At 42.6% G+C, this 72,089-nt stretch overlaps 2 protein-coding genes across 3 annotated transcripts; one reads left to right on the plus strand and one right to left on the minus strand.

The window, feature by feature from the left end:
- Positions 1 to 12,358: 12,358 nt before the first annotated feature.
- GLRX3 (glutaredoxin 3) lies at positions 12,359 to 38,045 on the minus strand. Its single transcript, XM_080403450.1, has 11 exons — positions 37,807 to 38,045; positions 32,215 to 32,323; positions 28,073 to 28,147; positions 27,268 to 27,469; positions 20,161 to 20,333; positions 20,005 to 20,066; positions 17,204 to 17,261; positions 15,512 to 15,564; positions 14,293 to 14,332; positions 14,118 to 14,210; positions 12,359 to 12,640 (listed from the first exon to the last, which is right to left on the minus strand). The coding sequence occupies exons 1-11, from the start codon at positions 37,875 to 37,877 to the stop codon at positions 12,590 to 12,592; spliced, it is 987 nt and encodes a 328-aa protein (XP_080259576.1). The 5' UTR covers positions 37,878 to 38,045; the 3' UTR covers positions 12,359 to 12,589.
- An 8,128-nt stretch (positions 38,046 to 46,173) lies between these two features.
- LOC308070076 (uncharacterized protein C10orf143 homolog) lies at positions 46,174 to 65,914 on the plus strand. Of its 2 annotated transcripts, none has more exons than XM_080403454.1 (4): positions 46,174 to 46,686; positions 51,331 to 51,471; positions 51,596 to 51,661; positions 55,037 to 65,914. In XM_080403454.1, exons 1-4 carry the CDS (start codon positions 46,603 to 46,605, stop codon positions 55,064 to 55,066), a joined length of 321 nt encoding a protein of 106 aa, XP_080259580.1. In that variant the 5' UTR covers positions 46,174 to 46,602; the 3' UTR covers positions 55,067 to 65,914. The 2 variants fall into 2 exon arrangements, with proteins under 2 accessions (XP_080259580.1, XP_080259579.1); XM_080403453.1 differs by lacking the exon at positions 55,037 to 65,914 and adding an exon at positions 54,171 to 55,029.
- The last annotated feature ends 6,175 nt before the right edge of the window (positions 65,915 to 72,089 follow it).

Raw genomic sequence — 72,089 nt, forward strand, 5'->3', positions numbered from 1 at the left:
CATCGTCAACAAATCTTCACCCTCAGAAAGAAGCATTGCAAAAAAGCATGCACACACGCGGCCAGACCAAGGAACTGTTGCTGCTAATACCCGCAGGGTGACTGATCTCTTCAAAACATTTGCATACTCGTCTTCAAAATATTATCAGAGTACCTCAGCACACACAGGAGGAGCAAAACTTGATCATGGCAGATAAGAAAGCAAGCAACATGGATTTTGTTAGGAAGAAGGTGCCTAAAGAAAGGATTCACATCCCCAAACACACCAGGAGTTAAAAGCCACGCTCACACAATGCAGCGCTTTACAGAGGTGTCCAAGCAGCTGCAAATAAGCCAGTACGGGGTCCTAAGGGTCAGGCAGCTGATCTGTGCTTTATCCTTACAGCAATATCACTCTGTTTTCACAATGCTCTTGCTGGGATTACCTACATCCCGCTATACATCCCTGTGCCCTACAGTGACGGCAGCAGCCGGCCGAGCACTGCCTTGGACTGGCAGCCCAGCCTGCCCAGTGACAAGCAAACATCCCCCAAAATGACAAATAAAGGTGCCTCAAGGAACTCTGTGGCTTGCAGATGGCTTAAAACTGCCCTCACTGCAGCCCCACAGACCAGCCCTAGGACTAGTCCCTTGCTCTCCCTGCATTGCAGCATCATCAGCATCAAAACAGAGACAGCAACATTTCCATTATTAACAACGCGCCCCACTTTACTACCAGAATCGCAGGTAACAGGGATTTTAATACAAAGATAACGTAGACTCTATGAGCTGGCACTACCAACACCTCTTTGCTTTACTACCCAGCACACCGATACGCGGCTGAAGCAGAAAACGATAGCAATTTAGGGGAGAGGATGAATGTCTGCTTTGACAGGTTACTTTTTCAATTGGTTGTTGTTATCTTTTACAAGGCCACTGACAAACTCTGAGCAGCCTATGAAAGCCACATTCACCCGAAAATTAAGGGAAAGCTACTCAATACGAGGGGCCTGTATATCTGATGACTTACACTGTGCAACACAAACTTAGAAAGGCACAGGGTAATTCAGGTGGTTTAGGAGAAGTATAGTTGTTCTGGATTACTTACAGAACTTCGGTGAAAATTTAACACCCTGCTGGCATCCCATTTAATTTAGAAGACAGAATACTGTGGATGATTTTGTTGTTGTTTTCAACTCACTTGTGTTACTTTACTAGATTAAATCCATCAACCAAAACCTTATAAAGGCGTCGTCAGTTGGCTGGTGAGCAGGGGGATTACAGGCAGTGATTATTTCTCACTGAAAAGAGACTTATCAGCCCATTTCATAAACCGATTGGAAAACCAACAGCAGCCTCTCCTCTTCTGTCCCTTACTACAATAATGCAATTAAACTAGTGCCCTACACATTCCATGAGCAAAGTGTACAAAGGTAGGAAAGAGCTTTAATTCTAAACATGTCAAAAGTTTTTTTCTAAACAATTAAGAAGCTTATACTTATTCTCTTAAACGTAAGAATTTTAAAAGTATGTCCTTACAAGCAGGAGTATGAAAGATTTAATTACCTTTCTGTTTTTCCACTAAAAAGGCTATAAAGAAGTAATACTAGTAAATTCATTTGGAACTATTCAGCTGAGCACAAAATTAAAGCAGTATGCATAAATATTTGCAAAACTAGGTTATTAACCCGTCAAAGATCCATTTCTGCAGGGTTTGAAAATTGCTGGCAATCTTTCGGTTCAGAAGATCTGTCTGCTTTATGTGGCACCATACATGCCTCGGTTTTCTACAAGAACTTCTCTTATAGTTAGAATTCTCAGTACAAACATATATAATTTGCCCAAAATTTTCTTTATATTTGCATTTTCTCAGTATCCTATAATCATGCTGAATGTCAGCAAGAGGTACTGGTTGTTTATATGCAGCCCAAAATTTGCAAAGAATAATTAAGATGACATGGTTCATTTCATAATGATGTTGCAATTTTGTCTTCTTGGGAACTAGTATTCTGTAATCTGCTTTCCTGGTTGCTTTCAGAGGCTGCGGAAGTGCACGGAATGCTGATGCTGCTCTTCTTCTGTAAGAATAACGCAGGAAGGAGCTCCCCGACACAACCGCCACCACTGCTGTGCCATTCAGGAAGATCGGCAGGCAGCATGCTAGAGCACCACCACCAAAGCCACCGTATAAAATAATAATCAGCTTAACAGAAAGCGTCAAAACTCATCACATTTCAAATAATTTTCCTAGGAAAGATAGCTGCAAATGGTGGTGGAAAGCCAGCCATTCGAAGGACAGAAACAATTCTACACATATCTAGATGTCGGCACGTGTCCTCAAAGCCATAAACGTAACCTTTCCTCCATACGTCCTTCGAAAACTACTTTTAAAATGACGTGCACATCGCCTTTAATGCTATAAGCATTCCGATTCTTAGTTCTGATGTATTTTTCCACACGAAGGGAAACACCACATGATTTTTTTTGCCCTCTGTAGGTGTAAGAAAGAATTTCCCACCGTGATTTTCCCGTTAAATGGCATCCTTATTGCCAGCAATGCTGGCAGTAACGCGTTTTTACAAGACTCCGCTGGAAGTGAGGAATGCTGCTCTGAACTCTACAGACTCCGCCGCTCCTCCAGTGCACAGAAGGCTCCATCTAGTGTTACACACACACAATCCCAGGGAAAAGAGGGAGAGCGGGAAAAAACCCAGTTGACAGTAATTGCTTTAGATTTTTAAGTTGTCCTGGCAAAATAACCAGAGTTTCCTGCCCATGCTTCCTCAGTCTTGCTTCGCTGTCCACCTGGAGGCTTGGAGCCCAGACTGAAAAGCAATGAAGCCAAAGCAAGAGTACGGAGTAGACCTTACTACATGGAGCTCTTCAGTCCCCTAACTCCCTCACACACGTACAAGCAACCACATTCAACGCTACAACGATGGGAAAGGAGATAGAACTTACTTACACCAAGCAGGAACAGGGCCAGGCACAGGATTTTGCCCCATTTTTGGCAGCACAGCCACGCAGCAGCTGTGTTCTCATCGCACGTTAGGAGTTTCCCCGCCCCCCTCGGTGCCTGCAGGGTGTTAAGGACCACAGGTCTCCATTCAGAGATGGCCAAGAGCAGGTATTGTACCTGGAACCTGGAAGTCACATCATGAATAAAATGCAACACAGCATCTCCAGCCCAAACCAAACCAGCTGAGGACCAGACCTTCCATCCTGACTCACACGTAACGCCATGAATTCTGTTGCCATTGCTGAATTACACTGAAACTCACGCCATAACCAGCAGTGGGTTTGAATACAACAGGTTTCTGTACAATATGCAAGCTCCTGCACATGGTGCTGGGCAGGCAGCCGGCATCCCAACAAGCACGGGCCAAGCCAGCTCAGCTGGCCCATCATCCCAGGCGCGGAGCAGGCAGGAATTCTGGACGGGTGGTGCTGTGAGCCTGAGTGTCCCTTGGGTTATTGAAGGGTTCCAGTCTTCATGACAGCTTCAGCCTGCCTTAACGTTAGGGTTCTTAATTTCAACTGAGCCTTCCAAGTTGGAAAAAAACCTTTTCTGCCCATCCTGCCGCCAGAAGCAGGCATGACACTGCCAGGCTGTCAGAGCCACGGCATCGCCGTGACACCACTTCCATGGGGGCTGGTGTCACCCTGCACCCAGGCCATGCTGCAAGGCTAGGAAATCCCTCCTTGGGGGCTTGGCAAAAACCCCTGGTTTCCCTCCCTGCCTCAGTTCCCATTGCATCTGCTCCCCTGATACAGTGAAAAAACCTAAAACTCCGCTGCAGCCAGAAGCTGCACAGGTAACAGAAACATTAACATCGAGAAGGATCGAAGGGCCGGAGCTCAGCACTGGGCACTTGGAGAAGGGACAGTTCGTACCCAGGTAGATGAGCTCAACAAGAATGTAAATAAGGAGCCTTCTGACGAGGATGTGCTAGCTGCCAAAAGAAAACAAACCAGGGTAAAATAATCGTGGTAGTCGACCAGCAACCTCCTGCTCCAATGGCCCCCACCCCGAAAAGGGTGGATCCGCGGCGGAGGGATCACGCTGATATGGATTAAACCCAGCCCAGCGGGCAGGTATGAGCTGGGCACGTGCAGGGTGGGCGGTAGGGCAGGTCTCACCATCAGCCGGCAGGTGTGTGACACCTGAACAGCAGCGGGATGATGGATAACGTACGGAGAACTGCGGTAGGTAGCAGAAAGGAAACCACAAAGGCTGCTAACGCACGCCAAGGTGGACAGGAATGCAGGTAACTGCCCGGGGGGCGCGAGGGGCATCTTGGGGCGGCGCCAGAGGGAGGAGATTCTCAGTTTTCGGAAACCTCGTGTATGTGCGTGGCTTTGCATCATAAACACCCGGCTGCTTGTTGAATCGGAGCGATCCCCCTTGCACCCAGCGCCGCAGTAAACACACCTGCTTTGTAACGCTCCCCGAGCTGCAGGGCTGCGCCCCCCCCCGCCCGCGCTGGCTGGTCATTCATGTCTGTGTTTGCAAAATACCTGCACCCTGCGCAGCACCCCCGAGAACAGCTTGGGGGGGGGAGGTGGGTGTTACCTGGAACTGCGGGCAGCTTTTTATTATTGTTACTATCCAATATGTAAACAAAAAAAACAAAAACAAAAAAAAGCGAAGAGTGTAAGTTTGCCTTTGTAAACAGCTACTCACGGTTTTAGCTTTAAACTTAAAAAAAAAAAAAAAAATAGCTATAGCAGCATGTGGGAGAGCCCGTTGGGAGGCCGGCAGCCGCCCCCCGCAGCCAGCGTCCCCCCGCGCCGCCGCCAGCCCCACTCCGCACCGCGGTGCGCAGCGCCGCCCCGCGGCCGCTGCTGGTATGGAACTCCTCCAGGCTGAGGGGTTTGCGCTGTGATTTTGAGGGGGTTTTTGTTTGGTCGGAGTTTTTGTTGTTTTCTGGGGAGGGTTTTTTTGTTGTTGTTTGTTTTTTTAGTTAGTTGGGCGGGTTTTGTTTGCTTGCTTTTTTTTGGTTGGTTGATTGGTTTAGGTTTTGTTGTTTTTTTTGGTTTGGTCTTTTTTTTTTAAAAAAAAAAAAAAAACAAACACCTAAAATCCATGCTTGTCATTATACTGACCAGTCTTTGCACTCATGTATAGAGATTCAGCTTTACAAGGTGGCCTGGCTGGACACAGCCAAGGTGGCTTTCCTGCCAGAGCGCATCGATGTCTGAATTACTGTCAATATTCACTGGTTTACCAGTTTTAAATATTCTGCTCCAGGTGATTACGCTGCAGAAGGTAGTGCTGACTGACACAGCACCCTCCATCAGGTCAATGGTGGGCTTAGCAGTCAGGGTTAATGGTTGGACTCAATGATCTTAGAATCACTGAGATTGGAAAAGACTTAAGACTCTCTGAGTCTACAAAATATTGACTTGAGAGTCCTCTGGTTTTGGCTGGTATAGAGTTAATTTTCTCCACAGCAGCTGGTATGAGGCTATGTTTTGGGTTTGTGCTGGAAATAGCCTGTTAAACAGGGATGCTTCAGTTTCTGCTGAGCAGTGCTCACACAGAGCCAAGGGCTCTTCTGCTCCTCACCCCATCCACCAGCGAGCAGGCTGGGGGGCACAAGGAGTTGTGAGGGGACACAGCTGGGACAGCCAGCCCAAGGGACATCCCATACTATAAGGTATCATGCTCAGCATACAAAGGTGGGGAAGGAGGGGACGTTCAACGTTAGGGCATTTGTCTTCCCAAGTAACCACTACACATGATGGAGCCCTGCTGTCCTGGAGACAGCTGAGCACCTGCCGACGGTGGGAAGTGGTGAATTAATTCCTTGTATTGCTTTAGTTCAATTGGTAAAGCAGAAGCATCTCAACCCACAAGTTTTCTCCCTTTTACCCTTCTGATTCTTTCCCCCATGCCACCGGGGGGGAGCAAGCAAGCATCTGCATGGTGATGACCCAACACCCCAGCACCTGCAGCCTCCCCAGCCCAACCCCCTGCCCCCACACCTCACTGGGGTCACCTCCAGCATCTGTGCTGCGGTAAGCCAGACCCAGGGACCCCATTAGCCCACCCCAGGGACTGTGGATAGCTGACCACAAAACCAGACGCAAAAAAAATGCTGCCTGAGCTTACATTTGGTGTTCACGCAGGACGTGGAGGAAGCATCTTCCCTTGGAAACAGGTTTTTCTTTCATGTAGGAGACCTTAACTAGTTAGAACGGGTCGACCTGCAGCCTTTCACCACGCAAACTCAGGGTGCATCTTCCTCTTCCACTTCTACAGGATGCTTTTGTGGATTTGGAGAGAAAAGGCTGCAACAGTCTGTGATCCATTCTTCCCTCTCCCTTCATATCTTCCAAGGAAGACTGGCACTGTAACAGATCTTAGTTTAAGATAGGAAAATAAGATGAGAAACGGGTCAGTGGGAGAAGCATTTTGAGAGGAAAAGGCGAAGCACAGCAACCTGCTTATCTACTGTGATGAACCATGAGCCATGTCCTACCAGCCTTTGCTCACCTCAGGTCAACAGAACACTAGCAGTGCCCTCGCTGCTCTCACACCTCACTCTCACCTGAGGCTACCACAACCGGAGCTCACCCGAAACCCCAGCCACAGCTTGTTCTGCACCCTGGCCACACGTGCCCAGGAGCCTACCTGAGCCCACCAGGCACACCGAGCTCTGGGCACTCAAAGGGCCCTAGTAGGGACAGTCTGGTGGAGCCCAACACAGGAGGAGGCACGCTGCCAGCATTTCTTTCCATAAGCCCAAGGCAGAATTTCACACGCTGGATGTCATCCCTCCCTGTTTAGGCTTTCTGGAAACTAGAAGCTCGGTTGGCATTCAGAGTCCCACCAAAGTGCTCGCACTTCGGTCCCATCACACCCAAGGTCTTCATTACATGCCGAAAGGAGTGGTCTTCTCTTTCTGCACCGCACACTAGGTATCCCTTTATTCAAATTTTTAAACATTTCTGTACGCAAGTAATAAGGGCAGTGGATACACTGGTACAGCTGCAGGTACAACTGGCCCATAAACAGTTCTTGTACAGGGGGAAATACTTCACACACAGCTCACAACTACATGATGACAGAACAGGGAACATGCATGACGTGGCAGAAGGACTTACCCTGAACTGACAGCAGGATGTTAATTTTTTCTAGGAAGGAGCCAGCAAAGACAGTAACAATATCTGTCTCCTCTCTTGTTCATTTTGTTAGTTCAAAGTGTTTTTCAGAATCGCAGCATGGTGGGGGCTGGAGGGGCCCTCTGGAGCCCACCCCGTCCCACCCCCTGCTAGAGCAGGGTCCCCCAGAGCAGGCTGCACAGAGCCGCGTCCAGGCGGGTTGGGGTGTCTGCAGAGCAGGAGAACCCCACAGCCTCTCCGGGCAGCTGTGCCCGTGCTCACCCTCACAGCGCACAAGTTCTGCCCCACGCTCAGATGGAAGCCCCTGTGCTGCAGCCTGTGCCCGATGCCCCTTGTCCTGTCGCTGGGCACCGCCGAGAAGAGCCTGGACCCGTCCTCCTGGCACTCGCCCTTAAGATCTTTGTAGGCACTGGTGAGATGCCCTCTCCCTCTTCTCTTCTCCAGGCTGAACATGCCCAGCTCTCTCAGCCTTTCCCCATAAGGCAGATGCTCTGGTCCCCTCTTCACCTTGGTACCCTCCTCTGGCCCCTCTCCAGTAGCTCCCTGTCTCTCGAACTGGGGAGCCCAGCACTGGGCACAGCGCTCCAGATGTGCCTCACCAGGGCAGAGCAGAGGGGGAGAATAACCTCCCTCGACTTGCTGGCCGCACTCCCCCCAAGGCACCCCAGGATCCCACTGGCCTTCTTGGCCCCCAGGGCACGCTGCTGACCCATGGGCGACTCGCTGCCCAAAGAGCGCCCGGCCCCTCCCTGCAGAGCTGCCCCCCAGCAGGTCAGCCCAGCCGTGCTGGTGCCCGGGGCTGCTCCCCCCCAGGGGCAGCTTTCCATAGCTTGGAGGGGGCAGGAGGTGTGCTCCCCCTGGCCATGCGCACCAGGACACAGCAGATAAACATGGCCAGGGCATCAGGAAGGCCATAACTTGGAATCCAAAGCTGGACCCCAAAAGGCGTTACCTTGCTGGCAGAGCGGGATGCACCCGCATCAGGAAGGAAGGTGCCCCTGCCCACGGCGGGGGTTGGAACCCGAAGGTCCCTTCCAGCCCAAACCATTCTGTGATTCTACAAGCCAAAACCAGGCTCTTCAAACCCATCTTCATCAACTGTCCTTCGACTAGCTCCATAGACTCATCCGAACCGGCTGCCTGGAACTGTGTCATAAAGGAAAAAATGTCGCAGCTTTCCTCCGCTTCTGCCTCGGTACTACCAAGTGAGATACTGCATCTTTCTGGTAACTTCCCATGAAACATTGCCCTCATTAAAACTGTTAACCGCATCAAACTTCTTGGACTGTCAGAAGCCTTTAACCAATGTTCACATATTGCCAGATTAATTTTTAATTTAAAAACATTATTGCGTTACCCATCTCAGCGATATGACACTTGCCTTTAAAAAATGGAATACTTCATAGTTTTTTCAAAGTTGTATTCAAGCACAGAAGAGGTGACAGAGGGTGGCAGTTATCTATTAAGCAAAGCTATTGAATATATATATTATATATATAGACCATATCACAATTAATCACTGCAGGAGGAGTCTCATTTCAGCCAAAAGGAGCCATAGGTGCTGCACTCTACTAACACTTTTCACCACCCACTGACACCTCATTACTGCGTCATTTAAAAGCAGAGACTAATTCAGGCTGGGACAGGCCTCTGCACGTCCTCTAGTCCAACCTGTTGCTAAAAGCGTATCAAACCAGACCAGGTTTCTGTGAGATTGATCTAGGTAAGTCCTCAACAGCCCTGAGGACGAAGCCCCCCAACCTCTTACAGCAACATTTTCCCCTTTTGACCATCCTCATGGGTTGGTGGGGTTTTTTCCTTATACCCTAAATATGGAAGTACGGGGGGGGGGGGGGGGGGGGGGGGGGAGGGGAGAAAAAAAAAAAAAGAAGCAGCTAACTGAAACCTTGGGACAAGCAAGGTAAAGCAAGCAAAAGAAAGAGCACAAATAAGAATACAAGTTTCATTATGTTAATTGCACCCAAAGCCAATGTCAAATACTTCCCAATTGGTAAGAAGTGCCGTGCCACCTTTAGAAGTCGTAGAAGCTCAAGACCTCACTTACCTCCTTGCCTGGAGGACTGCAGCTCTGACCGCTTTGCTGTCTTTTATTCCTCCTCTGTGCAAAACACATTTTTCTTTGGATGTCTCCAGCACAGCACCTCCCCATGTCCAGCTTTAGAGGTCTGGGAGCACCATCTGACTGCATTGCCCAAATCATTCTAATTTAGAGACGAACAGTTCAGGAACTCAGTCTGCATTTCCCTAGGGGTAGGCAGAGGCGTGACTTTAGGAAGCGTGCCAAGAAACGCATTTGTAGAAGGCAACGCATGTGAGCGAAAAGCTGAGACCCACCAGCACCTACAGTGGTTATGGGCATCAACCACGTACCTTCCACCGGCGCTTCTTAGCCCTCAATTAATTAACATCTGGTTGCAAGTGCTGACGAACCACACAGCCGCCGTCCCTTCCCTTCCACAAAGCCAAACTTTGCTGCTCCCCAGCAGCAGCCGCCTATTCCAGCGGGCTAACGCGTTCCTACAGGGGGTGTTACCCCCACCAGGCAGCCGCAGCACACCAGCCACGCTCCCCAGCAGGCCCCCGAGTTAAGGTTTCGGCCGTGGGGCCGAGATTGTCCCCAGGTGTGTTTGAGTCGTTGCAGGTTCCCCGACCTCGCCGAGCCGGCAGCGCTGCACGCTCTGCGGCCACAGAGAGGCAGCCTGCGCCCACACATCCCTCCCTGCCGCCAGGCACCTCGGGGCCGACAGCAGCTCCTTCCACACAACCAACCGCACCAGAAATCCCAGCCACAGGCCAGTAAAGCCCATACACTCGCTCACCACAAACTCTTTAAGCAACGACGCCGCAGGAGCATCCCTACGCCACACACAGTGCAAGCCCTGTGCAGAAATACGCCACTGCCAAAAGCATTTTAACAGCACCGGCGTGAAGTGTGTCCGAGACACCCCACTCTGTACACCATCAAGCACCCCGATCCGGAGGGAGTCCCCGCACGCTGTGCTCCCCAGCGGTGCACGGGCACCCCCAAGCACTCCAAATCCAGCCACAGCCTATGCTCGTGGCCAGGGGCAGAACTGGTGAGGAAAGTGCTCCCCAGATAAACAGTCTTTAAAATCAAGTGCTTGTTCCCAGAAAAATCTGGTTTTGTCCAAGGAAACACCAAAGTGCAATTTTAATTTATACAGACTCTGTTTACAATGAATTCTGACAGAAGGAGTAGTAAATACACTAAATGTTGCCAATTACCAAAACTGGAGACCCTCAGGTGAGCACCATGAAATGTTAAAGAGAACAGTCACCAGACATGACATGCAGCACCAGCATTTCACTTCAAGAATAAATTCCATACTGGTCTAAGAAGCATAGCAGAGTAGATGGAACATATACACACACAAGTATACGACACAAAAATATAAATCAGAGAAACAACTGTTATTCACCACTGGTCTGTTGCACTTCTATACATATATTAGCAGGGCTCTCTAAAGCTCAAGTAGTTAAATTCCACTACAGTGAATTTTGAAGAAAAACTATTGCAGAAGAAAGAGCATTTTGAATTTAGTCTTGTTTTAATTAAAGCTTCTAAATTGACCACAGGGATGTTACTTTTGGGGTTGGTGGTTGTGCTTTGTTTTGTTTTTTTTAATGAAGTAGGTTACAATTACTACTGACAAGGATGCATTTGCAATTCACTTTGAGAGATTAATTAAGGCTTGTTTTCATGAGAAGGACAAGATATTTTTATAGCGATTAAAAATGGTTTTAAATGTGTAATATACTCTTTTATAGTAATTACTAAAATTATTCCTAAAAAATTGATTCTTGGATTGAATTCACTATCAATCACTCCTGCAACACCTGCAAGTCCCTTTTTCTCTGTGGTCAACCTTTAGCAGTTTGGGACCAAGTCCAACACCAGTCTTCCTTCAGGTTCCAGTAAAATCACATTTAGAATTTAAGCAGCAAAGCCCCAGACTTGCTTCCAAAATCTTACTTCTCAGCTGCTGCCTAAAACTTACCACCACCTAACTCATCAGGCACCTCTTCATCCAGGCACACTTTGAAGAACATGCATTCAGCCCTCACCCCTCCTAATAAGGGAGCAACTCCTCAGAGGAGGTTCTGGCCATGAAATCTAAAATAAACACGGGTGTTCCTCTGCAAGCACAACCAAAAATCAGCAAGGAATAGGCTTTCACAGCAATACCTCTCTGCTCAAAATGCATTACTGGTGGAGTTCAGGCACCTTTCTGCACCAGTGCTTCATTTTCTGGGTTTCATAAAGCGAGCTTGTTCCTCTTCAGGTGTCCTTGTCCTCTTCACTGTGTATAGCTAAAACAATTTCAAACAGTGTTTCACAGCTAGAAGTCAGTAGCAGCTGATACTGCTGTCATACACAGCAGTCTATACGTAATTAACTAGAAATGCCAGTCTATACGTAATTAACTAGAAATGCTTCAGCATTTCACAGACACGGGAACACCTTCCAAAATAAAATCCTCATTACTCTCAGCACAGATGATAAGAACTCAGAAGACCTGAAAGCAAAAAAAATGTTTCTCTTGAAGAGAAATACCCTCCTGCACATACTTGGAAATGCACCTGTGCTGTAGCTGGTTTGATGGTCAGCCCATTATATTTCGGAGCATTACAGGTATTGAAAGAAGGATTAAAAAGAAATTAAATCCTCTGAATACAGAGGTGAAGGATTCATATATTAAACAGGATGATTTAAATTGCCCAAGTCATAGCCCAGAAAGTAAGCCTTTCCATCTAACTGATGGAGCACTAACAACACACCAAAAGGCTGGCCTAATCACTGTGTTCATTGGCTCATTTCCACCGTAATTTAAGTATGTCCAAAAAGCTGTGTTAACGTAAGTTGAACATCTGAAATTAACAATTACTGTACCTACTTAGATAATGAAGATGCATAGTATACAGCTGAAACTCATTAATAACAACTTCCTAATGGTGCACTGGATTAAGGTTTCAATAGTATTTTTCTCACTCACCAGACATGAAAACAATTATTAACAGGGACAGAAAATTATTATGCTCCATACCACTGAGGTATACCCATTAATATTCTCCTCATGACAGCTAAGCCCCTAAAAAGAGGATGCAATTTAGTCCTGGATAGTACTGCAATGGATAGTGGTGTCATTACTCAATTCTTAAACATCTAGATGCAATGAATACATAGAAAGAGTGTAACAACAAATCCAAAGTTCTTTAGAATAATATTTTAATTGAACTTGAAGACCTTGACATTTTTGTATCTTCAGGGGAAACACATTTTCATATGTAGCATGGTCTTGTGAAATACATAATAAGAGTGCATAAGCTGTCTTTATTTACTCCTGATGGGTTCCACAGGGCTAAGTTGTATATTGCTCCAATATAATCTATAAATGAATAATTGTTCAAAGTACTTCTGTTCCCACTGATGTCTTTTTCCATTAATTTTCTCCCTTCAGAATAGGCAACAATTCCCCACTTTCCTGTAGTTCCTGTAAAGAAATATATACAGCAATTATTCCTCTATGTACATTTTGTGATTACGCTAACAAGATTTCAGTAGGGATGGTTTACGAACAAGAAGAGAACTCACTGGCTGCTAAGGGAATACACTAGGTGACTCAGTAGAGGTCCCTCTTGACCAAGACACTGAAGTTCATAATGCCGTTAAATGTTAATAATGTTAAATTCTACTTTCTGTTTATTTAGCAAGAGAGGAGATTTATTTAGTGAAAAGACACATCTTCAAAGGAACTGGTTATTACCAACTTTACTAGGTAAAGCCCTGTGTATATCTCTTCTAGATGTAATTTGAGATATGTTTTAGGCATACACAAAATTTTACAACATCCAGAATGCCTCCCATAAAATGAAAAAATTACTATCCACTGATAGATTTTGTTTGTACCACACGTCAAAACAAACAAGACAGTAAGAGATTTGTAAGAGTTCTAAATAAGAGGTGCTTGCCCTTATCCTCTTGATGATTTAAATTATAAGGCTGTTAACTATAAGAACTAGATAACACCACAGAACAGTTTTAAAATAACGTGTTGTGGGGTATATATATTCTTTCCCCCCATGTCAAGAGAAACAACCATCTCAATTCTCTTACATAGGATGCTGTATTATGGAATGCATTTTAAAACACTGACAACACTCATCTACCCATACAAGTTAGTCAGTGTGAACTGAATACAGTCCCAACAATGCAAAGAGACAAATTACATTTTAGATACCAGGGACAGAAGTGTTTTGCAGCATCTACGCAATGCCTGAAACTCTACTCACAGATGACTGAAATAACCCACACACTTGTTAAATAAATAAAATTAAAGTAATCTATGTAATTTAAGTAATACCGGTATTTTTAGAACTAAATGAGATTTATTGATTGCATCTTCCCAGGAGTTACAATGTCTGAGGAATTGGCTATAAAACATTCAGACAAGAATGGGCTCAAGAGTATTTGGGGTTTAGAACACTGTGCCTGCTCTGTTACAAAAATCAAAAACCAGAGTAAAAGATGCAGATCTATTTTTGTTGCTTCAGGGTCTGTTCAAACAACTACAATAAACCTTACTTTCTTCCAGGAATGAGACTGTTTGCTAGGAAAAAAGTCTCGCCCACCTTATTTGAGAAAAGCAATGTCAGAAGTAAAACTAGGAAGAGAAACCTTTAAAAATGCACCCACAGGGTAAAAATGGTCTTTACAGTAACAGTAACTGACTGCTGTCAAGAAAATACATTCCACTGCTAAATCTTGGCATATGAGAATGCTGGAGATTTAGGGCTCCTTTCAACTGCGTGTTGAGCTAATAGAAGGCACAGTAAAACCAACCAAGTCATTCTGTTTCAAGATCTAGGGCCGCTACATGGGAATTTCTGTATGTTATGGACAGAAAAACATTTCCACATTTATAAACAAACAGTCCATTTACATTTCAAACAAGATTCGCCCATTCCTACCTTTACAATATCCAGCCCTCCAACAAGTTCACCTTTCACATATAATTGAGGATACGTTGGCCAGTTTGAATAGGTTTTTAATCCTTGCCGCACCTAAGAAAAATGATCTTAAATGTAAACTTCAACTTTAGTAAAAGCAACAATGAAATCCTCAATTATAAAGAAGCTCACTTACCTCTTCGTCTTCCAGTATGTCAAATGTCTCATAATCAATGCTACGGAAAAAAGAAAAAAAAAAAAAAAAAAAGGAAAAAACAAAATCATCTACTGTGGAGTTCTGCAATGCAAGACCCTCAAAAATTCCAAATGGGTACGTTTACCAGCTAGCTTTCAAAGCACTCAGAATTAACAGGTAATAGGAGGAAAATGTCAATGCTTTATGCATCAAGAACTGTAATGTAAAAAGTGTTAAGTTTCATGGGAAACTCCTTATAACACACAGATAACAGCACAATGAACTAAAAAATTAAGCCATGTAACTTAGGTTGTAACTAGACAAAATGTGTTCAAAGTAATTCCTTTCACTATTAGCTAAGACACTCATACTTTGGAGGTTTTTATTAAGGAGTCAACCAGCTGCAGCTAATCTCACCATTTTCATCTACTACTTGCATAAAAACACAAAAATAAAATGCCTGTGTAAACTTGATTTCTGGTTGATTCATGCAGGAGTTTCGGTATGAATCTCCTAGGATTCCAAGGACTGGCACTCTTCAGTAACTAGCAAGTATGTAGATTCCTGCAAGTGGACTAGGGCCAGTGACAAGGAACAATTATTTGAGTAACTGCTACTTATTTCTGAGTCGCATATTGATATATAGTTATCTATCATCTCAAAAAGCCCATTCTAACATCTAGTAATCAAAACAGCTGCTTAACCTCTTAACTAGCAGCACAAATGAAACAAGAGGTTTATTCAAAGGAAGAAGATACTAATCTCTCTCACTACAGAAAGAATTGCTTTGAAGAGGAAAACTGAGGCTAGATAACATGCAAGGTTCCAAGCCTAAGGAAACAGATCAAGAGGGACCTCTCTAAGAGGAGCTGCTTATCAGAGTGGAAGGATTTCTTTCATGTCAACAAACACAGGGAAAAAAATAAAAAAAGAAAAATTCAGTGTTGCTATAAACTTCTCAATCCGAGCAAGACAATCACTATGTAGCAGTGCTAAAGCAGCGTAGTATCTGACACACCACACCTGACTTGGTATCAAATGAGCATAGTTGTGATTTACACTATGGGCTTTCACATAAAGATACTTCAGAAGACTCTTAAGGAAAATTATGCTTGGGGAAGTTGTCCAATAATATTTTCCAAACTCTTTATTTATAAAATGTAGTTTTTGAAACAGAACTGGCTTCCCAAATTAAATTAAAAAAAACCCACATACATACCCAGTACTATTTAGGATTTCTGTAATTTGCCTGCTGAATCCACATTTTGCCATCTAGAATACAAAACACACATATGTTAAAACATATATCTGCTATATTTAATTCACAAAATTCTAAGCCCTCAAGCTACACTAAAGCGATTACCAATTTATTGCTAGTGATGACCTTACTGGATAAGCAATACTGTTAATCCCCTTTTCATTCTTCTTTATACTCTTTGAGCTTTAAATAGTACTGAATGTCTCTCTCTTTATATACTCTGCTGAAATAAATGAAAACACTGAGAATATTAAACACTTTCCTCACTTGTGGTGTGACATGATACAAGGTGAATCTGTTTCCTAGGTTTGGCATTACCGTCTTGAAAACTAGTTAGGCTTGATTATTCTCCAAACATTCAAAGAGCCAAAGCTTTAGATATGATGGGTGTAAATGCTTTATATGCATTTGTAAAATAGACATTTTTCATTTTGAAACATACACTGCCCTTCACTTACCATTTCAGAGGGAGCAGCAATCTATGGTCAACTGATTAAAAGGCTGCATGTACAGCAAACTCCCAAACAAAATTAATAATTGAAAGTATTTTCTGCAAACTCTTCATATTGACAGTGTGCGGACACAGAACACTCACCATTTTTTAGACATGGAATTTTTAATCCAGCCTATCCCTTCTTACGGGTGATTTCACTCCACTAGTAGCTCAAGCAAAATCAAAACATGTCGAGCAACCTGCAGTCACATGAATGAGCTCAGTCCCCCGCCTCAGCCTCCCTTTAACTAAATAGCATATGAACAACTTCAACAACATGCAATCACTAACTACAATTATTGTCTAGGGTACACCACTCCAATGAAAAGTCCAAGTTAGGTGTTGTGCAAGTAATTTTTGACAAGAACTGCAGTGCAGTACTATTTATCCCCTGGTTACTCTGAGTATGCAACACAAAGCAACAGACTGACATTTAGGTTTATAGTCACTTATTATTTTAATCCTAACTGTTAGCAGTTGTCCGTCCTTAGTCACTACCTTTATTTCAGTGAGCAAGATAATTAAGTGCAGCTTAAAGACAGCAGGCATAGACCATTCCATGCATGTGAGAAGATGAGGGGATCATTTATGGCATGTGGCATTATACTTTAGCCTTAAAAACATCTAGCAGCTTTTTTTAAATGCAGTTCTGAAAGCATAATCAAGTCAGAGAAATTAAGAAGGATAGGACACACCATCCAATTAGGTCAACAGGGGAAAATGTCATGAAACAGGCATCCAGAGATAAAGTTTTGGGCAACAATGAAAGCGTACACCCCAAGTAGGCTAGCCATCAGGGGCAAGCACTCAGAACATCAGCAGAAAATCCATTATCTGCAAAGGCAATCAATAACTAAGACCAAAAGGACATGCACAGTTCTTCCACTCATTCCTGAATTGTAGATCAACTGACAGACAACACTGCAGGGCATCGAATTCCCCAATTTCACTGTAACACAGCTATCAGCATTTTAGCAATATATATCTGTCAGGTAAAACAGGGAAAGCTTTTCCATGGCTTATAGAAGCACCATATAAAACCACAACTAACTTCCCAGCACTGTTAATTTTCACTAAGCAAGGAAAGCAAGGGAAAAAGAGTAATTGCACTGTTTAAAAAACTGTTTAAATGTAGGATTTTCTGCAACACTTAATCTTACCTGTTTGCTTCCCTTCATAAAAAGCATCACAGGAGCTTTGTTTATCAAGGTTTTTAGCCTACAGAAGGCACAAAAAAGACAGACAAACCAGCTTGGTTATTATCCCAAGCTTTGCTTCGATAGGAAAACAAAATGCAAAAGTGGAAAGACAGCAACTCACAGTTTTATCAAATGCATTTAAAGCATTATTATAAGCAAATTATTACTTTGAATTGCTTACAGTAACTCTAGGGCATGAATTTGAACCATCCTGTTACCTTTAGGGCAACAATTTACTTTTCTAGATTGACCTCTAAGTATCAAGCAGCAAAAAGTTTAAGGAGAAACATCATTTCAGGATATTTTAAACAGTGTCTATATTTAGTGATTTACTGCTTTTTCCCATACTGGATGTAATACTTGGCATTTTTCATTCTCCCTCTGACAATGTCTCTGCATTGCAGCGTAAGAGCCATACCTCTTGTCCATCAGTCCTAAGTTCTATGCATATACTGACTAAGGACTAATCAAAACTGAAATTCAAGAATAGATCTTTCTGCCTCATTGTGCCCGTTCCACTTCTGGTCTATCTGCACAACCCTCAGACACTCCCCTTCTTGCCACCTCCTTTCAGAAAAGGCTTTCTGCAGCAGCCGACAGAAAAAGTTAGCAAAGGCTCCTGTCCAACAGTTCCCTGCTAAGGGCAAACTACCAGGGGATCACTTTCTGCAAAAGGTCGCTTTGCATGACTTGCGCAATGCAAAAAAGAAAAAAAAAATATCTTTGCAAAACAAAACTGAATGAAGCTTTGTTGGTGATCTACAGCCTTTGCACGTGTAAACCTCAAAACAATTTTTTCTAACCAAGTTGTCTCTAGATTAAAAACAACAGCAAAACTAAGAAACGGCTACAGCAAGGGTGAGCTCCAGTAATCCGAGCTGGTTTCCCAGCTGCCAGATCAATTTCGTGAAATCAAGCTGATTTCCACCGTCCATTTTCAAGGGTGTTTTCAAGCAAAGACGACAGTTAATTGATGGGAAAGATCAAACATTGAGTAAAGGAACATGATTTATCATTAAGTAGATTCTACTACTGATATTCCTTCATTTTATTAAGTCTTCACATGCGTGAATAACTACCTTACAGGGTTTTTCTTACAAGTGACTGATAGAGTTAATATAGTTTGTAAGAGATGTCAGTTGCTCAGAAGTATGAGGTTAGCTACCAAGAAAAACTAATCTGTGTCATGGAAAAAGAACTTCCCAGTTATCACCAGAACACAGACCTCTGCTAAACGAAGTGTGTTCACTCAAGAAACAACCACCTACTAAAAGCTGAAGAACAAACTAGGCAACAAGAAGCTACCTGCAACTTCTCCGGTGAATTTTCAGCCAGTTTTGCTTCAGGCCATTTCTACATCAAAATCTGATAAAATTGATAAAAACTTCACACATCTGTTCAAAAGATGCTGGGCTGCTCCTTAGGGGAGACATTTAGCCATACCAACAATTTTAAGCTATTAAAACACATTAGGTAAGCAGAGGACACTTCCCATTATCTTCTTTCCCCCAAAAGACTAAGTAAAGCTAAAAACTATTGAATTTATACATAAAGTTGCAGCTTATTATAGTTGCAAGTTTGCAAAAAAAGAAAGGAAAAGACTAAAGTAAACTTTTAAAGTTAGTTTTTAGAAGGCCAGACTGAGACAATCTCATCTTTACCTATAATTTAATCTCAAACTGCAAAAGGTAGTGATGTTTTGTGTGGCCTTGGTGAAACAATTTACAGCTCATCCTACTAGAGTAACAAAAGGTAATCTCAGCCATAGAACAAATTAAAAAGGAATAAGGACATAGCTGTAAAGTATACATTATCACCATATCGAAATGGCTTCCATTCAATTATTTCTCCACTGTGGCAAGAAGGCAAAAAAACCAGACCCAGTCACATCTAGAGCACTGTAAAACTTCCTCTTACCATCCTCAGACAAGAGGGAACCTGTGCTAACTTATTTCCCTTCAAGGTACAAGCCATTTTCTTGGTAAACCAACCCCCCTTTCCAGGTCTTAATGGCAGTAGTCACATAAAAACTAGAAAAAAACCCTGCCACATCTACTAACAACTTCTCAAACAGAATCACTTCTCAGATTATCTGGAGCTCAAAAGCCTGGGGCACATCAGGACTTCAAACGGGAAGGTTAAAAGGACAAATTGGTTTCTAGATATTATATGATTCAGGAAGCAACACACTTCCTACTGCTGCAGCACATATTCATGTTGCCAAGATGGAAAAAAAAAACCAGGAACTGAAGGACACGAGTAATCAAGAAAAATGAGGAGACAAGCCTAGGTATTTTCTCCAGTGACATTACAGTTAATGAAGACTATGATAAGCGAAGCTAACAAAAGCTACTAATGTCCAAATGATGATTTTCCCAGTTATCTTCAAAGAATAAATTCTTAAAAGAGAGACAAGAAAGAATCTATATATTCCTGCTATAATTAAGAATTAACAAATTACAAGTATAATAAGTAAAGTCTACTGGAACAGTATAGCTTAATACATACACAATATATACAATACATATATAGTTTAATACTCAAATGTAACAGTATAGTTTAATATTAAGTGATGCTTACTGTACAGAAAACAGAACGTACTAAACAACTGCATGAGTTCTGTAATTAAAGAAAATCTTGACACACTTCTGATAAAGTCAAAGAACAGAAATTGTTGTAGGGGGCTCCTCCTATACAAATGAGCGTACAGGAAGCCTCAAAAATAGACACCCTTAAAATAATGATGTATTTTAACATCATACCTGTCCTCCAACTTCTGTGTCTTTGGACAGATTGTATCCAGTTCTCCTGATGCCTCAAGTTCCTAGGGAGGTTGGGGAGAAGAAAAATCAAATGTAAAAAGCAAGAAAAACGTGCTTCTGACAACCAGTAAGATTAAGAATTTCTCAGGTTCTAACCTTGATAATATCAAGTCCGCCTATAAGCTCTCCTGCTACATACAACTGCGGATAAGTTGGCCAATTAGAATATGTTTTCAGCCCCTGACGAACTTCTTCATCAGAAAAAATATCAAAACTGCTAAATGAAATACCATGTTTGTTCAGTATCTCCACCATTTGTTTGCTGAAACCTGCAAACACAAAAAGAGGAATTACATGTAATTTTGAACAAAGCATTCCCATGTCTGTTCTAAACCTTACTCATTTAAAAAAATCAAATTCTTCTAGACAGTAAATTCAGAAAAGCTCTAGTGTGTTATTCTTTGCTCTATCAATATCCTCAAATATTATAAAGGGGTGAAACACCTATTTATTACTGGGATTACAAAACCAAAGTATATGGGCAGCTTGCTAAATCTGGTGCTTCTCTATTTAGAGAGCTACACAGTAAGTAACCTTTATCAAAGCATGTCTGTTGCTCCAGCATACAATTAAAGCGAAGTTAAATGTATTCCCTTATTCTGACTTTTCCAGCTCTTCTTCAGTGAGCCTTCACAAAGAACAAAAGCTTCTCAATGACTCCAACAGCCTTCTTTTCACTCCTATAATCACACGTGATTTTCTCTACCCCCACCATTATTCCTCCAGGTAGTACTGAACTTCTACACCAAAGTGGATAAAGTTGACACACAAAGTGAGCACCAGGACTTACACCCACTATGGTGTCATTAGTTTAACTTAGAAATTTGGCTTTCACAATGTTTTCTACTAAGCGCACATCCTTTTTCCTACTTCATGGTAAAAGGCAGATTCCCTTTTTTTTTTTTTTAATGTTTTATGTTCACATGAATACTTAACATTATTTTACTACCCTTGTGACATTTTCATACCATGTTTTGTTTTCTTTTATGGCAGATCTTCATTATGTCCTGCTCCGACAACACTCAGCAGGGTATTAAGCACTGAATATTACAATGTAAACATCCAGATTTTCTAAGTTTATTTATTATGTAGCCAACCTGTGAAAAGTTTCTCCCTTCCATAACTAAGCATCTTTTTCTTAAGAAAAGAGTTATTTATAAAAAGTTGTAGGTATGAAAATTTTATTACAGAATTTACAGTCTATAACCACCTAAATCTTCCTGCACTAGAGAGAGACCCAAACAAAATTTCACTTTCAAACAATTCTCCTTCTAATGAGAATCGTGACCTTAAAATAAAGTGAAACAGTAAACTGATTTATTTAAAAATAAGATAAAATTGTTTTTTACATCATTAGTCTCTACAGACAGTCTTCAAAAATCACTTTAAAAGCAAAACCACACCACCCATGCCTTTATGTCAACAAGTCTGTTCTTTATGGGGTAGCCTGAAGAGAAACCTTAGACTGATGTTCAAAGTCACCTTCATCCACTTCACACTTCCACTGACACAGAAGCACAAAGGGACCTCCAGAGAAGACATCAGCCTCCTGGATGCTTCACAGTGTATTGCACATATTTACGCCATAAGAAAGCAGATGAGAAGTCTGCTGCACTTTACAACACAAGGAAGCCAACAATTGATGATCAAATCTGGATTCACAACTCCGCTGTTCCTCCACAGTGTTACTTGCTCGGCTATGAAAATTATGCTACTCAGGAAAAATAAGTACATTGCAACACATTGAAATTTGGCTTCATTTCTAACACATAGTCTTTATCGTAAAGTATTTCAACACCTGCCACTGTTGCTTGCATGCACATCCCTTCTAAGGAAGCAGAAGCTGCCTAGACAACACTATCATATGGTTTGCAAAAAGGATCTGTAAGAATCTGTCCATAAATCAATTTGGTAATAACATGTGCTTTATACCTTTGCCAACTCATTCTATTTTAGATGCAAATGTCCTTGCAATTCTACCAATTCCTTCAAAGAACTCCAGCAAATGCTGTGCAGGCAATGAAAACCTCTACACAAATACCAAAAAAACAAGAGACAATGCTTAAAGACCTTAATAAAGGTATAGAATAATAAAAAAAAAAAACCTTTAAATGGGACAAAGAATCAAAGTGCCATGCAAGAATAACCTTTGATTTCAGCCTGCAAGACCACCTATTAGTTTTTGAAATATGGATTTTTACTACAGCTTTCTGCCGTTTTCATGATCTGCAATTTATTGAGATACGAAGTAGCAGTATTTATATGTATGGCATCTAAGTTGCTTTTCTTTCTACAACTGAAGTGTTAAGTTCATGTACAGCCTGAAGTAAAACACAGATTCTGAAATTTTTCATACATCTGGGAGTTCATTAGTAAACAGCTAAAGGCTGATTGCTGATGGTTATTCCATCGCCAATATATTAACTCATTTCTACTGTAAGGAACTGGGGGGGGGGGGGGAAGCTTTATTTTAGCTGTAGGCAATTACATGCAAACTAGAAAGATTGATTGGTTATGTTTCATTTTGAAGGGTTATGGTAGCAGTCTGGAACTGTTATGCTTAAGGATAAAGTGCCAGAACAGCTTCACTTTCATAACAAAAGATTTAGGTTGAATTTCTGAAGAAGTGCCATACATGCATTACAAGGAATAATTAAACCACTAACAAAATGTTTTAAGTGGTTATCTAGATGATCATAAATGCCGGTCCCGATTCTACACCAATAAAAACATCCTAAATAAATTACAGTATTGATGAAGCAAATAAATGCTACCCCAGTCCAAATTAATTCGCTGGAATAACACAATGTACATAGCAACCACATACAACTGGCAGTAAACACAATGCCAAGGGGACAAACCTTGCTTTACACTATGCTTCGTGGGCTTTTCTACTGAAGAAATTACCAACTACAAGGAGATCCCTAAATACACTGCTGGATAAGGTTCCCTCTACTTGCCACTAAAGACTCAAGTGCAAGTCTATTATTTGTACCAAAATAGATACGATTCAAAAATATCTTAACCTTTAAACAAGCATGGCTCCTTTTATTTAATTCTATTTTCACTACTGCTACTACTGTTATAACAGATCCTTATCACCTCTGACAAAATGTTGTTACCTACACCTTGAAAGAGACTTTGTCTGTCCTAGGAAGTTTAATGGACCTAACTTAATAACATCTCCCAGCTACTGCCAGAAACTATCACAGCAATCTAAAGCTGGCATGGTGTTTAACTGCAAAAATCAAGAGTTGTAAGCTTAGATGACTTCATGCATTGCACTACATTTTAATACTTCCAATTTTAACACATACCTCTATTTACATAAGTACCTCCTGTGCACTTCTCATGAGGTACCAGGGATGAACAGTAAGAACTGAAAGCTTGAGGAATATTTACTTTATCATATTAGGACATGCAAATGAACCCGTGTTATACCCTTAGGTCGCTTTCCATATTGAGCTCATGATGAAGTATCTAACTAACCTTAACCCTGATGCCTCAACATCTTTTTCCATTTGTTTGTTGGGTTTTGGGTTTGTTTGGGGTTTTCTGGTAGGATTTATTTAAATATCTTCACACCTGTCTCCCATCAAAAATTCAAACACAGGCAAAACAGTAAAGGGTCTTTTCTCTGCATAACTTTTAAATTCTGCCAAGAATTCTGCTCAATGCCCTTTAGAAAGCCAGCCCTCTACTGAACACCCCCAGAAATCCAAAGGAGAAATGGTGTGCCTGTGCCATCAACTGATCACACTGATGCAGAGGCTGATGTGGGTGTAAGAAAGAACCTGGGCACACCAGAAGTTCAGAGGATTGCCTGCAAACACCTTTGAGCTCACCATGGACGTAGCATACACCATGCTTTACTCTTAGAGTTTACCGTGCACCTGCCAAACAACTCACGCTGCAAGCACAGCAGGTCCACTAACAGCAGTGTCATCCAATGCAATTAAACATAAAGCACATGTATCTGAATAAGCTAAATAGTATACACCCCAACTGTACTCACACAAATATCAGGAGCTCATCAGAGCGGTGCTCTATTACACACAGGTAGACTTCAAAAGTCTACTTCAGAATAAGCCAAAATCTCCATTCCTACAAAATTATCTAGAAATTCCTATGACGACACACCACTTTCACACACCTATAACCATATTGTTACAGAATACAAATACAGAATTATCTATACATAAATAGAAGGAACTTCATCAGCTCTTCATAGGAGCAAACACCTACGCACAAACCGCTAGAATCCCAAGTTAATACCCAACAGCACAGTGAACGTGAAAGTTCTGACAGCTGCGATTATTTCTGAAACTATTTCTACTGAAGTGATTCTGGGATTAAAATTAGTGCATTGAAATGAAACAGCAGCCTTGAAATTAGAGAGGAAAAAACCTGAGAAAAACAGTGTGCAGATATCACCATAGCAGAAGCCAAATACAGTACGGGAAGCCTCAGTCCATCTTACACCTTCTCTCAGATTTCTATAACCCTTTTACAGCAACATCTGAAAAAGCAGATTGTAAAATGGCATGCAAATATTTTAAGAGCCGCTGGAAGTACACAGAGGCAATGAGAAAAGCTGCATGCAAGACCTAAGTTTTCAAATATTGTTTCATGACTTTCACATATAAGCCTTCCTTCATGAAAAGGGCAGCAGGCACTACACTAAACTCCCTCCAATTAACAGTGCCTGACAGACTCTCCTCTCCTGCCTAACACACACTGTATGTATCCTTCCAAAGCTGCTCTTTGTAATTCAATCCAGACCAGCAGCTTCAGCACTGTTAGCACTCTGCTCTGCTCCCTCATTTGTCAAAATGAGGACACAAAACCACCTAAGTTAATGAAAAGACTCATATTTACTCTGTGGACCCAAATCCTCGATTTCAGTAACTACAACTATAAAGAACTACAATAGCTCTACTGTAATAGAATGCCTTCACAGACACAATGCAAAATAGCAAAGGCAATTTGGCAATTCACGTATCACAGATCTGCATTATTCTCACTTCACCAAATCAATGTGTTCCATGTCATTATCCTTCCTTTCCCCCCCTTTTAACAGTACATGGAGATAAAGACAATTTGAATCCTTCCAGGTTAAGATAAATGGACAACAGAACATATAAGTTCAATTTCTTGTAGGTCCTTTTATACCACTTCCCCCATTTTCCTTTACGTAGCTCTTCACTTAGTTTCTCCTGGACACACGCCAATACAAAGCACAAGCAGCTATGTGGGGACATCTGCACTTGAAACTGTTAACTGAAATTAATACTTAAAACTGTGGTGAGATCTTCCATGGCTGGAACATTAGCAGTGCATGCACACCACAAGGATATTTGGCAATTACACGAATACAGCATCAATAAATCACCACACCACACCAACAGTTCAAACCCAGCACTCATGAACTCCTGAGCAGGCACAAGCAGCACTGCTCTGTCTCCAGGCTGCCTGTGCAGAGCCCTTACCAAAAGGAAGTCAAAAAGAACAGTGTAGAGTCCTCATGTCCCTCCTCAGGAGTGTTTTAAACTTATTTAGTTCACATGCATCTCTGCCACGATATAGGAACATTTATGAGGAACCCGTCAAGCCTATGCATGCTACTGTAATTCATGCACAAATAGACAAAACAATTGTTTTCATTATTTGTTTTTAGACACATAACTGACGTTTTGCATTACAGCAACTTTTTTAGCAGTTATCTCTTTATTGGTTCCATAAATATATCGCACAGCCCCTTCTTCAGGAGCTTAGCAGTAAGGAGGTAGCTGTTGCTAATTCTTTTCCTATTCTCCTGTGGTGTTTCACAATTTCTTCATCTCTTCGGCCCAGCAATGTACTTGGTATGATTTGCTCCATAGGATATATGGATTCCTTTGCTAAGCAAACAATCTTAAGTCATCTCAGTGTCAGCTACTTGTCGAAAATGACCCATCAGCGTTGCAACATTTGACATGTGGACCAATTTGGGGAGAGAAAGGAGGTAAAAGAAGTCAATGCAACATTTTTCCCCCATCACCTTTCCCTCCCGTCAGTTTTAAATTTTTGTAATTATATCTCATTGCCACCACCCCCAGAATAAGACCTTTTCAGTCTTCCCATTCCAAGTGAAGTTCTGGAGATAAGGAACAGCTGGTTTTCCACACTGCATTTTGCTTCCCCCCCCCCACACACACACACCCCAGATGCAATATGGGTCTTGGGGAACAAGCTGTTTACGAAAAACCCACATGGGACCTAGGGTTAAGTGTTCGCTTCTGTTAAGATATCAGATAGAAAAAGACTGGTGGGTTAGAAGCAGACTGGCAAGCGAAGATAAATTTCAACAAAGGCAGGACAGGGATACAAAGGAAACAACCTGGAAAGTGTTGTGAATTGCCAAAACCATGCCCCAGAGCTACACCAGAACTAGAGGGAGCCATAACCAAACAAGAGCCTCCAAAAGAGTGCTGTCTGGTTCAAGCAATCTCCATCCTACATCAGTGTTACTCCCCCATTTACCTCTCGCAGCTCACCACAGAAGGACCTACAAGATTAGTTCTGCAATCCAGCTTCTTGAAACGATGTGAGCAGAAGAATGGCAGCTTCGTAGCACTTAATTTTGTCTTTTAACATTTGTTTATGCACTTTCCGTATAGATCAACACTTCAAGTTAGCTCGCACCCAAGCAGTCTAAACAGTGTGCAAGAGTTAAGAGAATTAGGTTTAACAAAAGGCATTTCCACTGCAGCAGAAACACATGCTACTGGTCTTCCAATTTTACCACTCAGGGTAGTTTTGGTTTCTTTCTCCAAAGGGCAACAGTGATAGTGGATGTCAGTCAGTCAATTCCCTGAACTGAAACATTTTCTTCAGACTACTTTACATTCTCAATGTGGAACTTGCTGCACAAAATATGTCATGAATAAACACTGAGCTACCTCAGGAGAAGTGTCCTAGTTCAAGGATAGCATTGCACATCACATTCTTTAGAAAGCCCCTAAACTCTGTGATTCCATTTCCAAAATTTAACTAAGGGAGCAACAATTGTCTAGCTGCACATAAGCAGTATGAAAATATTTTCATTAGTACTTCTAGACATACAAGACACCGTTGGGATGTATCTCCCCCAAACTGAGTACATTAACAACTAGCCCAAAGCAAGCGCTGTCATGTTGAACACAAATTTCAGAAAACCCTTACCACAGCGAGGTTCTTTTGGAGACCCTTTCATAAACAGCATGCAAGGGGCAGCATTGATGAGTTTCTTTAGACGTACGTTGAGATCTTCTTTTGCACCATCGTTAGAGCCAGCAGAAACAGAAGTGCTGGACGCGTGGCGCTGTACTTTTTTGGTCAGCTCTGGGGCATGTGCACCATCTAATCTGTCAACTTTCTGAGAATTCTAAGGAAACCAAAACACAGGCTCGTGTTAAAGCATTAAATTCAGAATTTGTACTGTAATAAAAAAAATAATAAAAAACCACACAAAGTATAGATTTTCAGATGTAGGGTGCATTAGTGTATTGATCTTTTAGTCAGTTTTTAGCTCCAAGACTCATACCATTCTGTTGGCTGGCTACTGCTAATGCTAGCAAATTTGCTATTAAAAAAAATTACTAGAGAAAGTATCTTGCATTTTATTATCACAGGCAAACATGACCCAAATAGACCTGTCATTCCTACCAAAAGATTTACTTGGGGTTTTGGCATGTTGTAGAACTACAGCTAGGCAAGGAAACATTACTGAATTTTTTTTGACTCAATACAAAGTACAAAAACTAAAATAAAAACTACGTAAGAATCCTAAAGCCATTAAGGAAGCTCTGAAATATTTCATACGAAGTGTAAGAACCATTTCTATCTACTTTTTTAGGTTCCACTGGATAGTTAAATCAGATGCGTAAGTGTTTCTTCACTGAGAAAGTTCTTAAGGTTCTGCTGTTCCGGCTGTTGTATTAAAAAGGTATACATATTAAAAATCCACATGGAATCCATTTTCTCTTACCTTAAAGAATAAGAACGTTGGAACAGAACTAATTCCATATTTTTCAGATACTTCAGGCACAGCTTCAGCTTCCAGCTAAAAAAAAACCCAAAAAACAAAAACAGAGGAAAAGATTATTTTCATAATCTTCTTTAAAGTTTGACTGTGGATGTCAATCCTGTCTAGAATGTTCTTCTAGGCATTTTATACATTTAAAAAGGATTTGATGCAGAAGTTTGTGACACATTTGCATTTAAATGAGACTCACTGGGTTGGCATGTCATCCACTGAGCCTACACAGTGTCAAAACAGGTTCAGAGGTTTTTATTTTGTTGCACATTTCAAAAGATGCCTGGAGGCTGCGAATAAAATTTTTGGTGCACTAGTGACCTAGTAAATTTTCAATCATATGCAGCTACTACTATATTGAAATCCATAAATCATTGACCCCAGTTATGTCATGATTACAGTGCTTATTTTCTGCCCACAGCAATTCTTGCTGTTTGCTCTATTGACTAATTTCAAGGGGCAGTACATCATGACTGACATTTGCAGCCTTCTGCAAATTATGAAGAAAAAAAAGGAGCGTTTCTTCAATAAGCTATTGATGTCTACTAAATTTTATTTTTAACTCCTGCAAGGCTACCAAATATTGAGTGGCAAACTTGTTGAGATTATTGGTTCTAATTTTATTCAGCATTCAAATGCATACCTTGAAATTATATAACGTAGTAGTTTGACAGGAAAATACATGTTTTAACTAACTCAACTTGTGATTTTCTGTGCATGGGCTAAAAGCTTACTTGAGTGGCAGAAGATCTAGTACAAGGTTACGACACTGGTTGTGTAACAACTGCACAGTTAATGGTTAAAAAAAAAATAGTAGCATTGCAGGTAAACCTGCAATCCAGTGTACAGGAGAAAAGGCTTCTCAAATTCCTATTCCATAAACCACACAGTGAATGAACAAGCACAAAGAGCTACTTAATAATTTGCTCCTGCTTGCCCTTGTCCATCCTTAATGTATTTTAGAAAATACTGTGACTGTTCTATTAGCCACAATGCAGTGAACCTCTGAATATTTCAGTATTACAGCACGTTTTGATTTGCTCCAGCTATATAGGCTCTTAATGAACCCACTAAACACAGGAGCAACCCACTAGATTAAGTCAAAACAGAGTGCAAGCTTCACCTCCATTTCTGAAGAATCAATTCTCCATCAGGATCAACTGAGAAACTAAAGCTATAAATTGAAGGCTGTAAATAGATTCCAATTATCTATTCTCTTTCAAGTGACAAAGTGATTAAGTGACTTCTACCTATAATATTAATTTTCTTTTCCAGTAAAATTTCCTACCTACATACTTACGTTCCACTCCGGTGAGGTTCGCACATACAGAACAAATTCAATTTCCTATTTCAGTAACTTGCTCTTACTGGTGCAACTTCTCAAAACACTGTTTCTAAGCGTTTCTGGATATAGACATACTTTCATTTTAACCAAGCCAAGGATCTTAAAAGAGTCGGGCTACACAACTAAAATGAGAAATCACATTCAGAAAGACGCCAAAATTTACTGACAGTTTTGGAAGTTCACCTCATTATTACTTAGCTCTATTCTACAATGTAACTGTTTATGATTTCCAAGGCAGTAACACTACTCTTGGTTAGTCATCCGCAGCCCTCTGATTCTTGCCAATTAAAAGACAGACTGGCTATTCGGGAATACAGACCAAAATCCCAAAAAGGTACTTCCAAAATCAAACCCATTGCCCATGTGGAGCCCCCTCACAAAAAAATGTCAAGAAAATCCACCCAAGTCTTTCTCTAAGCAAGTACAGCAGTAATACTGGGGGGGGAAGGAGGTGCTACTACCTTAATTTTGTAACACTTGATCACTTTGGAGCCTTATTAAAAAATAAACTAGAGCTGAATAATAAAGGTTGTAAATAAATAATATATGAATATGAATAATAAAGAGGCAACAGAGTTTTCAGACTTTCTTGGGCCTACTAAAAGCTGCAGCAACTCCCTATAAATTTAAGCATCTTGAATTTTCAATGCTGACAATTAGTCTTTTGAAGCTCCAATAAAATACTACCATTAAAATAGTTGTCCTTCTGTTTTACAGATAGAAATGCCAACTGAGAGGAATCATTAAAAAAACCACACACAAAACCTAAAGGCTGTAAGAAATCAAATTAAAATACTCACACACAGCTGGCTGCTCCATTACTCCCTGCCCTCATAATCACAGAAGTGTCTCATTAACAAGAGAAAGTTGTTTTAAAACAAACAGCATGTTGATGAAGTGCATTCATTTTTCCCTCCACACTGGTTCTCTTACTAGGATGTGCAGACAGTCACAAAAATAAAGCATCTCATCTGTGTTTATATCATCCAGCACTACGCAACTGTCATCTTAGAGTGACAATGTTGCACAGACTTACATTTACCTTCCTTTAAACTTCACAAAAATTGTTTTTCATCTTTAGTATCAGACAGAAACAATCCCTATGAATTACTAGATCCATTTAGCTAACCAGTAACATCATGGTGTATCTGGTTTGTGCGGGCAAGGTTTTGGTAGCGGGGGGCTACAGGGGTGGCTTCTGTGAGAGGCAGCCGGAAGCTTCCCCCATGCCCAGTGGAGCCAATGCCAGCCAGCTCCGAGACGGACCTGCCGCTGGCCAAGGCCAAGCCCATCAGCTACGGTGGTAGCACCTCTGGGACAACATTGTTAAAAAGGGGGGGGAAAAAAAAAAACCTGCATGACAGCAACTGCAGCTGGAAAGGGGAGTGAGAATACATGGGAGCAACAACTGTGCAGGCACCAAGGTGGAAGGAGGGCAGGAGGGGCTCAAGGCACCAGAGCAGATTCCCCAGCAGCCTGTGGCAAAGCCATGGCAAGGCAGGCTGTCACCCTCAGCCCATGGAACCCACCGTGGAGCAGATATCCACCCACAGCCCACGGACCACCCCACACCAGGGTAGGGGGATGCCCAAAGGAAGCTGTGACCCCATGGGCAACCCACCCCGGAGCAGGCTCCTGGCAGGACCTGTGGCCCCAGTGGCGAGAGGAGCCCAGGCTGCAGCAGGGTTGCTGGCAGGGCTTGTGACCCCAGGGGGGACCCAGACTGGAGCCAGCTATTCCTGAAGGGCTCTACCCCGAGGGAGGGGCCCACGCTGGAACAGCGTGTGAAGAACTGCAGCCTGTGGGGAGGACTCACGTTGGAGAAGTCTGTGGAGGACTGTCTCCTGTTGGAGGGACCCCACGATGGAGCAGGGGCAGAGTGTGAGGAGTCCTCCCCCACAGGAGGAGGGAGCGGCAGAGAAAACACGTGATGAGCTGACCACAACCCAAATTCCCCGTGTACCTGTGCTGCTGAGGAGGGAGGAGGTGGAGAAAATCAGGAGTGAAACTGAGCCCAGGGAAGGGTGGAGGGAAGGTGTTTTATAATCTGGTTTTATATCTCATTATCCTACCCCAATTTGATTGGTAATAAATTAATTTTCCCCAAGTTGAGTCTGTTTTGCCCATGACTGTAATTAGTGAGTGATCGCCCCGTCCTTATCTTGACCCACGAGCCTTTCACTGTATTTTTCTCTCCCCTGCCCAGCTAAGGATGGCAGTGATACAGCAGCTTTGGAGGGCACTCAGCCTCCAGCCAGGGTCAACCCACCATACATGGGAACACATGAAATCTGCAGCACATTTGAAAATAGTGTTGCCAAATTCATCTCAAATCCAGGGATAAAAATCATGCTTTAAAAATTATGGCTATCTACAGAACTGAAGGACTGAGACGCTGCAGGCTCAGAGAAAACTAAAAGCTCATTTGTTAGGCAAAATAGCTACTGAAAAAAATCCTTTGTTATATCTTAGTAGACTGATTTCTTTCTTTTTTTGTTCCCTTCTTTAAAGAGCATGATAAAATGAAGGTGTTAGTTAAGCTTGCAATACCAAGACGAATTTGGAAAGACCTAGAATTTTCATCCCACAGATTTTTGATGTATCTCTTGCATATGTTCAACTTGCATCTTTAAATGTGAAGCAACAAAGGAACCTTAAAAACAACTTTACCCATGTTTTGTAATACTTTATTCGTACTTTGTAGTAATGTCTCTCCTCTGTTTAAAACAAGCCTAGCTGCCTGACTTACCTTCACAAATGTAACCTGCATGTGTTCCTTTGCTAGTGCTGCCATAACCTCATTCATTTGAGCACACTGAGGAGCCCATGGTGCCCAAAAGTGGACAACTACAAGGGACCTATAAAAAAAAAAAACCAAACCAACAACACATTAACTTTTAAAAATAATCATGCAATATAAAAGTTTGATATGTCACGCCAAAACAACCCAAAGACAAACACAAAAAATGCCCACCACCCACATAATCTTCCTGAGCAAAAAAGAAAATCAAACAAGTGAAACCAGGAACGTTTTCTATGACTTGCACTGACAAGGACTTTAATGCTTTTTCAGAAAATACTCCAAAACCAAACCAGCACTGCTAAGGTAATGCAATACAAAGAAAAACATTGTCGTGCATTTTGACAGTAAGGCATCATCCCATATGAATGGGAGACAGGAAGAAGCAGCAGCAGAAATACTGAAGCTCAAGTCATAGACTATAGGACGCAGACTTTGAAGCACCTGTAGGACAAGCACACAGAATCACTCTTGGGCATCCCGTGCCTCTTCCCAGGAAAGCTTTCTACCTTCACAAGGTCTGGGAGCTCCAGAGCTCTGCAGCTTCACCATTGCTTTTCTCCTCTCAGTGACACTATTGCCTCTTCAATAATTGTACAGGGAATAAGGTAGGAACTTTTCAAGTCTACTGAGACTTCTCTAAAAACACGGTATTCTTATGATCAAACTGGGTACCATGAGATAGCTCTCATGAGCTTAAACAATTGCACTTTGATGACAACAGTGACAAGCTATTTGAACCTAATTTTCAATTCCATTTTCCAGGTTTGCTGAAGACAAAACCACTAGACAATAAGGGATAAAGACTACCTATAATGTACTACTTTTAATCTACTTGGAAAAAGATGTAGAAATTAAGTCAACCATACCAGAGAAGCCATTTAGTGTCTTTTATTACTAAATAATGACAGTTCATGATAAATTTTAATAGCTATGCAGCAGCACAACATTCATATCAAAATAGTTAACAGCTGTGTTATCTGACCACAGCGCTAAACTCAATTGCAGAGAACTTTAAAATTCATAAACTTATTTTCCAAAGCAATTCTAGAAAATGTTGGTAGAAATATAGTAGGATAGCGTTGTTTTTTTTTTTTTTTCCATCATGTCATCAGAGTGTGGTTCTGCTTGAAAAGCTGATGAAAACTGGCAAGATATACAGGCTAGTAAAAACTTAAATTATGGAACAACAAGGTAGTTCTATTGCAAGTGCCAGCCTTGCAAATTTAGACCTGAGCTCAGGAACAGTTCAAGACATCTTCTCCAGGGCTGTCATCTGTATAGATTCTTCCAGCACTCTTGTACACGAGTCACCAACAGCAATGATCCCAAAGGCAAACCGTCTCTCTTTAATTACAACAAAATAGCTGTAAGGCTTCTTCGGATTGATTTCACTGCTTACAATTGACACTAGCATTTAAACCCCAGTAAAGGCTCATTTCAGTGATTTACTTTTTACTTACAAGTGGGATTTGACAGGGACTCCTTGAGAAACCCGAGACCACATCCCACTGCTCAGAGCACAACCGTAACTGCAAAACTCTGTTTCAGCATGTAAACTTTTATAACAATGCTCTTTGTGGAGCCCAGCTACAGGGCAAATGAAGACAGAGATTACAGCACAGGTAGATTGTGCAGGAGCTTTATCTGCCCTCATAGCAGATAGGTATTCCAAACATTACTACAGCTGTCAGCTCATACACATTTTAATTAAGACTTTTGAGCCAATGGGGACAAGCACTTCACATCATGCTGCAACCAACATTTTTTGCCACAGAGTAATGAGGTGAAAATAATTAGGTAGGTTGGGAGATGGGGAAGTCATTTATATGTATGAGAATACCCAGTCACAACAGACAGAAAATTTTAAATGAAAAAAGCAGCAGCAGTTCAATATTTCAGAAGACAGACCAAGCTCTGAGGCAGAGAGTAATCAACAGTTTTGCTCCAGGACTGGTTTTCCTGTACTTGTTCATCACAGCCTTCATCTGAAATACAAATTCTGAGACCTCCTCCAATATCGTTCTTTAACTATGCACTATTTATTGACGCTGTTAAGAGCTCAGGGAAGCCATTACAAATGGATCAAGGATGAATAAAAACTTTTCTTTAACTCAAGTTTTGTGATGTTACCGTAATCTTCATGAAACACGCTACTCTACTCTGATCTACTACAGCTTTTACAATTAGAGAGAATGAAGTTGTCAAGCTGCTACTGCAACTACACAATGACTGTACATTGAAGAAAAAAAAAAAAAAAAAAACAACACCACCTCGCATCTGTTAAGCTATAAGTAGGACAAGAAGATGCTTCCACTGGCTAAAAAAAACAGCAGAAGAAGGGAGAACAGAGAACACAGCAGTATTCCAATGGCTATGCATCAGGCCAAACCTCTTAATAACTAACTTGACCTAACACTCTTTTTAATACTTTCTAACACTAACACTTTCTTTCCGTTAACTGAATGCAGGAATGCATATTCTTATCCTGCTACCAAGAAGCATTTCACAAGTGCTCAGTTTAATTTACTATGCATAGCGGGACACATCTGATCGCACGAATGTCAGCTCCAGAGAAGTAGAGGAATAATCACATGGTTATTTAATCCTCATTCCATCAGAGCCTGCTCTTTCCTTGCCAACATACAGCTGCAATGCACTCAATTTAAAAAGTCTTCTTCAGGAAGATAAAAAGTAACTTGCACAAAGGGTTGGGGGGTTGTTCTTTTTTTAAAAAAGAAAAAATTAATTCACAGGACAAGTCTGATTTTGCAGTTTGACTGCACTCCCAGTATCTGAGCACTTTAAGCTTGAAAAATAGCAAAAGTAATTCAAAACTTTAAGAAAGGAAGAAAATAGAGTTTGCAAAATGAAGCACACAAGTGATTCTAAACAAAGTATTTCCTACATTAGAACCACGGTATTTCTAAAAAACCTCTATTATTACCTATAAAAGAGGATACTAACAAAAAGGTTATGACAAGTCCCTAAGTATCTTTTCCCATAAAATTTCACATTTTGAAGTAAAAGCACAGGCCCAAAACTAAAACTCACTTTCTTTAACGCAACCTTTTTAAAATTGACTAGCAGAAGAAAAAAAACATATCACACATTCTTCTGTGGAAAAACAAAAAGCCCAAAGTCTTGTTTCTATAGCATATTAAAAGCAAAAAAAAAAAAAAAAAAATCTGCTCGAGACAGACTGACAAAGCATAGCTTTATACATCAAAACAGCAAGAACTCTGATACAGATATCCAGAAAATAATTACTCCACAGGTCACCCACCTTTTAGGTAAAGAAGCAAGTATTAATACTTGTAATTTTGTAATCTTTCTCTGCCAGGCAGCTCAACTCGCTTGGTTTTACAAGCTGATTTTCCTAAAATGTAGTCTAAGTTTTTAAGTAAAACAACAGATTACAGAGTGATAAGTGGTTCAATAATTTTGAAGACATTGGTCAGTTCATCCTTGCCAACTGTAAAATCTAGATGCTTTTTGAAAAAATTAAACCTTAAAATTCACACTTAATGTGTAACACAAAACTAATAACCTGATGCAAGAAAAAATATTTTTCTGAAATAAGGAAACCTTATAAAAATTAAGTGTCAACATAAAATGCTAACAGTTGCAGCTGATTAGCAGTGATTCTATCAGTTTGGCAAAATCAGGAAGTCCATTTAGAAAAAAATAGTAGAAAAATTGCATTAGTGCCATCCTTTTTGTCTAAAGCTTCATCTTTGAGGAGGAAAAAAACTTCCTTTCAAGAGATTTTCTCCTTATCCATCTTTATTAAAGTCAATGTTTAGAACTTCTTTTTTAACCTTTAAATTTCAAATTCACATCTAAATGTGGAAGGTACCTTAAGTCAGCCAACATATATTTTAAAGTTCTACTACCACTGAAAAAAAAAAAAAACAGTAAAAAACAAATCTATGATTTGGGGGTTCTGTTATGTTTTGTGAGTGCAGGTTTGTTTGCTTTCTTGGTTTCTCAGCAGTAACAAAAACCAGACAATTACTTTCAAATGAAGCAGAGGAAGAAAGTTATCAGTACTATCAACTCATCCTAGAACAAAATAAATGCACCTAAAATACTCATATCCATTAATCAGAAAACTGAATCATAGTCTGTGGACAAGGGGAATGAGAGAATTCCTGAAGGTTTTGTTGAAAATAAGTTCAAAATATTGTATTTGTTCCTGAAGCCATTTTCATTTCGGTGTGTGTATACACATGTGACAGAGTTTCCTCTACCCAACAATTCAGTTGAAAAATAATTATAGAAAGGAAAACTGGAAGTCAAACAGCAAGTTTCAAAGAATCTATTTTCTTCTTCCAATGAGCAACACTTATTCAATGTTTCCTTATGTTGTCTTTAAGAATGTGATCCTGGTAGTTTTATCACCCCTTTTAAACCACTCATTCATTTTCCTCTCCTTATTCCTTTGAGGGCCACTTGCTAATACAGCTGTTAAATGACACGGAAATGTTTTTGATGCAGCACCTTATTTTAATGAACTTTACAAGACCTTGTTAAGTGCATACTCAGCTAATGAATTAAAAGATGTAATAACAGTTACTAGACCTTCGATTCAACAAGGCAAACCAGCAAAGCTCATAACCAAACCTTCCCTTCAGCAGTAAAGCACCCGAGTACCTAGTCATCTTTAATTACAGTAGTGGCTTAATTGCAGCAGACTCCCTCCTACCAAAGCAAAACACAGATGCACACAATTTTCCCCCAAAGTGCCCAAGACTTCCAACACCAGACCAAGAGCCACTGCCCAGTGGCTCCAGACAATCAGCGGTCCATGGAAAAAAGCTGCCCTGTTACTGATTATTAAGCCATGAAACCAGATTAATGAGAAACCAGCCCTGTTGCGTGAGAGGTGGAACAATTTGGTTTCACGTTGTTTCTCAATAAACAACTTAAACGCTGCTGTTTTCATTGAAAATGTTGTGCAGTCATTGTTTGTTTTGTTGACCCTTTACGGCTCAGGAGAGAAAAAAAATATTCTTAGGTGGCATGGAAGTTCTGTTTTTCCTGCCGACCTGCCCGTCCAGGCTTCCCGTTCCCTGCAGAAGGCGCCGCTGCAGGCTCACCCCCGCCCGGAGGAACCGGGTGCTTAAAAAATAACGTGTGGAAAACCGAACCCCACGTCCTTCTTCAGCCTTTTTTGTTTGTTTGTTTGCTTTTGATTTAGCTCCGAGGCAGTACCGGGCCCCTTCCCCTCAGCAGACGCCGGCCTTCCGCCGAGCTCGGGCCAAACGCGCCAGGTGACCACGGAGCCCCGTTTGGGGGGGCCGGGAGCGGGACCGGGAGCAGGCCCGGCGCGCCCCACCCCCCACCCCGCAGGGCCGCCTGCGCCACGGGCCCGCCGCAGCGCCTGGCCGCGGAAAGGCAGCGCTGCACGCGGCCCGGCCAGGCCCGCCCAGCCCGCCCCCGGCGCGGGGGTCCCCCGCCGGCAGACCCCGCTCCCGCAGGGCCCGGCAGGCCGTACCCCCCGACCCCTTCCCGTCTCCCGCCGGTGCCCCGCCTCACCGATCCTTCTGCTGCAGCAGCTGCTGGAACTGCTCAGCGGAGGCCGCCGCCACCACCTCGCCCGCCGCCATGGCCCGTCCGCCGCCCCGGGAAGGCAGCAAGGCACCGGGTGACGTGCGGCGGGGCCGCGCAGGCGCAACAGCGGCCGCGCCTCCCGCGCAGGCGCCGCCCGACCGCGCAGGCGCCACGGCGGCCCGGGCCGGGGCGGGGGGCGGCCGCAGTGCTGCGCCAGGCCGGGGCAGGCCCCTGCGGGCAGGGCCCCGCGGGCAGGCCCCAGGCCGGCAGCCTCCGTCTAGCGCGGGCCGCCGCAGCAAACGAGGGGCCACTGAGCCGTCGCCCGTCCGGTGGGCGGGCTGCCCTGGGGGAGGAGGGTGTTTTGCATGCTGTGGTTTGCAGTGCCGCTCCCCTGCCCCTCCGCGGCCTTCGGTACAACCGAGAAATAGGGTGCGGGCTGGTGAGCGTCAGTCTGGGGAGAAGGCGCTGGTGTGCAGTAACGAAGGGGGTTTGTTCATGGGGGATGTCCCCCGCCCCACACCAGCCGCACTCGTGGCTCCGCAAGGCCCTGCGCTGCTCTGGTAACAGCTGAAAGCAAAACCTCGAACTGCCTCAGCATTTGTGAGCGAGGAGAACAGTCCTGTGTTTTGCGTGTCTTGGGTATGTTTTTAAGTAAAATCAAAAAGCCTAGTGCACCTATCTAAATGCGGAGATAACTCTGCTATTCACAAAAGGTCCCTGTTATGATACAATTACCAAGACCACTTAAATTTTGCACGATAATATCCATTAAAGCTTTTAATATCATATAGAAAATCCACATCTTCAATAATTCTGTTGGTTTTCCGATTCAACTGATTCAAACAAGACCTCAGGTTTGTCTTCACCATTCAAAAATTACTACTACTTAACATTTTGTTACCAAAATAATGCACCTTTTGTTTCTTAAGACTTAAAGATTACAATCCAATGTAATTTACATGAAGACACACAGAAGTTTACGGTATATAAGACTATGTATTAGCCCATAAAGCTGCGAAAAAAGACTAATGGGTGTGAGAGAGCTCACGGGCTTGCAACTGCCTTCTGCTCTGGAATGGGAAGGCAGGCAGCATGCTCAGGCAAAATAATCTTTTGCATCAAAAGCGGCATCAAGGCAGTAATTTTTCCAATGAGCTTGACACAAGAGTGCTTGCACTGTAAAGTAATAGCAGGAGACTTAAATCCTCAAAAAAGAAACGAGGTACAACAGGACAGGTTGGTTGTAGTGATTACCATTCACATCAAATTGTTGTTCAGGACCAACATACTACCATTACAATTTCTTCGTATTTGCCAAGATAGTTTACTGAAAAGAATCAGATACAATGCCAACCTGAAATTAGATTTTCACTCCTTAAGCTCACTGCCCATAAATATGCAACTGTTACAACTCATGCTGCTGGAACCGGGATTACCACTGGTGATGGGGAATCGCATTTTGAGGAAATGGAACAGGATAAGAAGAGTGAATATTTTATTTTGTTTTGTCTAATAATACTTAACTCCTTTTGATGCGGAAAAAGAAAAAAATTAATCCAAAATACTGTCCTATCTCTGTGCTGTTAAAAAGATTGTCATAAAGCATTCTGAAGAATGTTTACTGTTATAACAAATTTAATGTAAAACTCTGATTCATTAATCAACATTTTATATGAAATCTCAAAAGCAAAACAGAAATGAATCCAAAATAAAATATTAATATCTTCATTGAGTTACTGTCTTTTCTCAAAGAATATTTCTAAGAAAACAAAATCACGTAAATATATTTAAAGAAAACAAAAAGATGTAAAACTACAAATTCCAGTTGACATAAAGTACATTGCAGCCACATTGCACAAATAGCCAACCAAGGGAAAGACCTGAAGTCAGTGTGTGACACCACAGTAGAGTAATAGGCCAACTAAAAACAGATTCTACTGTAAGATTGTTCTCAGACCACCCTAAATCTTCATTGTTCAACAATACGGTCATTTTTGGATGCAAGTGGAGGATGCATCTGAAAATTTTTATTAAGTCATTTTCACTGTTATCTGTTCAACACTTATTTATTGACTACATTACCAAAGAGGAAAAAACATAGTTTAGAAACAAGCTTTTGGAATAAATTCGAAGTATTTTAAGAAAATTCTAAACAAAGCATATGCATGAAGCAAGATCACCACAATTTGTTCATCTTAACAGTTACAGGTTCATCTTAACTGCTGCCGTGATAAAAGCAGCAATTCAAAAAGATTTCACAGGCGTGATAAGAAGTATGAGGACCTCAGCTCTATTTACTGTTTGGTACATCTCTCAGATGATTTGGAATGAGTGGAGGGGGAAAAGTCTAATTCTGTGTATTTTCTCTGATATTTTAACCCAACAGAAAACCAATGGCATAATCAGAAATTTGTAAGAATAGAAAATCTTTAGGGGAAGTGTATTTGGGAATCTGTACCGTATTGTCCTGAGTTCCAGAGCTTTTAAAAATTGCTGTTACTTTCAGTCAGAAAACAAGGGGAAACCAGTAATTTTTCCCCCATGAAGTATTTGTTTCAAAGAAAATAATTTTGCTTAAATCCCAAATTCTAGTTTAGATAAACAAGTCCCACAGATTGCCCAATTTTATTTTAGATTTCAGATCATTTAGAAAATACTATATTAAATAATATAGAACAATTGAGCAAATAGCATGTGTAACCTCTTCCTGCAGCTCTTTCATGACTTATGAAAGCATTAGGCTGAATAGATTGACATAGGGTACAGAGCTGTGCCATTAGTAAGACTAAAATAAGTAATTCCACAAACAAATCTATTTTCTGATGGTATATTCTTTTGCCTTTTAAGTTTCCTAGTACCACACAAGATGGGCATTCTGTTTGATCTGAGCATTTCTGCCGTATCAAAGACAGGCTTCCATTTGTGGAAAAGATGGTATTTTTTGCAATACCCCCCCACACACACACACACGCTGTTACCGTCTGATTAACTCTTGGTTTATTACTATTTCTTGTCCATATTGTTGGTCCCATTGCCTGACCCATTTTCAACAAATGGAGCTACTTTTTCGTGGCTGAGCAATTCGGCACAAGGTACTGCAGCCTGAATGCCATTTGGGTCAAGGCAGTAGGGGAGGGGGGTTAAAGCACTCCCTACTCGGCGGGCCAAGCTCGATGACATGATTACACTTCAGGAATGACTCGCTCTACTTCAGCTGTAGGACAGATGTAACTTCTGGAAATAAATGTCTTCCTCTGTAGCCTATGTCAACTACAGCTATGTCGCATAATTTAAAACCTCATTCTTTAATAAGGTTCACAAGACCTTTTCAAGGTTCATTTGGAAGGTAAAAACAAGGATTGCTGTTAAAAATGTATAGGCCCATTGAGACGCAGGAGAACTAAATCTCCCTAACATTAGGCTATATTTCTGGGCATCCCATATGGAGTATTTGGCAGCACGGTCCCAGGGAAACCCGGGGTTTCAATGACTCCAGATTGAACAACAGGCCGTGGGCCAAATTAATCTGGCAAGCCTCCCGTAGTGCCCAGTTGATCTACTGCTCGCCTCAAGTTGCAAAGAACTCGATTGCAGGGGCGACATCCAAACTGGGATGAAAGAAAACCTGAAGACACAGCACGATGCGGTGGTGTGGGCAGCCGCTCCCCAGTGCCACTCAGGTTTGCCAGCCCTGCCTGAATAAGCCAGTTTACAAAATTGTCTTGGTTTTATGTTTGCTAATTACTATATTGTAGTGCCCTGCTGAAGTAGTGAAATGCATATTCCTTACAGGCCAAGGTTTTATTCTGTTATATTCGAGCTGGGAATTCCCTGTAAAATATTGATGTATTTTAACATAATTCTCATTCTAGCCAGTCCCTGAACCTTGACTTTATGTGTGGCAAAAAAAGTTACTGGTGCTTCATACTACTTTCCTGAGCCATGCTTAGATAGACATAACAGTAAAAAGACTATGTCATTCCAGTTTGAAGAAATTAAAGTAGCTGGAAGTTGCTAAGAATTCAGGATATATATAAGCTATGTTTTGAGATACAGAAATAGTATTTATTACAGTGTAAAATAAAATCTAATACCTTTAGAATATGCCTAAGCAACATCTCTTCTTGTTTGTGGTTACATTATTTATTTACTGTGATAAATCATCAGCTATACTTTTGGGAATTTAGCCTGTCCTTTGCTACAGAAGACCTCTATCATGCACTGATTTGGTGTCTTATTTATATAAAGTGATTAAGGATAGCATGGATTCTTGCAAAAACAGCTTTGTGGGCCTCTGAACTGGCGAGATTTACTAGACTGTACAAACTAAGACTGATCTTAGAAAAAAACTCTCATTTAAAGGAAATGGTTGCATTAAAAGTAAAATTAAAATTTATATTAAAAGATTACTTTTAGTGATAAAATTATTTGGAGTATTTTTTTTCCCCAGGGGGCCTTGACTGTGACTGATGATGATGTGACCAACACATAAGGTTCTCTCCCTCCTTAAAAAATCATTGTAAAGCAAGGCAGAATTGTTTGCTGTGTAGAAGGAGACATCCAAGAGTGTCTTGGATATCCAAGATATCCAACCTGCTTTCACTGAAGCAAAGATGAGATCCAGTACATGGGTGCAACCACATATTCACACCATTCTTGTTGGTTCGTAGGTGTATTTTTTGTCCGCTTTTATTCTAGGGAGTTTGGGAAGCCTTGAACATGAAGAGAAAAAAAAGCTTGGATGTGCTAAGAATGTGTGATATGATGATAAAAATGTGACAGATTAATTAAGATAAACATAGAAGACTCATAATAATTAGAGGGTAGAGGCCAGGAAGAGGGTGCTCACCATGGTAAGAATGCATAATAATAGTTCTGAAAAAAAACTTTTTGTGATAAGAAAAAATGTGGTCCAGCATTGTATTTTGGCTTTTGGATCCAAGACACAAGGTAACACAAAAAACACTTTGATCTGGAAGAATGTATAGATTTGGGAGGTGAAGAGATTGTGTAGTACAAACACTGCAAAACAAAGAGCAAATATTCTGAAACAAGACAGGAATTCACTTTAAGACATATCAGGTCTTAGCATAATAGCAGTGGGGAAAGGCTATGACAGGTCACTAGTTTTCTTGATTAAATGTCAGTAAGAGTTGTACACACAGGATAAAACAAAATGAGGGGGAATTTAACAGGGAATCAAATACAGCAAACATGGAAATACTGACATTTTCGTCTAGGAAGATGGTAAAATTAAGGTCCCCATTGAAGACCTAAAGGTATCAGTTAGCTTTGGACCAGGGATGTAAAAAGGAATGAACATGTCTGTAAATGCAGTTCCCACAGTCACGACTCTTTCTCTCACAGCACTCAACAAGGTGTGGAAGAAACAGGTTGGAAGGTGTGACAGGCTTGTGACTGCTAAATCTATTTACTAAGGGTAAACACGAACACAAGGAAGCAGGGTTTTTACTGTGAGGGTGGCCAAACTCTGGAGCAGGCTGCCAGACAGGCTGTGGAGTCTCGATCCATGGAGATACTCAAAACCCCATGGGACAACCTGCTGTAGGCACCCTACTTGAGCAGGGGCTTGGACAAGAGCATCTCAAGAGGTCCTTCCAACCCCAATGATTCTATGACATTATTCTACTTGTAAATTATCTGGTACTCCACAGAATGACGGAGCTGACAGCAGGGAAAGCACACAGAAACATGTAGCAAATGAGCTTAATGGAGGAAAGGGGAAAAATGACCAAATGGAAAGAATAAGAAGACTTGTGAGTGCTCACTTTCTCAGGATACAAGAACATTAGATCCAAGAACAGCATTTTGGGGTGGTACAAAGTAATTTCTCTGCAAAAAAAAGGGCAAACTACTCCAGATAAAATTCAGAAGAGTCCCAACAGGCAAAGGTCTATGAATTTAGCACGTGCAAATATAGCTGATTGTGGGTGGCAACAAGCTACCTCTGACAACCAAAGTAAGTATCAGTTCCTTTGCTGTAGGGTTTGTTGGTTTTCTTTTTTTTTTTTTTTTTTTTTTTTTTTGTCAGGCGTCATCTGCAGAAGACAAGGTGCATCCCTAACTGAAAACATAAGACAGTGCATTTGGAGGTGTAATCACGTAAACGTCAGCATGTCTTTTATTTTTAGCTTCTTAGCTCCCACGATGTCTTGAAAAAGTTTGTAAATTATATATCCTCTATCCTTGTTACTGAGCTCTTAAAATCTGGTGATAGTAGCATTTGCATTTTTACTTCAGGCCATGCACTCTTCACAGCATAAGCAATTAATCACTTCACAAAATCACCCTTTTGGATTTACATAACTATTCTTTGCAAGTTCCTGAAGTGATCTTTCATACTCTTTTATCATACTCTTTACAAAGCTAATCTTTTTCTTCTTTGGGAAAATACCCACGGATGGGACAGAGCTGACATTCATTCTGTTCACATAGGTACCACGTAACTCCACAGTTTTTCTGTTGGATGAGGCTTTTCTGATGCAACTGCCACTTGTGTAGCTTGCACCTGCAGAAAAGGAATCCCTGCCGTATGCTGACACATTTAGATGGATGTGTCACAAAATGCATGGGTTTTGTAGTGCACCCTATTGTTCTAAACGCGAATATAAATGGGAAGCCAGTCCAAAATGCTAGCTATACTGGCAAGACACATAAATAGGCTCTGGGGGTGGAATTGGAAGGTGGCTTTGAAATAATTAAATAAATCTGATTTGATGTGAATGGATTTGGGTTTGGTTCAAACTCTGAAATGACTTATGCTTCAGATGTTCTGCAAACTGGATTACCCAGATTTAGGGTTATTTTTCTTTCAGGCATGTCAAATGCTAAATTAAAAAAAAAAATCTGTGGATTTTTTTTTTTTTGTGATACACCCTCAGGCTCAAAGAATGTGACAGAGCATATACTGTAAGTACAACTGGATGCCTGGTGGAGAATAAGCTCTAGAAGGAGTGAACACCAGGGATAGCTTGACAATACATGTTCTCTCCTGCAAAACAGCTTTATTTAGCAGAGCAGAAAAGACAAGCAGTACATTACACCCTTCAAGCTGACAATATCGTTCCGTGCTAGCCTCAAGAGCTAGCAAAAGTAAAACAAAGGACTCCAGTTTTCTCTCTGACACACAGCACTAGTGAGTGATGGGCACTGTCGACTTCTGTTCAGTCACACCTCCCTTGCATTTTGTTCTCCCCCTTTTGGTAGGAGATAGAGGGTGCAGAAGACACCTTTGCTTCATTATAGGGAGTCATTTTCTAGAAAAGAATCTTCTGTTGATCATTTTCAGAATGAATCTGAAACGAGTCAAAGCCTGCTCTGTATTGCCATGCGGTTTGCATGGCCAGCTCTCAGGTCCCAGCCAGTGCTGATGGCTTTGATCTGCTGCTGTCAGGAGTGGGAATTTGTGGATGATCCCTGGAAGCTTCTGAATGATTCTGTTTGGCAACTGGCTATTTCTAATAGTGAAACTCTGATACTTTCCTGTGACTGAATCTGAAGTCATGATGGGCTGCTCATTGCCTGTCATCCCAGTGGAAAGGGGCAACTTGTCCTAGGCAGTAATAGAACAACCCACAGCAGCCAGGGCAGGAGGACGCCAGGGCAGCGCAAGTCCCTGTAACGGGCAATCTCTGACCTGAAGGGTGTGTGTAGGCTGCGGTACTTGATTTTAGGTCCCCAAATCTAAAAGTCATCATCATTATTCTCAGTGCTGCTCAAATTTGCCACTACTGCTGAATACAGAGTTCTTTGCCGCACCATCAGACAGAATGTAAATGTTTCTTTTAGAAAAGCACAACTTGGCAAAAAAAGTAGGAGCCAGACCAAGGCGCTCAGGCGGGTTCTGTGCTCAGGCCTTCCTCCCCCCGGCACAGCCGGGTGCATTTGGGAAGTGACCTCCTTATTCCCCGGCTTTCTGAACGCACACGACACCGGGCACATGGCATTTTCCAGTTGTAACCTCCTCGTGGCTTCTGATCTTTCTTGGGACTCTAAAGGTGGTTTCGCTTCTTGGGAACGCTCTAATTACAAATTCAGCTCAAACGCAACAGCCAGGGTCACGCTGTTACCGGGACGAAGTGACTGCTGTTAACAGAAGGGTTAATGTCAGACTGCACAGACAAAACCAGGTCAGACAGTGGTTTTTCTACCAGAGCCCGGGCCAGCCCCCCCAGCCTTCCCTCGGAAGCACCTTGGGGATTCCCCCCTCCCACCTACTCTGCCAACTTCGAGGTCCCCCCGCCCGCCCCCACCCCGCCGTGCCCCGCTCGCCCGGCGGGGCCGTGCGTTCCGCAGCGGGCAGGCAGCGGGCGGGCAGCCGCAAACGCACCGCTTGCGGTAACGTTCTCTCGTTGCCTTTCGTGCCGCCAGCACCCGAAGAAGTTCGGTGTGAGCGAGCAAACCCCCCTGCCCGCCGCGGGGTCCCAGGGAGCGCCTCGCCCCTTGCTGACGGGTCACCCCGTTCATGTCGCCGCTGTGCGCCCCCGCCGCCGGGTGCCCGAGCGCCCTCCCGCCGCGGTGCTGAGCCGACTCCAGCTGCCGGAGGCGCGCCGGGGGCGCCCGCGCTGTCGCGCACCCGGCCCCGCCTGGGGCGGCCTCTGGGCCCGGCCGCGCCGCGCCGGCCCCGGCCCCGGCCCCGGCCCCGGCCCCGCCCCGCCCCGCCGCGGGCGGCAGCGCCCGGAGCAGCCGCGGGGCCGGCAGGCGGAGGATCCCGCCCGGCCCGCGGGGGTGCGGAGCAGCGCGGGGGACCCGGCCGCTGCCATGGCCGCGCTGCCGCTGCCCGCCCGGGGGCGGCGGGGGGGGGCGCTGCGCGCGTACGAGCCGGAGCCCGGGGAGCCGGAGCGCGTGAGTTCCGCCGCGCGCGGGGGTGGCGGGAACCGGCGGCTCGGCCTCCTCCTCGGGGCGGCGGGGAGCGCAGCGGGAACCGCTCGCAGCCGGCCGGCGGGCACGGCACGGCACGGCCTAGCGGGGCGGCTCCCGGCGCGCAGCCCCGCCGCGGCCTTACCGGGCTCGGCAGGTCCCGGGCCAGCCCTCCGCCTGGCGGGGAGCCCGCCCGCCCTGAAGCGGCCCCGGGGCGGGCAGGGGGCCCCGGGGCGGGGAGGGGGCCGTGAGGCGGCCGGTGCCCCCTGGCGACGGCGCGGCGGCAGTGCCGGCCCGCAGCGGGGCCGGGGCCGGGGCCGGGCCGGGGGGGGCGGGGCCCGCGGGCCTCCCTGGCAGCGGAGCTGCGTGCGGGGCTGCGTGCGGGGCTGCGTGCGGGGCTGCCGGGGGCAGGGGCCTGCCCGCACACCCTCGTAATCTTGTGTGGGGTTTCCCTAAACAGCTTTTTTTCCCCCTTCTATTTTCTTTTTTTCCCTCTTCTTTTGTTTTCCTCTCCTTTCTTCCTCTTTCCTTTTTTTTCACTTTCCTTTTTTTCCCTCTTCCCCCCCGCCCCCCCCCCCCTTCTCTTTTTTTCTCCCCACTTCTTTTTTCTATTAATTGGGCTGATATCCTCTTCCCCGGTGGCATCATTCATGCTATCTCTTTTCTGCTGTCCTGGCTCCAGGACGTGCCTCACAAGAGCAGTGTGTTTAGCATCCATAAGTTGGGCTTCTGGAATAGTTTTCCGTTTCAGCTAAGCTTGTGTGTGCTCTTCTCTGGCCAGTTTTGTTCCAACAAGGTGTCTCTGATCCACCACCTTGTAAGCATCTTTCATCCTAGTAAGTGCCAAGCTGTTAACTTTGCAAAAGTTAATAAGGTGTCCAAGAAAAACTGATCCTGGTGTTCGCACTCTCCCCCACTGTTACTCGATTATCCTTGCTCGTGTGTGGCATGAGCAAAACCTTGCACAGTTAGGGGCAAACCTCATTTATCAGAGAAACACCATTTGCAGAGAAGAGGAGGAACATCTCTTCAGTGAACTGTCTGACTGTGACCAACAAGGTTATATAGGAAAGGAATTTCTCCTGGTTTTGAGGTTAGACAGGCAAATAATAGCTTTCTTCTGGTTTATGAGTTGCAGTTTGTCTGCTAACAAAGGTATTAATGAGCCAGTTGCCTGGAGACCAGATAAAATTCTTCTGAAACATCTATGATGGGGAGCAACTCAGAGTTGCTGTCATCACCTCTGTAGATAGCTGCGTACATGACTCCAGCTCTGCGCGGTAGTTTTGAAGAGAGACCTTCTCTTACTACAGTTCAGAACATTTTCTAGGCAGAGCAGCCCAGGTGACATCAGAGATAGGGTTGGTTTTTTTCTATAGCACCAGTTGTTACGGTCCAGATTACAACTGAGTCACCACAGCTTAATGCATTCGAGTGAACAATTGAGCTGCTGCAGTCATGCGCTCTATCACAGACGCGAGGTGAAACCCTACACGTAACCCTTCTGGCTGTTGAAGTGGTGCATACTTACCACATTGTGCTCTTCACCTCCTAGTACCTGCTCGCAGGTACAGGGACTTCTTAGCTAAATAATTGATGTCTGTTTTTGATTTTAGCTAACAGCAGGAGCCCAAACGGCAAGGCAGACAAGGTGCTTTACTTTGTAACTCATACAGCTGTCACACTGTACGGAGTTTTGCACATTTTAAGTCTGGTAGCAGAACATTTGTTGCTCTTCTCCTTGGGGTTCTGGCCCGTTGGGTTTAAGTCACTGCCAGTACTGGGGCTTGAAGTCAATACGAGCGCTGTAGGCAGCTTCTGCCGAGATGTTGCTGAATCATCTGCTCGGGGAAGGATGCTCAGAACTCGGCTCTACTTAATGAAGCAAGCAGGGCCAGTCTGATCCCTGGGTTTGGGGAGACAGCTATTTTGAACTCTTAATCACACTCTTTTTTGATGCTGCTATCACACAATGTCCTGTGCTAGTGGCCATTATAAGTGGGGAGGATTCCCTACAGTTTTTCCTGCTCTCCCTTAGCTCCTACTATATGTTTTATATATGCACATACAATTTCCTTTTGCCTTTTGCACCTTGATGTTGCCATTTGCATGTATTTCAGAAACTTGCTTTAGGGTGGAGCTCATTGATGTTGTGCTGGTTTTAAAGCATTTGCATTTAAAGGCCAGTAAAGAGTAACAGATTTTCAAGACTACTGCTATTCCCATGGTGTGTTGTGGTTCAGACTGGACTGCAAATAGTGTTTCCTAGAACAAGGACCTGCATGGACCTCGCGTTCCTCCTGCTTTCCCAAACTGAGCCACCTGCACTTCTTCCAGCAGGGAGCTGGCCCTAATAACGGGGAGCATCTACACGTGGTCATCATTGTCCTTTCCATAAAAGTATCCAGTGGAGCTCAGCTGAGTAAAGCTGGGATGCATGGAGACCTGTTTTATACATGTGGAACAGCCATTTATGAAACACAAACAGAAGCTAGCCTGGCTTTTAAAAATGTGGGAAACAAAACAGAAATTGCTTGTGATTGACATATTAAATTTATATGAGGTCTTTCAAATCTTAAAGCTAAATTTAGGGAAAAAAAAAAAAAAGCAGGTGGTAGTCTTAAAATTTTTTCTGTTGCATTTAGGTTGGTTATTTTGATGTAATTAATTTTTGTACCAGTTTAGTTTCACTGTTTAGGAAGAGCAGCAACTGTGAAGCCTTTATCCTTTCAGCATCAGTGAAAATGCATGTGTTTCTCCAGGACTATCCAGCTGGAAAAGAAAGTTACAGAATATCTTCTCTTCCAGGAGACCTGTTTTCTCCCTGTTCTAGGACAGTATGTGATTTGCCGTTGCATGTCTTAAACTACATTTCCAAGCTGGCCGTAGCATGATCATTCCCTAACAAATGTAGTCATTTTGATGAAATCCTTGCTTGCCTTTTCAATAGCCAGCTCGTTGATCCTTATTAATCGCAGGCTTTTTGAATCCTACACTGTCTGTTCTGTGTGCAGGCAGGACTGATGTATTGATTGTTTCTTTCCTATGAGAGAGAATTCCAGAGAGTGAAGTTTTCCCTGAAGCCAGCCTTTGCTAGAAACTTCCACAAATTGTCTTGGCGTTGGTATGAGAAGTTTGTCAGCTGTCTACTCTGTATGCTGAATTCCTGTCGCTGATGCCAAGTATCTTACCCCCCCCCCCAAAAAAAAAGCACAATATCTTGAATTTATTTTTAATAAGCCAAATTTCTTCTGATGTTTGGCAGTAAGTAATTTTTTCCCTTTTCTCCTTCATCTCATGCATCTAGCTAGTTACACTGCTGTACCACTATGCTGTACCTTTTAATAAAGGACGAGTTATTCAGCAACAAAGAGAAGAGAATGTTTTCCCAGTGGAAGGTGGTCTATCTTTAGAGGACCTTCTCAGACTTTTTGTTATTATATTATTCACTTTCTTAGTACATTACGTATTTCACTTTTTGATTTACTCCCCATCCAAATATCCCGTATTCCTTGATAGTGTTCTCGTTTCAACTGTTTTCCACTGAGGTTCCTGTTGTATTGATCCATTTTATTTTTGCATAACATATTCAAATTTTAAATTTAGTTTCCATGCTTCAATAGTCTGTTAGTTCTGTGGCAACACATCTTCTGCCTCTGAAATCATATGCTTGTGAAAGAGATCGAATATTGTTATTCCTTAAACAAAGTTTGTTCAGAAAGGTATCAGAAAAAAAATTCAAAAGTCTGTGTATCTCTTTGGAATTCAGAGTCAGACCCTGAAATGTCTCTGTCAGTTTTGAAATTTCCCTTGCGGTTAAAATTTCCAGGAGCCCCAGGGATTTAGGTAGTCGTCCCATTGCATGGGATAGCAGTCACAGGCCAAGGATATTCTTCTTAAGGTTTCCAACTGGTGTCTTCTGCAGACTTGCATCTTAACCTTACCAGTTGCTGTCTTGGTTCTCACAGAACGGTAAAGCAGGATTTCTGGGGACCTCTGATCTTGTGTTGGGTCCCTGAGCACCGCGGGAAAGACGTCCCTGCCTTGGCCAGCCCTTTCTCCAGGGGTGGATGCCTTTGACTCATGGGACACTCAAACGTCTTTCAGTACTAGATACCAGCTCAAGTTACAGCTTCAAGAGCGTGAAATTAGCAATGGAAAGCTGTAAAAAGGTGACAGTATTCAGAGAAAGATAGAAAAATCATTACAAAATATGTCTTCATAGCTGTCTGACTTGGCTTCGGGGTTTTCCTTCCGTTTCCTTGATTTAATTAATGATTTCACACAACTTCCCCTGCTCCGCTCCTTTGATAAGTGCCATCCTAAATTATACACTAATGGAGGGTGAAGTATGCTCTTTTCCCAGTGGCATTTTATCCCCAGTTTATGAAACTGAGGCACAGTGATGTTTAGCGAGATCTGCAGATTTCCCTGCTCATTCAACATGAGGTGCAGTGTTAAATACAAAACCTGGGTGTTCCAGCCTAGTGTCTGGTTGTGGGTTACTAACATACGGTTCTTCCAAATGAATGTGGATCCTTACCAGTCATAAACAATAAAATCCTGAAAACTTGTATTCAATGGCCTATGCTTTGCAAAGACATGTAAATACTGCTTTTGATCTTTCAGAAGCGAGCATGCAAGCCATTAGAAACCATTCCAAATGAGGCTGATGCACGCCTCATTGACTGTGCCATGGAGCTGGATTCTAAACAGAAAATCTCCACTGACTATGGTCCTTGGGCTACGAAGACAAAGCAAAATTCAGTGGTATGTTTACGCTGTCAACAAAATCTGTTTTTTAGAAAAACACATTTAAAATGCATTTTATAATAAATTTGCAAATAATTGCCTTTTTTTTTTTTATGGCGATGTGTATGATTTTGTTCATTAGATTTTTGAAAACCATGGAAGCAGAGGTACTGCCCAGCCTTGCCCAAGATGTATTGCAGGAGAATCTGTAAGTATATTAACTTTCTTTCTGTGACATAAAAGATAGACTTGTTCTTAAGTATTAGAACCATAAAACATAAAGTTAATAAAAACCGCAATTACATTTCTCAGGAATAAAGCATGTAAATAAAAGAAGGCAGATTGATTTAGCATTTCTGGGGTATGCCAGCAGAGCACAAACTAATATGTTTCCAGCAGCAGTTGGAAAATACAGAGACCGCAAACACATTTTTCAAATTCACTCTAAAAAGCAGAGTTTAGGAAGTAACTGAAGCAAACACTAACATACAGCTTCCTCTGCCCCATTTTTATATTGTCCTTGATTTACTGGATCATAATAATACATCCAGGAGTCCCATTCTATCTCCTGTTTTTTCCTCTAATTGGATACTTCCTTTCCAACAAGTAAGCTCAGCCTAAAAGTATTACACTGTAGACATACCAGAGCTAGTTTTAAATGAGCTAGCTAAAGAACCACTAGTAATCAGAGCTCGGGACAGACAATTTGACTTTCCAGAAAAACAGCGCAAGTATTTGGACAGCTGAACAGTGTTGACTTCTGAGCTGATTCAGATTGGATTCTCTTGGTGTCCAAAGCTGTTTAAAACCTGTTTGTTTTTTTTTTTTTATTTATGTAGGCTGTAGTCACACTGTGTGGTACACCATAATAGTGCAGCAGTAGCTCTGGAATCTCACACTAACGTATGACCGTGATCTTAACCACTGTCTTTTTAGCCCTGGAGAGAAGGCCAAAACCCTAAAGAGATAATGGCTGGTAATAGCAAAAGAGGTTATGGTGTTCCTGCAGTTTCATTTTTCATGCAAATGGTCTAAATAAAGTTTGGGAAGTTTCTTAAATGTATGGGAGCTACTCTTGACTTTCATTTGCATCCTCTGTATCCTTTTGAACCATCACACAGGCTTCCTTAAAGAGACGAAACCGAGGAGAGATGTGGGGCAGTGCCGTGCATTTCTTCAGAAAGGCTGAATGTAGCAAAATCTTTGATTTGGTAGAATTAATGGCAAAGATTCCATCGAATGCTCTAAGACTGAGGTTGCTGTGACAAGTCAGGAGCTGTGACTGAAAAGACATTTACCGTGTTAACTTATTTCCACTCATCTTTACAAATAAAATAGAAACCAGATCCAGGGCTGACTTTAGGAATATATAGAAGAATGACCACCTATGTGGATTACCAAGTTTGAATTTCCGAGGTGTGCTGCCGTCTTTGAGGGTATGGAGAACATCTCGAGGATTAAAACCCAAAAAAGCACTGAACATAACATCTTGGGATTAAAACCCAAACTGGCACATTAGGAAGTATATTTTTGTTGTATTCCAGAATTACAGTGACAACATTAGAGTTTTACAAACTTCTTCTGTATCAGTGACCACGTAATTTTGGAAAATTGTGGCTGAGTACAAATATCGTCATTCCAAATAACACCAATTCTATTTTAAATCAGATTAGCATGACCTTTTTTTTCCTGTGGTGTAGTAATGAACTTGAGGTAACAGCCAGATAACCTGAGGAGGTAGCATTTACCTCCTCAACAAACACTAGCTTAGTTATAAGAGATGACCTATTCTATTCACTTCTAAATGCTTTTCAGCCACAGCTGTAAGAACCCAGGAAAACAACTTGCTAACTTTACTCGGTGAGAATTGGAATCTCAAAACTAAGCAGTTTTTCGACTTGATTGTCCTGTGCTTTCAATATAGAAACTCAAGGTAATGTTATAAAAATCCAGAGGCCTTGTACAGCTACTTGCTAGACTTCTTGCTAAGTTAGCCTTATATTGTCGAGTTGAAATGGAAAACACTTTGCTCAAAGCAGGGTGATTTTAAATATGACTGATTTTAAATATGATTCTGATTTCCATGATGTAACCTATAGTGGGGGAAAAAAGGTTCACCCACATGTGTTGCTAAAATGCCAAATATAGAGTTTAAGTAACATACAGTGTTTGGTAATGGAATAACAAAGTTAACATATATATTCAGTTCTCTATTATTTGAGTCATGGGGCTGGAACAATCTGGGTAAAAGAAAAACACGATTGCTTTTGCGCTGATAGCTTGCTCTTGCAGAGAGGAGGGACTCTTGCTGTCAGTTCCTGTTAGGAGAGTTTCAAGTTTTGACGTAATGCCACGCAAAGGCGGGACTAGAGCAGCCAGAGTTGTGTTCCCGTATGGCTGAATGCATGTCATGTTGAGCTAACATAACCACCCTGGTGGAAGCTGCCTTGTGTGAGTGCCCTTGGGTTCACAGCACGATTCATCTAGAACCTCCCTACCTGCGGGTGATGAACTTATGGTATAGATTTGTTCATTGTGTTCTCTTCAGATAATCAGTTATTTGTGGCAAGTAATGTAACAGATAATACAGTTATTCTTCAATAAATTTGACAGGGATTATATGAGTAAATTATCTTCGTTCTTAAAATAATAAAAAGCTTATACTAAAAGTATAATGTCTAGTAAGCTGGTAAGAGCTCAGATAACTTTCTTCACAGCTAAAATTTTGCTTCAGGAAAATCAGAGACTGTCACAGTGATTAACATGCATTGTGGAAGGAACAGCTGAAATGAACAGAATGGAGGAGCCTACATACAGAGCAAGAGAAAGAATGGTGTAATTTTTTCCGTAATCAATAATACTGTTAAAATCCTATCAGAAGCTTTATTCTACTGATGACAGGGAAATGCAAATAAATTAAAACCTCCAAACTGAAACAAGTCAAACACAAAGCATATTGGGCCGAGACAATTTTTCATTGTTGTGGGTAGTCTTATCAGGATTGTATTTTGCATCAAGAAATCCTAATACCTGCGGAGCTAACTAACCATGTCAGGAACTTGACTAATATCAGCTTTCCTAAACACATTTAATTCTGTGTCACTACCATAAGCGCCACAAACTTCAATGTGTATTTAAAGGCAGTATCACTATGAGGTTTTCTCTCAACTTTTAGACCTCTTTTTCTACGTTTAATGACTACCACATGTTGTAGAAGGAATAATAGATGTGTATTAAATCACTATTTGAGGAAAGAGTACTACTTTAATTGTATTTTTGGTAAGCTTTCTTTGGACTAATCTGTTATTGACTATTTAGGCAGGGACTTAGAAGCAAGGGAAGAAGTGGTGTTAACTAGAAGGAAACTAGGTAGAATTTTGGGGTAGGAAGAACATAATTCTTGAGATTTTTCCGCATTACATGATAACGAGAGGTAATGCTCTTTTTGTTCTGAAAGTATTACTGTGAATGCATTTTTTAAATAAGTACAATGTGATAAATGCAGACTTGAGTTTAGAAGTTGCCTACCAGTTTCAGGTTTTGATGAGGTAATTTTTAGTGACATGAAATTTTGTCATTTCAGGGACACTTCAATCATATCATGGGCTTCTAGGAACTGAGAGACACTGCTTTTCTGTTTAAATTCTAAAGGTGCACCTGCGAACCCCGTACAGCTGGATGTCTGTACATTCCCTTACGGCGTGGATTGGTGTATGGTATTCAGCTATAGCAGTTCACTCTATGTGTCATTCTTTCAGTGCACAATTATGAATGTCATTGTTTTCACACCTGAAAAAATGCTTCTGCTTTTAAGGTAGCTCAGTATATGTTTTTAAAAAATAATGTTGATTTAATGTTTTACACTAGTTAAGTTGATCTGGACTTTGGCCCAGCCTTCACCTGCGGCTGGGCCAAAGGTCATGTTGATACAAGAGATTTTTCCTGTCTCACTTGGGCACTTTCTCTGACACTCTTGGAAAACGGTCCTTGCATTTACGTGGGTACAGGGCTTGCAGTTTTATCTCAGCCCTATATATCATAGGAACACAGAATGGTTTGGATTGGAAGGGACCTTAAAGACCATCTCGTTCCAAACCCCTGCCATGGCCAGGGACACCTTCCACCAGACCAGGTTGCTCCAAGCCCCGTCCAGCCTGGCCTTGAACACTTTTTTGGGCAACCTTTGGGCATATGCAGGCAGAAATGGGAGAACAGAAATGTCTTCATTTTTAAGATGGCTATTCAGCTTTGCATTGGTGAAGACCAGTAAAAATGTTATTGAAACTTACGTTTAAATCCAAAATATGCATCCAAATCAGGTATCTTACATGCTATACATGCTATAAACATGTGTTTATAGCAAACAGAGTTTGTGAATGTGGCAAGTATCTAATAGAAAAAGGAGCATTATTTGAACAACCCCCTTATGAGGATAAATATTCTGAAGATGAATAGTAATTCAGCTCTGTGGAGTCCTCACAGAGTTCTGAAGATACCATCTGACACTCCCTGACTCTGTCTGTCCAGTTATTGCAATATTAGAACAAATCATATTGAACTTGTCATCCAACATAATTTTATTGGCTTGTCACAAATAATTTCATCTACATTTTGCCAGTATATAGGCTACATACTTTTTAGACTCTAAGATGGCAGAGTTGTGTCGTTTGGGTGTGACACTGCGGTGGCTGCTCTGGTTTAGGCAGAAGGGTCCTGCAAGCTCCGAGCTGAACGGTCGTGTGTTCACCCTCTGCGTGGGGGGAAGTTGCTGTGACCTGCCAGAGCTCACAACGAAAGCAGCCTCCACTATCTGGAGAGCTGCCGAGCTACAGCCATGCCCTCCTGCTGCTCGGCTTTCGGATGGAGTTCAGCCCAAAACAGGTATGGCAGGCATCACGGCATTTGGCCTCTCCTCTTCTGAGAGCAGCCAGTAGCCAGTTTAAATTAAAATGGTAGTTCCAAGGTTGCAAAATCTAGTGACAGTCTGTTATTAGTTTCCCCGTGGGGTTTATCAAACTGTAAAATCCCTAGACAAAGGTGTTTCAGGGTCCAACAACGCTTCCCATATTGTGTGTGGAGTTGTAGATAGCACCGTGTTGACTGCTATTAAGGAAATACTCTTCCTAAATATATGAATATCTTAATAAATACTGAATTTAGTTAAGTAATAGATGAGGAAATGAGCCTGTAAAGCAGACCTGCACTAAATTGGCACACAGACTGTTTGGTTAGGAAATAATATGTTTCCTCCAAGCCAATATAAATTTTAGTTACATCAAAAATAAATATTTTCAAAGCAAAATTTTTCAATCACAAGATCAGTACAATCCGTTAAAAGGTCAAATCTCCAAGAAACACAGCGGTTTTAAAAATTGTATTGTCCCTGTTACCTTGAGGATGTGAAACTCATTTTGAATCCTCCCTCTCCCGGTACAGGTTGATGCAAGCAATAGTATCTATCCACACTAGAAAGGAACATATCCTCACTTGAAATGGCAATACAATGAGCAAATTCCTTTATACTGGCAACTAGTGCAAAATAATAATACAAAACTGAAATTACATAGCTACATCATATTTTATGTGCAGTTCATTTTTAAAACATTGTCCAGCCCTTCTTTCTTAAAAATTCTGGTATTAATAGCAGTCAAAAAAAAAAAAAAAGGGGAAGCATTAGTTCCTGTTCTGTGGAAGCTGAAATAGCTGCTTGAACGTAAAAGGCTAAAAGGTATCTGAAAATTTAATTACTGCAAAATAATTCGAAACCTTTTATACTTCATCAAGTAAAATGTATGACAAGTAATGATTAGTTAAACAGTGTGTGGTCAAAATGTAGGGTATCCAAAGAGGAGAATATCAAAAGTAGACTTGGACTCTGTGATGGAAGAGGTTTCTACTAGAATATATTAGAGCAAAAAAGTACGCCGTCATGTTTGAAACACTGGGTTGTGTTTATGGATTATCAGACCCAACGGGTGGTTTTAATTTAAATAACTCAAATTTTATCATGTTAAGAATTCACAGATACCAGTGTATCTGTTTCTTCTGTTTGCTTTAAACTTAACTGTATTTTAATCAGGTATGGAATACGGTAAAAACCAGAACCAACTGGTTTTCCTTAGGGTCCTTGTAGGTTTTGTGCCATGTTCTTTTTAATTCTTCTCCCTTTAGAGTAATCATTACTTGGGTTTTGTAAAATCTTATCGTACATAAATCACAGGACTGGTCATAGTTTGCAGCTGCATTACAGAGGCTGATGAAGTCATACTGGTGTTCGATTTTAATGTAATTTTTTCGTATCAGTCTTCCCATTGTTACTGTACACTGTGCAGGTATTTTATTACACTGTCCACCCTGATTCTCAAGACTGTCCTTGGAGATTACTGCATCTATACAGCTGAACAAAACAGGAGAACTTTATCCTATTTTTTACTGTTACCTGCAGTGTCAACATGGGTCTGTTCTACATTGTTTACACTGTTATAAATGTAATGCTGGAGTTTACATCAAGTCTAACTGATGAGTAGTTATGTTATTCATATGTGCATTCTGAACATCTAAATGCGATGCTATAGAAACTAGAGTAAAATGGTCACAAGTAGGGTTAATTTTGTTTGCTTTTAACTATAGCCTTTTGCATTTTCTGGGAACACAGTATGGCATAGATGTCAGATCAATTCAATAGTAATATTTAAATTTTAAAAACCCTTCCGTTCCCCTACCAATTTCACCTCTTTGAAGAATGGACTCCAAAAAAGGGTGTAGAAATAGATTAGCTAGTGGAAAGTTAACTCCCCTCATTTTCAGCCTATCACAATTACCACTTTCATGTAGTTATACTGTTGTCAACAAAATATATTACAATACAAAAGGAATGAAAGAAATAGAAAAGATAGAAAGGGATGAAAACCACTTGGGAGCTACCATCTCTGCTGCATCGTAACACAACTTGTAATGAAAGCGTATTAAAAAAAAAAAAAAAAGGTTTTGATACAGAAATGTGGTGCCTTTCCTCCTTAGTGAAGATTTCTATGAAAACCCATATGTATCTTTCTCTTCCTTCAGAGTTGTTTGTGTTGTTGGTAAGTGTTTTAATTTTTTCATCCCTAACATTTCAGTGTGCAGGATAATCTTTCCTGGTTATTTAACTGCAAAAGCACGAGGCTGGGTGGAATGGGAACCCCTCGTTCAGTATCCCACGCGTTCTGGAGACTGTAGCAGGCAGACACATGGGAAGAGTCCAAGAAACAGGACACGTATTGAATGGAAAGATTTTTTTACAAATGCAAAGACAGTATTTGATACCAGGTTTTGTTGTGGGCATCCATTCTTGCCTCATGGCTAAGCCTTGATTGTCGAGTACCACAGAAATTATGAAAATGTCAGTAATTTCCAACAGTATTTTTTTCTTTGCTATTGTTTTCTATTGTATTTTTTTGTATCAATAAATTGCTATTTATTGATACAAAAAAATGTATTTGCTATCAGGATAATTTTAAACTTGAAATTGCTCTTTGTATTAAACATTGATATCTTCAATATTTAAGAAGTAGTTCCTGTATGACTAGAATTCAAGTGTATGTGTATATACTCCTATTTAATTTGCACAACATAAAGATATTCTTCCTAGTGTTTGTCAAAAATAGCAGCTCCCGTCTTCCTGCTTTTCTTGAGTTGGCTTACAATATATAAAAATAAATAATGAAGAAACATTTGGGAACTGCTGTTTGAAGCAGAAGGGTAACTGTGATGTACCTTTTTATTAGTGTTCTACATTCTTCCTTGTTGTGGGAGGCCGTAAATCCTAACAAAAACTTGACCAGATTTTTACTTACGTTTCTGGGGATGCAACTGTTGATAAATACAGTGTTCTGGATAGATGTACATTTCAGTTCTATTCTGTGTAAAGTATCCCGAAGTGAAATACCTGGCGTTGCTTGCTTTGTGAGCTGGAGATCACATCCGAGCCTTCAAGGCTTCACGGGGCAAAGCATCACCAGCAGCGTCGCTGCACCTGCTTCCCTTGGTCCCTGCGAAATGCCTGCTGGTCTTACTCGTTCTGAAGTCTTACCTGACCTCTCCAGCTGGCTAGAAACATCGTTAGGTTTTAGGAATGTCATCGTTACCCCTGATGCGTTCAGAAATGAGAATGCATATACTTCTGGATAAACTTTAAAGTCAGTCTTTTGGCTGGGATGTGATTCCTTACCCCGTGCTTTCTAAATGGGGCAAGGGATGCATTTATAAATAAGCCAGCATGAAAACAAATTGTAGTTTAATAGCCTAATACATAGAAGGCTTAGAATAGTGGTATTTTTTAAAATAGATACACTGCCTCTGTCATTTGTTTCAGGATTTGTCAGAATCATAAAGCTGCTGTGATAGGTACGGATGAATGCTGTACAGGCTGGGACAGGTGAATATTTCTTTAAAGCAGATTTGTGTCAAATCTGCAGTAGAACTACAGAATTATTTTTGTAAGACTTTTCTTCACCTTGTATAACTATGAAAATTTGTTTTATTGATAAAAATTATATACTCTTTATATTTCCTAATACTATGGTTTGTACACAAAATAACCTGAGTGATACTTTATTTACATGTATATAGTAAAATAGGCATATGGTCTGTTTTTAATTCAGGTAAAAATCATATGATCTAATATTTTTAACTTTGTATTTTGTAAATTGTTACTTACAAAAGCAGAAGCATTAAACACCACTTTGGCTACAGTATGAAATTGCCTGGGTTTGTTATTCCATTAATAATTGAATTGCATTCTGCAGACGTGGGGGTATAAAGGTAAATAAAAGCTTTGTAGTTTGTATTATACACAGTATCACTTGTGTGGTATAGCCCACACGGTTTCCTCCTCATGGACCAGATGTGTGAATGATATGCAGAATCGGTGTTTTGAAACAAAGTGATTCCTCTACAGTTTTGGTGTAATAGAGGGTTAAACATTAATATTTTTCAACCGATGCTCTCCGTCTTTGTGTCCAGCTTTTGCTTTTCCTCGACTAGTTGGAACACCTGGGGATCAGACCTAAGTTCCTGTGGATTTCAGTGGAAATGTGGGTGTCTAGATCGATGCCTTCACAAATCTCAGCTGTGATCTCCTTAGACTATTTGCTTTATTTAGATGATTGTTTTGCTTCATCGCAGTGCAGTTCTGAGGCAAAGCCCCCTGCCGCTGCTGCTCGCTGGGCGCTACTGCCCACGGCAGCGCAGTGTCGGCGCCCTTGGCGTGGCCTCTTTTTAGCGGGGTCTGCCCTGGGACCTCGGTGCCAGTTCCACATCAGGTTCTCTCCACGCGAACCTGAACCACAGGCTGCTCCTTTGGATGGCAGACTTAAGTGTAGTCCAGCCTAAAACCTCCAGACCATGCATGGTGTGGGCGTAGGGGGGCCTTAGCAGGGGCTGCTGCGGAGGCTGCTCACACTGCACCCAATGCCCTGCTTGTGGCATTGCACCTGAACCTGCTTGTTCATCTCTTTCCATCCCAAAAGAGAGTCCCTCGCCTGACGCTAGGAAGGCCTGTTGTCAAAAGGTTTAATGAGGAGCCCAGGTAAAGGGCAGTCATCCATGTGGAGTCGTCCTGAGGAGCTGCCACTCGCCACGCAGCTGTTAAACTGTGTGTGGGGCCTGCGCTGCCTCGTAAAGCCCTTACCTCACCTTTGCTGCTTCTGCAGAAGTCTTCAAAAAATAAAATGAAACTTCACAGAACTGGGTTGGAAGGACCCTTAAAGCCCACCCAGTCCCACCCCGTGCCCTGTGCAGGGCCCCCTCCCCCCAGCCCAGGCTGCCCCCAGCCCCATCCAGCCTGGCCTTGAGCACTGCCAGGGATGGGGCACCCACAGCTGCTCTGGGCAGCCTGGGCCAGCGCCTCGCCGCCCTCACGGGGAACAATTTCTGCCTCACAGCTCATCTACATCTCCCCTCTCCCAGCTTAAGGCCATTCCCCCTTGGCCTGTCACCACGTGCCCACCTACAAAGCCCCTCTCCAGCTTCTTGCCGGCCCCTGTAGGTGCTGGGAGCTGCTCTAAGGTCTCCCCGGAGCCTTCTCCTCCCCAGGCTGAGCAGCCCCAGCTCTCCCAGCCCGGCGCCATAGCAGAGGGGCTCCAGCCCCCTGACCACCTCCGTGGCCTCCTCTGGGCTCGCTCCAACAGGTCCGTGTCCTTCTCGTGCTGGGGGCCCCAGAGCTGGTCGCAGCGCTGCAGGGGGGTCTCACGGGAGCGGAGCAGAGGGGCAGAATCCCCTCCCCCACCCTGCTGGCCACGCTGCTGGGGATGCAGCCCAGGGCACGGGGGGCTCTCTGGGCTGTGAGCGCACATTGCCAGGTCACATGGAGCTTCTCATCCACCAACACCCCCAAGTCCTTCCCCTCGGGGCTGCTCCCAACCCATTCCCCACCCAGCCTGTAACTGTGCATGGGATTGCCCCAAATCAAACTTCTTTGATAAATAAGTAAACATTTAACTTGCTTGCTTGCATTGATTCCTTTCTGGAGAAAACAAATTTTAACTATCTGCCTTGGAAAAATCTAGCCTTGGCCATGCAGGATGGGCTAATCGTCCTGGAAAAGGAGCAATTGTCCTCAGGAACAGCAATATGGAAAACAAGGGGAGGGAGGATGAAGGCGTCATTTTTTTTGCTTACACTTTTTTTTCTTCTTTTGTCACCTATTCTTGCGTGTATTGAAAGTAAAGTGACTGTTTATAGATGAACAGGATTTTAGCTGGTTAGCATTGTACATACATTTTGTATAAAGGTAAGCTGATGAAGCAAGAGATGAAAATTAATCCCGGTTTGATGTCTGAAGCAGCTGGAAGAGCAAGAGTGAATATGAAAGGGGTAGGATAAATGTAATATTGATGAAAATAATAAATATATTATCTATGTTACGTAAAATTTTTGGACTAGGTTTAGTTGCTTTAGACTATGGTACTAGCATTCAGTTAACTATTTGATGGTAATTACATGTCAGCTTGATTGCAAAAAAAAGATGGAAAAACAAAATTTTGGGTTTAGCTTGTGGGGTTTCAGGGAAGTCTGTATATGACTAGCCACAAAGAGAAGAAATTTATACTTAAAAAGTATGTTGAAAATATTTAAAATTAGTGGTGTTTATGTCTAAATTCGTTGGGAAAACTGTATACATATTAAAACCTCAGCAGCTCTCCTGAGAACCTGGTATGGCAGTTCCTGACAACATAATATGATACCCTGCATCAGCACATTAACAGTCACACATTAGTAATGCTATTTTTGCCTTGGTTACTAGCAGTAATTACAAAATTTCGAGTTACACCTTGACATTTTTATCACACATAGAACTTCCATTCAGGATAAGTGCATATAAACACGACGTATGCAAGAATGTACATATTGCTCGGAGAGGCACCAAGAGCCTCCTTTGCTGGGGGCAGATCCTTTACTAAAGTGACTTTTACTGAAAACTAAAATCCACAGTATAGCATGAAACCATAAGAGGAGAATAAAGTGAAAAAGGTGTGTTTCTGGGCAGTCTTGTCGCCCAGGTCCTGTACATCCCCGTACCGAGCACACCACACTTCTAACCAGTGACGGCAGCAGTGGGTTCCTTCTCTTGAAGATTTCCTGGTGGTGAGGAGAAGCTTTGCCAGGGAGCCACTGGCTTCCTCACATCAAGGGGCATGGAAACTCATCCATCACTCCATCTTCTCGAGGTGTTCCCAGCTCTTTCTCAAGTTAGCAAAAAAACATTGGCCATCTTGCTTTCACAGAATCGCAGCTTGGTGAGGGCTGGAAGGGACCTCTGGAGCCCACCCCGTCCTGTGCCCGATGCCCCTTGTCCTGTCGCTGGGGACCGCTGAGAAGAGCCTGGCCCCATCCTCTTGGCACTCACCCTTAAGATCTTTGTAGGCATTGATAAGATCCCCCTCCATCTTCTCTTCTCCAGGCTGAACATGCCCAGCTCGCTCCGCCTTTCCCCATAAGGCAGGTGCTCTGGTCCCCTCTTCACCTTGGTAGCCTGTTTTTCTTCTTAAACACCCACAAAAAGAAGAAAAACAAGTCGCAGGAAGATCAAACAGGCATTCATTGATGTGAACGCCGTCCTCTGTCAAATAATTTATCCTTACCAACTTCAAAACATGCATTTACCATTCCCTGCCAGGGTAGGTGTTAGGGTCTCCAAATGGTGCCATCCAAATTGGAAGATGCTGTGCTTCATTCCTTGCTGTCACGTACCAAAGGGTGTTGCTGAACCTGTGTTTTCAAACAATAGCTTTCAGAAACCTAAACAGCAACTTGCTCGGTGCCTGGCTGCCCCACGGGGTGAGTCCCTGCCAATATTAATGTGCACGTGCTCAATACATGGTGGCTCTTATTTAGCGCTAGATACACCTTGCATTAGCTTCTGAGGACCATCCTATTTAATGCCATTTGCTTTGTAAGATCAGGTGTAGTGATATTTGTGTATGATTACAGTGTTTTTACTGAAACAATATAGAAATCACTGCATGATATTTGCTTGCAACACAGGGTGTCATTCATGAGTTATACATAAATGGCAGCTTTACATATTTAAAAGGAACATGGACTGCTTCATATCTGAAGTATGTTTCCCAGGAGATAATGCCACCATTTGATCTATTTTTGATTAAAATGTAAAAATTAAAAATTAAATCAAATGGTAGTATAATTCCTTTGGGAAAACATACTTCAGTTATGAAGTATTCCCCATAGTAACCTTGAGAATCTTACAGCTGTATTGTCTCATCTGTAGGTGGTCTTTTTATGTCTCACATAATTAAAATGAATTGCTGTTAGAGAACCCATACTACTGCATACAGATTTATGAACCTTGAGGCACCTCCATTCACAGACAAACAGTGATATCAAAAGCTAACTATGCAGATACACGGCATCAAGGCAGGTGCTGGTAATCAAGATGTTTACTGGGAAGCGTTACTTACCTCTGCCTTGAAAGGGTAAACAAGGAGCGTACTGTAAAACGATGCCGCACTTCCAATAAAGAACTGTGTCTAAAGAAAGACAGCACACGGCACAACTGCATTGTGCTCCGTGCTGTTGTAGAACACAGTAGTTAAAATATTCAAAGAACACTTTATATACTAAGGAATGGCTAATATGTCACCAGAAAAAGATTGTGAAATTGGATTTACTAGGAAAATGTGCTCTACAAAATCTAATGCAACTTGTTTATAGCAAGCTGCTTTATCAGACTGACTCAGAATATGGGAATGTATATTTGATAAGATTAGAGAATAGTGGGGATCAGAAAAAATAAGACTATAGACTTTGCATTCACATTTTCCCATATCTGAAGGACAAAAATGTCATTTATTTTTTTGTTTGGTTTTGTTTCTCCTAGTCTCTTTAATGCTATCCATAACAATGACTTGTGACTACACGTTCTGTTCAGGCTGTAATTAAAACTTCTATAACATACATTTCAGGAAAAAAAATGGATGGAAGCGAAATGCTCAGATTTAAAGTTTAAACAGAGTAAAGAAAAAAAATTCTAACAATGAAAATATAAAGTCTAAGAGTTCCATAGTGGCTTGTAGAAACATTTTGTAACAAGCAGCAGGAGTGTTCAAATTTCAATGTAATACTTAAAAGAAAATGTCTCTGATCTTTGAATTTCTTTATAGAGGGGAGTTTTTAATGTATAATCAGACTAAAACCCTCCTGTAATTGCACAGTGAGAGGCCTGTGAAGTTTCAGGAAGGCTGCAGATGGAACACAGACCTACAGAAGCAAGAAGATTTTTTGTAATCTACGGAGCCAGCAATGCAAAGTCAGCCTGAGGTTTCCCTACGCCCATGTTGGGCACGGGGTATCTCTCCACCCGCTGTGTTGCCACCTAGTGATGGCCACTAATGGTTCCAAGTAGGCACGAGGTTAGATATTAAGAGCAATTACAGTGAGATCATCTGTCTCGGGACGTTAGAACAGCCATTCACATTGTACTTTCCTCCCCATTCCAATCGTTCAAGGTCTGCAAGGCTGCCTGTGCTGGAGGGTCTGTCCAGCTCCCTGGGAAACTCGTCCCCTCCGGACTGAAGGCATGCTATTAACATTTACCTCTTAATTACATTAACATAAGCATCCACACATGGAGTGACTAAAGCTTTGCACTGTGCATAATCCCCCTCCTCTTGTGCACTTCACCAGAGAACCCCTTGCTCCCAGCTCTGGTGCCGCAGCAGTAAACGGCAGTGGTACCGTGTGGCGCGCTCCCCAGCTGCCTCGGCGGGGCAGAAAAGTAGCTGGCTGCTCGTATCCACAGCCATGCCAGCAAGGTGTGAGCCCCCACAGAAGCCTCAGAGCTTCCCCCTTGGCCAAGCACAAGTGAAGGAGGAAAAAAATGTCCATGTAATCATCCGTATTTCCAAATGAAAAAAAAAAAAAAAAAAAAAAAAAAAGCTGTGCTCAGAGCTGCTCTGCAGGACAGCAGCAAAGAAATCCTAAGAAAATAAGGAAACAGATGGGAAGTTTGAGAGTGAGCTCAAAGCAGAAAAAATAAAACTGCAGGACTAGCTGTCAGATTTCCACGTCTATGAAGGATGACGTGCTGCTGGGTGAGAAAGCAGAGCCCTCTCGACTGAAACTATTGAAAAAAGATCACCCAAAATGTTAACAGTTAAGACCTTGATTTTGCAAGTCACTTCCCACACATGAGATTTGGATCCACCGAGTTGCTTGGTTAAATGCACACTGCTATGAATTAGATCTTAATTAACAAAGACTCATCACCACCAGCTCTCCCTTTCTCATGATTGTCCTAAGCCAGGCTTGTCCATGCCCTGGGAAAAACAAGACACAATTTAATGGAACATGGAAATTGTGTTACATTTTACCACGCTGACAGCTTAAACCCTCCTGCATGCCTTCCACCTCACACCAAAAGGCTCCCTCTGCTTGGGGACACCTTCCTGAGCATCGGCCTTCATCCCACCACCCTCATCTTCACACCCACTTGGTGAGGAGGCAGGGATCCATCCCCAGTCCCCCCAGTGCATCCCTCCAGCACCCCCCTGGATGCTGCTTTGTTCAAGTCTTGAAGAAGGGTATTTTTTATCAACGTAACAAAAGCCTTTACATAAAACAATGTTCTCTGAACTCAATACGTCTGTTTGGAAAATGCCCAGTAAGCGAAAGGTGTTTTGAGTCCACGATTCAGTAGCTCGCAAAGGAAAGAGTCTGTGAAGGTTTTAAACTGGTAACTTCTGAGCAAAAGCAGAGAAGGAAAAGAACTCAGAAAAAGCAATTTTTAAAAGGGTTTGTAAGAAAAAGGAAACAGCTCTTTTGAGTTATTTAGTAAAGAGATGCTGTTTCATTGCATATTAAATAAGCTAGAATAGTTAGTAAGTAACATTCAGAATTTTCTGTTTGCTTTTAATTGCCAGGTTTATGTCCATTTGACAATTTTGCTGATGATCACATTGAAGCCACTCTGATTCATTGAAGTCCACTCACAAAATCCTGCTCTTTATGAACTGACACTTCCTCAGTCTTTATGTGCAGCAAACCACTTCTCCAGATCAGAGGCTGCGACAGCTATTTTAGAAAAGGGCCTGAAAGTTTTTCTTTCCCATTCCTTGACAAAAACATTGCTATCTATGTAGAAAAGCAGCAGGGTGATTCGGTTTTAGTGCCAGCCATTACGACAAGGAATTTGGGATTCTCATCGTCATTGCTCTGGGCAGAGCTGCCGAGGGTGGGCTCCTGGAGGAGCCCATGGGGTTAAAGCCCTGATTTACGAGGGTGGACCCTCCGGAACCCTTGCTGCCCACCAAGGGCCATCCACACTCACGATCCTTGTGTGATGAAAACACTTCCTCAGCGTTGTGGGGCTGGGAAAACCGCTGCACCAGGGAACGGGCCGTTGGCTTCAAATAAAACTCTGATGCTTGAGAGATGCTTATTTTGAGACGAGCAAAACTATGAGTTCATATCATGGCAATTGTTTGGGGTATTGCCAGAAATACAGTACTAGAGTGGAAAGGAATCTGTATTTTCCATGGTTTGACGCTGAAAATAGGAAATGTCTGGTTTTGCCATCACTAAGTCTTCAGTAATTCAGGTGTAGCATGTGTCTAAACCTGAAGGGAAAGCCAGACAGCAGAAGTCCTGCAGAATTTCTGAGTAACTAGATCCAACCAAAATGATCTGTGTGGAGCTCACCTCTGGACATAATTCGGACTGACGCCAACGCAAAGCTTAGCCTAACTTTCTCGTAGAATGGCATCGGCAGGTAAAGCAAGCTCTGTGGCGTTGCAGGTTTTGAAGAGCAGATGACTCAACAGCAGTATGAATAAATAATGAAAGAAACTGAGATTATAAATTGTACTTCCTTATTTGAAAGGACTTGTCTCCTGATTCATGATTATAAATGCGTTACAAACTTCGGGTCATTTACAAAATAATAGAACACTTTAAGATTACCCTTAGCTTTATGTAAATGTGATTTTAATATTCTGTCTTCATTAATTATCTAATCTTGGGAGCAAATAAACTACTGACACAATTCTGTAGCTATTTTGCCAGCAGGATTTCCTTTGAAGTCAGTGGCAGTTGTAAGAGGAAGTGGATGACAGGACTGAGCCTCAGCATCACTTTTAGAAGAGAAACTTAAGCAGTAGCTGAAAATCCAGGGTTCATAGCAGCACAGGGCTGCTCCTGCACTGCAATATATTCATTAGTGCAAGAAAATAGGTGGGTTTTATTCTCACTGCTCCTCTGCTCTGTTCTTGTTCCAGCAGTGTGGGGAGGGGGCTGCTCCCACCTCCACACACTTCTGCGGTCGCCCCGCTGCTCGCAGTGCCCCGAATGCAGACCCCGCAGGGTTCAGGGGCCAGGTTTGGACCTGGTGTGCGCCTGTGTCACTGGACACACTTCAGGTCATTTTGGCAGCTGGGTCGAGGTAAGGCTGCGCTGTGCGGAGCAGCTACCGCAGGGACACGTCACCCACAGTACCGCAGGGACACGTCATCCACAGTACCACAGGCACACGTCACCACAGTCCAGACCACAAATGTCATGGCGACAGCCCCGACCCGTGAGCGCTGGGGCAGCCCAGGCTCCTGCTCATAGCCCCGCTCGGCTTCCCATTCCTGTGCTAACACAGGCAAATTAGCCCCGGATGTTTTCTACCTTATTTTGAATTTTACCCAGCTATATGCATATAAATGCTTATATTAAAAGGAATTCATTAATAACTCATACTTAGTTTCTTTAGCGCAAAAAGAGCAAAATCAGTACATCAGATAGAGTAGAGTTCAAAATTACCATCTACAGCCCAATCAGCAGTAGGTCTGCTAATACTCCCCTTAGAGCTCATCAGCTGAGACAACAGATTTCAAAGTATGAATTCTGGCGTTGCACAACCCCAGGGCTATTCATTACATTATACAGTTTCCCGTCTGTTTTATGAAAGGTAGAGATGTGTATTACAGTAGTTTGCAGGCTATAATTTTCATTAATAATCTGATCCATGTCTTTAGATTATTTTAGTAATTACTTCACATAAAAAGACTACTGAGTATGATTACAAATATGTCTTTGTTTTGATTGTCTACTTTTGTGGTGAATACCAGATGTCTGAATTTCTTGACTTTGTTTAACAATATAAATAATGTTCACTGAGGTTTCCAAATGCCTTGCTCTGACCCCAGGAGTATACAACTTAATAATACAACACTCTAATAAACTAATCTGCAAACTGTTCAAAGTTCAGAAATTAAACCTTATTTGCATACAAAAAATACATCAAAAGAACATTAAGGGCCAAATTCTGTTCTTTTGAAGATCTGCATGCAAAACTTGCAAATTACTGCTGCTTTCCATGTGGCGAGAAGAGCAGGCAGGACCTGCGGCTCTGCCCGTGGCGGTGGGGCTGGGGGCTGGCCAGGCTGGCCAGGGTCACCACGGAGCTGCCTGCAGCCAGGACTCCTCGCTGCTGCCTGTACCGAGTGCCAGCCATGCCTGCAGCACCTGTGCCGCTTTGTCTTCTCTTTGCTCCATTTTTACATCCCCAATACAAAATATTTGACCATTCCTACTTGGGAAAACACATGCAACTGCAGTAGAAAAATGGAATTATATAAGGAATACACCGAGAGTGATCATATGGCCGGCCAAGAGCTTCTCCACTACGCAACTGGTTGGTGCTACCATGCAACTCAACTCCTGGTAGCCAACGTAGCCTAACAGAGCAGACGGCTCCGGGCAGGTTGCAGTGACCCTCTGCCCACCTGTTGCAGAGCCCCCAGCTGTTGCAGGGCTGCTGTTATCCTTCCAGCGGTCCAGCTGGAGAAGATGGAGGGTAGATCACCAGGCAGATGTATGCTCAGGCTGATCTCCCAACGCAAGGCTGGTGGTACACAAGTAACTCATCGTTGCCACCACAGGAAGGAGCTCAAGCACTGCTTGTGGAGCATCGCTCTCTGCGCTCCCTGCTACCTGGGCTCTCCTGTGCACGTACAGCTCTATTTTCTCGACTATGTTTTGATTCTTCTCCCGAGCACCGCCTCTCTGCAGCTCAAACTGCCCATAGCTGAGGGTTCTGAGGAAGCCGGTGGGTTCCCACTGAGCTCCATCCTCTCTCACTCCTGCCAGGGGAAGCTACAGGGCTGTGTCTCAGGACGGCTGGGGAGGAACCTCGGTTTGTACAAGCCTTGTTTCGGCTGGAAACCGGCCCTGCCGGATGCTGGCAAAGCTGCCTACAAATATCTGACTGTATCTCACTTCCAGGAGTGGGCAATTTGCAATTCTGAGAAGAGTTCGAAGAAGACATTATGTTCTGTTTTATCTAGAGAGAAAGTGCAAAGTGTAACCTTTGCTGGGCGCTGTCAGCTGCAACAAAAGATAGGCTCAAATATTGATCAGCCCTTCATAAAACTAGCGAGCGCTCCTTACACCAGTCTCCTTCACCATCTGGTGAAATGCTGTGCAGCTGGCTCCTCAGCACACAGCACCCGCAGGCTGCCGGGTGGGACCCGCACCTCTGCCATGGGAGAGGAGCAGAGGGCCAGCTGGAGAAGGCCCAGCAGCGCCAGTTTGATGTGAATGAGCTCTAACCCCTGTGAGTTAGCTATAACCATTTGGCCATACCAATAACTCGGATGCCTGCTTGCTGGGGCGGATATTTGAAGGCAAATGTCCGTGTTCCCTCTCACCTGGCAGCCCCAAAGCTCCATGCAAAGAGGCCCCTCACCTGCCCAGGACCCCCAGCCCCGGTGGGGCAGAGCTAAAGCCAGGTGAGGTGATGCAGCCTTTTTATCATTGCCCCAAACCCTGTGACGCCCACCCAAACCCATCCCAGCATCAACTCAAACAGAACCTTCTCAGAAGTGCAGGTGCCTCAGTGGAAAACCATAGCAGCAAACCCCTTGGGTGGATAAACGAACCACCTCTGGGTACTACAGTGGGGTCCCCCTGTGATTCCCCTTCCCATTGCTCACGGTTTCCCATTTTGCCGTCTTTCAGGGGCCTAAACCTTGCACAGAGGAGCAGGATGGTTTGTTACAGGGGTTCCTGGCAAGGGTGGGCACCAGTCAAGGGGTTCTGCTCCTCCCAGGAAGGGAAGCAGACACCAGGGCCAAGGAAGCATCTCTGCTCACTGCAGACCCCCCAAACTGAGAGCTCTGAGCCTAAGGGAGTGTGCCACCAGGTAAAGCAGCCCAGAGGAGTGATGTGCTCCTGGACCTGGATCCTGGGGAGATCACACTGCTGCAGCCGTCCTAGTTACCCTTTCTTTTTTAGGAGCTAATGTTTCCGAACACCATAAACCAGCAAGCGAGTGAGGAGGCAGCAAATGCACATAAATTTGATGTCAGTGCATCATTAGCAGGATGAATAAATCCCAGGCCAGCAGCGCTGCACCCCTCCTGGATACGCAATTATGTGGGAGATGAGCACCTGAAGTAGAAAAACAGCCAGAAAGTGGTCCAAGTTGATAATTTATGAATGGAGAGTGCATTTTGTGGGGAAGCTCTCCTGCTTCCCCAGCAGCATAACCTCTGTCTTTCCTGGATTTTCTTTCCACCTGCGTTTCCTCAATTTGATACTGGCTTCCTCAGCCAGGCAGCAGTCCACTGATTAGGAACCGGCACAGCAGCACACATCTATCCTTGCCGGGAATTAAGTCTATAGAGTTTCAACATTTTTTCCAACAAGCTGTGTATAAATATTCAGCAGAACATGTGAGGGAATAAATCTGCAACATTCCTTTCCTGGTGGGTCTGGTGGCAAAGGTGGAGCTGAGCATCGCTGCTCTCCCAGTTGGTAATGAAAGGGTTTCCAGCCACTCGCACTAACTCACCGTTGGTACAGAGCACTGTCTTCTCACAATTTACGTAATACATTTATATTCAAGTTGCATTCCTTCTCCAGAGCTGATAAATAAATTTAGAAAATGTGCGTTATATATATCTCAGGCTGGTCAGGATCACTTGAAAGTACAAATACCTCGGCTAAGGCTTGAAACCACCAGAATCTATTGAACCTGTTAATCTGTACAAAGCTATCAAACCAAGAAATAAAAGTGCTATGACGTTCCAAGGAAGCTCAGGTGCTCAGGACTAAAAGGTGACGCTGTGCAGACCCAGGGAGGACCATGCCTG

The sequence above is a fragment of the Falco punctatus genome (assembly GCF_963210335.1).
Source record: "Falco punctatus genome assembly, chromosome: 9".
In the NCBI taxonomy this organism is placed as follows: domain Eukaryota; kingdom Metazoa; phylum Chordata; class Aves; order Falconiformes; family Falconidae; genus Falco; species Falco punctatus.

Excerpts from the sequence above, each read along its gene's own strand:
- GLRX3 (XM_080403450.1), bottom strand. The coding sequence starts at position 37,877 with ATGGCGGCGGGCGAGGTGGTGGCGGCGGCCTCCGCTGAGCAGTTCCAG. Across the intron at positions 17,262-20,004 it reads ACACAGAAGTTGGAGGACAG|GCTAAAAACCTTGATAAACA; the intron begins GTATGATGTTAA and ends TGCCTTCTGTAG. Across the intron at positions 14,333-15,511 it reads GAAATCCTAAATAGTACTGG|CATTGATTATGAGACATTTG; the intron begins GTATGTATGTGG and ends TTTTTTCCGTAG.
- LOC308070076 (XM_080403453.1), top strand. The coding sequence starts at position 46,603 with ATGGCCGCGCTGCCGCTGCCCGCCCGGGGGCGGCGGGGGGGGGCGCTG. Across the intron at positions 46,687-51,330 it reads AGCCCGGGGAGCCGGAGCGC|AAGCGAGCATGCAAGCCATT; the intron begins GTGAGTTCCGCC and ends TTGATCTTTCAG. Across the intron at positions 51,472-51,595 it reads AGACAAAGCAAAATTCAGTG|ATTTTTGAAAACCATGGAAG; the intron begins GTATGTTTACGC and ends TTTGTTCATTAG.